Below are 65,788 nucleotides of genomic sequence, written 5' to 3' on the forward strand. Positions count from 1 at the left end.
GTAATCTAAGTTTCAATATTGAATTTTGGCTGGTGAGATGGAATACTCCCATGATGTTTTAAATACCACAGGGCTTTTTGAAAATCTTCAATTGATGGTTTATTTATTTGAGACATATATCTAAGAACAGATAAACACAAATGTCCACAATTAACATCTTTGAAGTTTTGAACACGGGCATTATTGTAATAAAGATTAGCTGATTTTTGATATTTTATTAAATTTTTAGGTGGAACACCTCCAAATGAATCAAACACAAGTGCCTCATTGTTTAAATATTTAAGATAACAAATCCAGTGAGTGCCCTGATTTTTGTACTTATCCAAATTAACAATGCCACACTCTTTGTTGAGTGGTTGTTCTGGCAAAGAATCAGACATGTACACACCTCTAAAATTTTTGATGCCCAGTGGCTTGATTAAAGCTTCAATATCTTGGTTTGTAAGCGGCTCTTGTTTTTTTAAAACTTATTCATGGCTCTCTTAACACCTTTGCCTTGTTTCTCCATGGCCAGGTTATGGCGCTTCAATTAATCTAATTCTGCCCTATTCTTCTTGGCATCTATTACTGTTTTTACTATGGCAGCTGATCCCCCAGCCAAGCTCCCAACAGCCCCAAGTGCTGCTAAGATGGCCGGGATAGAAAATATGAAACCTCCTGTATGCAATTTTTTTCTAGATTGTTGTAATTTTTTTAATTGGGGGGTACTAAGCAACAATTTCATACCATGGCCCTTGGCAAGACAAGAGCTTTTTTCTTGCGCTGCTTTTTGGTTAAAAGACTATCAATAGTTTTAAGAGATTTAAGACCTGCATAAGGTATCTGATACATAACACCCTTCGCCTTCATCCTAGGTTTATTATATACATATTCACAGCCCCCACCCCAGTTTTTGTTTGGTGTTCATAGCTATGGTGGTCCCCAATGCTGCTATTCTCTTACTCAAAGAAGCATTTTTGCTTACAAATCTACCAAATGCAGCCTCTTCTAATTTCCTGTCTGCAACATGTCTCTTGTCAAGATCAGAATTTGTGTTGTATGCTATGTCATGGTCTCTACAAGCAGCATCTAGGGGATTAACACCAGGGTCCCCTCTGTTTAATCTATGGTCCAATTTGGTACCGGGACCACAATACTGATAGCCTGGAATGTGTAGTTCAAATGGCAGCTTGTTTATAATGTCATTAACCAACTCCCGACCCTCAGAAATATTCCAAAATTTAGGTGGAAGAGTATTATTAATTTTTATAAGATATCCAATGCCCTTAGTGTCATTCACTATAAAATTAGACAATTTGGTGCTTATCATGTCCATAATTCCAACCTTTTCATTGTAAAAATTGTGGTTGCCAGCATTTTCCTCCCCAGCTATCACCAATAACCTATCTACAAGTTTCCTGACATCATCAACCCAGACATCATCAACCCAGACTTTAGGCAGGGTGTTGTATTGTTTGATTCCACTACCTGTCTTGATCTGTGACCATATGGGCTTGATTAAGTTGTTGTATTTTGCTCCACTGCTAGACTTGACTCTTTTTTGTGTGGGATCATTGTTCTGGCATAGAGCATCTGATTTTATTAATATTTCTTTGTAATGCTCATAATCTTGATCTGTATAGCTGCCAGGTCTCTTCCTAGTCACCAGTTCCCACAATCCAGGTGTGCCGGGATATTTAACAAAACCACCTTTTTCTCCAAGATGAGATTCTGAATATACAATTAGATCATCTCCCATAAATGTTACTCTGAAATTGCCAATTCTATGTATGATGCTACCATCACGCTCTGTGTCAGCATATAAGCCAAAGACCTCATCTTTGTTGTCTTTAGGTGTGCTTAAATATTTTTGAGCAAGAAGACCCAATTCAATAGGATCCTGTGTAGCTTCAATTCTTCGAGGAGCAATAGGACTAGGTGTATGAATACTAGAAAGTGGGGTGATTGGATAATCTAATATGTTCCTAGCAGCTACAGGTACAAGCTCTGTGATCAAATTTTGATTTTGCTCTGTAACAGTTTTGATATTTTTACCTAATTCACTAATAGCATCAAAAATAGGCTGTTCTGTTTGTTTGTGTTGTTCATAAATTCCTCGGTTCTCTGATTTCCATCCCTTAAATCTTTTTACAAGATAATCTCTTAATTTAAGATCATCTCTGATTAGCCTTTTCATGGTTATTTATATATGTTTCAATGTCTAGAAAATTGTTGATTTTATTTCTGTATTTGCCACTATTAGGTTTCCTTGTCATATCAATTGTGACAAACCCATAACTGTCCTGGTTCCAGCACCTACTGCAAAACTTAGAAACATCATTGTAGCTCAAGTCCCCACCTACATATTCATCATGTATGTGTTTGAGGTTGGTATGATCTTGATGAAACACACATATAAAATTGCTGTTGTCTCGGATCAGCTGCTTCGGAATTTTAGAAAAAGTCTGTGCCAGGTAGAAACAATCAATGTTTTTGTGTCGCCCCTGTGTAAAGAAATTTCTAACCTTGTTTTCATTATCCAGTATAATGTCATCAAACACAGCAACAGTGTTATCAAAACATTCATGGAGTGGCTTAACATCTGGTTCAAAAGTGGCTATATCCAATCCATCATATAGCTTCATCAGCTGCTGATATTTTGATTGTTCCAAGCTCTTAGAAAAACGTACAAGTGCCTGTTTTTCCAGTCTAACCAGTTGGGTGCCAATAAAAAATTATCAATCATTTGTGTAGTTTTACCACAAGCCGATGGCCCAACAATAAGACATCTAATATTTTCAGGCAGCAACTTGCCATTTCTCTTAATCTGCTGTTCAGGTTCTGGCAGCCTTTTTATAACATCCCAAGTGCTCATATTATCACTTTGTCTGCATCGATCCAGCTGTGTTCTGGAAGTCCTAGCCATTTGACAAATAACTTGTTGCCTTTTCTGCGGATGATTTTTTCTATGAGATATGTGTCAGGCTGTTTAGTTTTGTTGAGTTCTTCTTCATAGAACCGGCCTTTGAGAATTTCTCCTCGGTGGTCTTTTATTATATATGTGTTAAGGGTCCCAGGTTTAACTTGAACCACTGTAAATAATTCAGTGCTCCAGTTTCTTTTAAAGCCTCTTTTGAATAAGTGCTTATATTTGCTGATTCTTACTTGATCACCCACCTTGTATTTGGCTTTTCTTGTTGTTGGCTGGTATCTAGGATAATAAACAGTCCTGATCAATTTTTGCTCATCAGATGAAGTTACTTCAGAGGGTTTCATGTTGATTGTGGAATGGACCGAGTTGTTATATTTATGTAGAAGTTCTGGAAGAATATTAAGCCATTTATAATTACCTTGAAGTGTAAATTGTTTATACATAACATTTTTTAGGGTTTTGTTGAATCTCTCTACAATTGAGGCCTTGAGATCACTGTAACTCGAATAATGTTGTATTCACTGGCTTTTAATAAATTGTTGGAACACAGAATTATAAAATTCTTTGCCATTATCTGTTTGCAAATAGCGCGGTGATCTTCCACTCTGATTGATGATTGTCCTGAAGGCTTCTGTAACACATTTTCCAGTCTTGGATTTGAGTGGCACAGCCCAGGCAAATTTTGAAAATGTATCTATGACAGTGAGTAGATACTTGTAGCCCTTGTTGATATTGTCTAAGTTTTTCAGCTGTCCACTTGTCATCTCAATCAAGTCGCACTGCCATAAATCATCTATGCCTTTTGTGACTACTGGCAGTCTCTTATAATTATGTCTGGCTTGTCTGTGTAATTCATCAACAATAATTTGTCTAGACATAATATGAAAACAAGAATATTGCAACTATGCAAATATAATTTGTCTCCTATTTGTATATGAAATTCCAGAGAGCCATCATCTTCAGCATAAGATGTTTCTAATGTATTGGGATCTGTAAAATCCTCTAACTCTACTTGGTGATTTTTGGTTTGTTGTCAGCATTTGTTATTGATAAGGTGGGGTAGTGGTGTGCCTGTGGTTGAAGCCTGGCTTGATTTTTATGTCCACAACATGTTTCTTGTATTGTTGCACAATTTCTTGTAGCTGGTTGGCAAAAACAGACAGAGCATTTGCTTGATTGGATTCCATGATCCCTAGCTGGTTGGTTGATATTAGCTACATTTTGCTGTAAATTTTCAACAACTGCCAATTTTGAATTTTGAGCAGTAAGATCATGGACCTGTCTTCTGATATCCTCAAACAGGGCATGCAGTTCATTAATATGTTGATTAGTTGGTAGAGTGGCCACTGTCTGAGTAAGTTGTTTGATCTCTGTCTGGATATTCTTGATATCTTCTGATTTCAATATGCGATTCACAGCTCTCTTAATATTTTTAAGATCCTGTGATGTAGGCAGATTTGATACAGTATTTTGCAAAGATTCAAGTGCCAATTTCACATTGTTTAATTCAGAAGCATCAGCCACATTTTGCATAGCATTTAGGAGCAAGGCTATATCAGCCTGAGTGGGTGTTGATTGTTGTAAAATTTCAAGCTTTGTTTGGATATCAAGAGTGTCTATAATACCAGGCAATACAATACGAGGCAAGCGAGATTCTAGAGATTCTTGTACATTTGTCAAATCACTTTGCACTGCTGCTATTGTACCCTCAAGATAGGTTATAGTACTTTGAATTTTTCCAAAATCTTCATATGTTTCAATTTGCAGCTTAATATTTGCTACACTCCGAGTTATTGCACTCAAAGCATCAGAAGATAGCAAATTGTTCATAAAATTTTCAAGTGTCTCAATTTTTTCTTTAACCTCGTCTATGGCATTGTTTAGAGGGCCCAGATTAGGAATCTCCAGTGATTGAATCTGTTATTTTAGAGTAGAAATCACAAGATCAAAATCTTTTTGTAATTTTATGCTTTTGACAATTGTTTGGAGCTGTGCCTGGACATTATTAATCTACTCTTCCAATTGTTGTTTCAATTGCTCAGAGTTGGTGGCCTGAGGTTTAAATTTGGCTTGAAGAGCTGCTACAGCCTCTTCTAAACTTTGAAAATTATCTAATGTGGCCAAGTCAGTATATTTCTGAAGCAGCAATTTGAGTTCAGAATCAATTTTAAGAAGAGGGTCCATGCATTGTGATTGTAAATTTGTAATTTCTAGTTGAAGACTGGCATTGAGTGTGGTTCGTAAAGCTTTTAAATCACTTCTTAATTTCTTGACTCTGACATCAAGCATCAGAATCTCATCACTGTGATCTTCATGTCTTGTATGGCCAAATATATCATTAGGCATTTTGTTTTAGTGGTTATTTATTATTGAATATCTGATTCTTAATTCTATAAAAAAAGGTATAAGCTTGTCATATGATCCCGGGACCTCAATATATAAGCAGTCACCAGCAGAAACAGTATATACAGTGCCACAAACCATGTTTGAGTGCTTAATTCTATAAATATTTCTCCCTACTGAAATCTTGACATTACCCTCAGGGGTTGTAATAAATTGCAATTGACCACCTACAGGTAATTGGTAATAATTTAAATTATTGTTAAATATGTACAATGTTTTACCTGTTTCATCATCAACATCTGTAAGTATGCTGTTCAGATGAATAATTAACAAAGCACTTAGTTTAGATATTATATCAGAAGAGGGTTGTGGTGTTGGCAGGTCCATAAGAGCCTGTTTTTTGAACCCAAATAAGTTCATAGGCATGTTTATTTATTTCAAATCATGCTCTGTAATTGGGCATTGATTACCACTTTTTAAATCACAATGACCCCATGGTAGAGTATGTATGCCACATGATAAAATGCATCTCTTTTCATCATGTGGGTCCAGAGCCACTTTTCTTACAATATTTGTAGTCAACAAGTGATCCACACTCTGAATTCTATTTTCTGATGTTCTGATTGTGCTACATGATTTGAGGCAATTTTTGTAACCTTCAAATTGGAGCTCTTTGTCAACAGTTACTTTGCCAATGCTCTTGGCCTTTTTGGCAACAACACCACTACATGTTTCAAAACTGAACATCTTGGCCCTTAACCCAGCAAATGCCACAATAACATCACCAAGTGTCTCATCTTTTAACTTGCCAGGCACCTTTTTGTTGTGGGGTTTAATTTTTGAATGTTCAGTTGTATCAAAATATTTAAACAATTCAGGCTGTGTTATATCTTGATAAACATCTTCTGTGTGAATATCAAGAACAAAACTATCTGTGTCCACGTACATCAGTTTTACACGATCCTTATAAAAAGGCTTAAACACATCATAATACAATTTTAACATGTGTAATTTGGCCAATTCTAATATCACAGCCCCTACATAAATAGGCTTATCAAACTTAATCTTTGTTTTTTTCATGTTGAAAAGTGCCATATTCTCATCATAAATTCTTCTGTAATTGAAGTTGGGCTTTGCAATCAATTTTTTGCTCCGGCTGGGGTCAGTAATTATTTTAACATCAATATGTTTTCTGACATTTTCTATTGTTTTGCCATACACAGAATTGACCATCAATTTAAACAAAGATTTATCAAATTGGCTCATTGCAGATGTTCGAAGCACTGTGTTTGTATCAATATATGGATTCAACCATCTTGAGTGTCTGAACCTCAAAACTTTGCCAACTTTGCTCACTTGAACACCATGATTCATCAGGAACTGGAGGTTTTTGTAATATATGACATAATCCTGTTTCGGCTCTAGAGTCATCATCAATTTCTTCTGTTTAGAGCCAGGTGAACACTCAACCTCAGGAATTGGGGGCAGATCAGAAAATGTGTTGAGTAAATCATCAGGAATTGTCAGATCAACCTCTAAGAACAGGCCATAGTTACTGTCATCAAAATCCTTAAGATCTTCAATATTGAAATCTTCAACCCACTCAAGCCCTGCATATGGCAATTTATCCATCATAGCATAACCATACAGGCTGTTGGCATCTACATACAGTATATAATTTGATGGCAGTGCTGGATCATAATCAGGAATATAATTGTTATTTGCTCTGGCATATCTCTGAGAACATTGCACCATGCCTCCTCTTATACATTGTTCCATAAACAGATACATATCTTGATCCTGGATCAGATCCAATTGCATTTTAGTGTTTAAAAACATTGCAGACCATGCTAGGCCCGGAGCACTGTAAAAATACATTGGATCCAGCTTATAATTTTGCATGGAAGATTTTCTGAATGCCTGAAGTATATCAGCTAAGAGAGTGACATCAAGTTTTAAATATGCCTTGTGATAATCACCAAATGTCTGGCATTTTAAATTGTTCCACATCAACTGGGCATGGTGATAATCATCATCAGTGATTCCAGATGCCCTGAGTTTGCTGTAGAATGCTTGTTTTGGTAGCAGAGAACACTCATCAAATTTAGAAAAATCTGAAAAATAATCATTTGGATATACACCCTTCCGCCTAATTAATTTCAGCTCCTGATTTGGAAACAAAGCACATGTGATTTTGAATTGATCATCAGATAATTGAGTGGCCAGTGTAGCCAGGCTAGCCGATAAAATTCTGTAGGAATCAAGAAATCTTAAGTGAATAGGAACACCATTAACTTTAATTATTTTGCTAATGGCAATATATTTTTCATTATTTTCAACTAAAATATTTAAATTCTGCTTGTCAAACTCCTCGTACATGATCAAATGATGAAAATCATAATTGGATGCACCATGGCAAAATATAGGGACAAATTTTGGTCTCTGGATTTTAATATTACAGCTATTACACAGGGCCATTAAGAATTTACCATCTGTATGAGAATGGTGTTTCACCTTGATATTTGTATCTGAAAATTCAGAATCACATACCGGCCATTTTTCTGCATTGTTGAAATCTTCAATCTGTTTCTCTGTTAAAGGCAACATGGGTTTTGATTTTAATAAGATATTAGATGCTATGTCATGGCACTCATTTTCTATTCTATGTGCAAATTCTTTGATGGCATCTGCTCCCATGTATGAATCTTCTTTACTAACAACATCATCCTGTACAATCACATAATAAAAACTAGAAGGTTCATGTAGCTGGTATGATGTACTTGAAGATTCATCAGAATCTGGGCTGCAGAATGCAAGGGGTTTGAGGTTTGACTCAAAATCACAGACTATATATGCTGGGTGTTCCAATAAGGTTTCAAACTTTTTGAATTTGGCATTTTCACTTGGATTAGGCATAAGCATATGAAGAGGTTTATGGTTGCCACAGTATTTCAGATGCTCAAGTAACTTGATTTAGCAATTTCTGCATTCTGTAAACAAACAACATTCACCATTTTTCTACCATCAAATACAGTTAAACATCTTCTACACAACTTGAATATTGTATTGGATTTGCCTTGTTGTTTTCTGACTAAAGCTTCAAGACTGTGTATCAGAGTGTAATGATATGTGTCATCCCCTTCAATTAAGAGCAGATCAATCGGAACAGCAGAATCATCATCAAGTGTACTGATTCTGAGAGGTGCTATCAAGCAATTGCCACGGCCAGTAGAACAAATAAATACATTAATAGATAATTGTTTACCATTAATATCCCTGGCCTTTTTTTCAAATTTATCAATATTATGAACAGACACTGGATATTCTAAACCCTCCATTGCTTCATCAAAATTGTGTTCATATTGTTTATAATAAGTTATTCTCTGAGGGTTCCTTAAAACTGGATACAAAGCAGCTAAAACACACCACAAAAAGCATTTCTTATCATTATTTTCTATGTTAACCACGGCTCTTTTGTTTTTAATATTGGCAGGTAATGGCCGATATGTAGATCCTTGTAATGGGCTGAATTCAGAAATATTAACATAGAGCTTGTGTGGAGTTCCGCAAAAACTCCATCCCGATACTTTTGCCGCAAATTCAGAGTGTTTAATATTCAATTGATCTATCAAACTGCATATTATTTTCTCTGAATTTGTATTTGAATATACAGGTACAGTTTCTGTTATGTGGGGCTGTGTAAATTTTGTGCCATTTGGTTTCTTATATTGTGTAAACAATTTGAGGGACAGCTTATAAGAGCCATTTTGTGCATTTAGAATTGCCTGCACATCAGGATTTATACTGTTCAAAATTTCTTAATACCACATTTTTGCTCTGATACAAACCGGTAATCCCTTAATTGGCCAGCAAAACTGCTATGGATGGGTTCATAGCGTGGCTGCTTTGCCGGTCCAGCATTAACAGGTGTTTCATGCTTCCTTTTCAGACCAGATGTAGATGGTTGTGGGGGCAATGTTGATGACTGTGCAGAACAAGTGCCTTTATGTTTATATGTGAAATATTCCATGCTATATTTTCTATGGCATTTAGGGCATATTTTTGTGAGAGTTCTATATTTATCTGGATTACAATTCTTTTGATGCTTAGCCCAATTGGGGCTGGATATATTCTTTTTGCATTGATTACAATATTTTTGATTTGGCATTTTTGTTGTTGTTTATCATATAAGATTTCCTGGGGTCCAAATCAAAATTCTATGCTTAATAAAAAATATCAGTTGGGTTCAGCAATGTGCTTTGTATATTTAGTGTGTGTGTGTGTATGTGTGTTAATATTTTTGGCTTTGGTATTTATATAAAATTTCTTGGGGTTCAAATCAAAACTCTATACTTAATAAACCTATGACAGGTTGTACAGGATAGCCTACATGCACAAAGATAGAATAAGTATTGATCCACTGAAGCACTAAGCCACCACAAATACATATCAACACAGGCATGTCCTAGAAAAGCAAAAACCTAATACCATGTGTCATGTATAACAAACTGGGGCAGATATAAACCCTTTGTTCAATATATTAGAAATATGTTTGATATGAATAATAAAAAATTCTGTATATGAAATCAAACAAACCTATAATTCAATTTATACAAATCTGATATATTTTTGTGTTTTTTAAAAAATATGAGGAGCACTGCAACAACATACCCACACTCTTCAGCCACTCTCACAATACTAGCTGATATGTAATGCAAAATCTCTTTATCGTGAAGGTACCTTAAAATATACAGCATAAAAGGCTACAACTCGCCCGGGCGATCCAGCTCCGACATTTTCCATCTACTACAAAAATAACCGGAAGTGGACCGGAAGTAACCGGAAGTGGACCGGAAGTAAATATGTGTGGGTGTGGATGGGTGTAGGTGGGTGTGGGTGGGTGTGGATGGCTTATATGAGCATTTTTGGCCTAGTTTAGGTGTAGTCAAAACAATATCAAAAAGGCATATTTTTGACAAGCTTATTTACAACAATCTGACAGAAGTGCCTTTTGTAAGTGTGGACAAATCAATCTGAGGGGGGTCATACATTCCCGGGAAATTCCCGAGGGCATTTTTACAAAAATCTTGGATTAGACAGGGTTCCACACTTGAGCAAAAAGCTCATATGGGCATGTTGAGCTTGTTTTAAGTGTAGCCAAATCTGCCTGAGGGGGGGTCATACTTTATCGAAATGGTTATATCACAAATCACACTACTAAAGTGTCTCAGATTTGTTTATTGTCACAACTTAGTGTGGCACAGGTCTACTACAAACGTGGAATTTCGTAACAGAAATATGAACCCACTCCTTTTATTTCGTAGCCGATTTCATCTTGAAACGGAAATTAAGAATATTAGTTAACAATGTCATTGGTAAACAATAAAAAAATGTGTTAGACCCAATTATTTAATACCTTATCATAATCTTTATCGCAAGTTTAAATTTTGTTGTAAGTAAACTTCATGCAAAAAAAAAAGTAAAGTTCTCACCTGTGCTTGGCGCTACGCCATGAAGGCGTATAGGGGGTGTGGGGGTAACGCCCCACACTTTCTTGATTCGTTCGTGAGTGGGGGTGATGTGATCAGCATCACGCCGCCCCACACTTTCTTGATTCGTTCGTGAGTGGGGGTGATGTGATCAGCATCACGCCCCTGACCGCCTTTACCCCCAGGGTTTCCCCCAGGTACCCATGTCATTCGACGCTGGGTGGGCGCTGGGGCCGCTTCCAACGTTAGAAAAGTTTCCGGGCTTGAACCGGCCGGGAATCGAACCCGGGGCCTATAGCATGGTAGTCAGACGCGTTACCGACTGAGTCACCGGCACAGATAGACTAATCTGAAGTGCATACAGTTTAAAGTGGGATCCGAACCACTATGTGCGATCACCTGGTATCGTACCCCAGACCCCTTGATTACAAGGCCTTACCATTACGCCATCAGTGAGGCGAACACAATCTTTGTATTTCGACCTTTTTAAACCTGTATATGCATCACATAAGAGGTTGTTTAACGTTGCTATGCCTCTGTGGATTATATTTAGCCAGTATTCGTGCACATAGCGTCAGGTTTCATAGAATATAAGCTTCTCTTCCATGTTTATGGTTTCCTGTCTGCAGTAGAAAAACTGGCAGGTTCCCATAGCTTTTCTTTCAATAGTCTTCCAATGGTTGCATATCATATCACTCAGATTTGATTCATTAGTTTCGAACACAATCCCCGATGACGCAGTGGGATCGTGGGCGCCTTGTAATTAAGGGATCCCGGGTTCGATACTCGGTGGAGGAACATAGTGGTTCGGATCCCCCTTTAAACTATAGGTCCATTCACGATTAGCCTAACAGGACATAAAGTGGACTTAAGACACCAATCAACCAACCAACACAATCCCGTTATTGTCCAGATTATCGAATCCAGAACCTTCGTCGCGAATAACATAAGCAGGAAGACAACGTGAAATAACCGAACGGAAACAGAACCTAAAACCTACATCGGATAGATTGAATTAAGTCGACGATACAGCACGGGTTCTGAAATGAAAAAGAATACGAAAGTTGAAGGACCTCTTTACGCACCCACTTTTCCTCCACTCAATGGGGAAGATATCCTTCTAGCTGAGAAGCCTTTACGTAGGAGTGCCCTGAGGGAACTTCAAGGCCACGACGATAAAGTGTTCTACGTGCAATTACGGGACCAAAACATACGTCAGATAGCTGTGTTCCTCCTTATTTCGTACGCCATTGATAACTGGAACACGTGACCTCGTCTTTGGTAGAGCAGAAGCCTGCTTGCTTGCCACCACCCTTTAGTTCAGTGATCTTCGCCCGTAGTCAGCAAGAGTGAATGACTCACCAGATACTTGTTGTCTGTGAGGCTACACAAGAATAGATATTTCGTTAGTGGCTGTAAGTATTGTTTCATCTGCAGTTATATCAGTTAACATTTCAATAGTTTCCTTCCTGATGGTTACGTTAGTGATAAACATGTAAATTAGTTCTCGAGAGTGAACGTTTTATCTATTTGAACGGGGGATTTTTATACAGCCTGGATGTATTATTTTTTCCTGAAACTAGAAGAAATTCGAAGACGCAAAAAGAGTTGTATAAGAGTTGTTAACAAAAGGAAAAAAGAAGAAAACGAAAATGTAAATGCTGAAATAAATTATGGTAGAGATCGAGTGAATAACATTTTGTCATGGGGCCTCCTCGATGGCGTAGTGATAACGTCGTCGCCTTGTAATCAGTGGATCCCGGGTTTGATACACGGTGGATGCACATAGTGGTTAGTATCCCACTTTAAACTGAAGGTCGAGTCCAGATTAGCATATCTGTGCACCAAACCAAAACTAAGAAAGAAATTGTCACAGTGTAAGAAAATTTCATGTTCAACCAGATACGAAACAAAAGGAAATAATATATTGCAGGTTGGAGTTCACATCTGTAGCATCTAACCAGTACAATTATGAATCGCAACATATCGTATCAGATCCATTTTTATTATACATGTATGATAATATAAGAGAAATAGAGGAAAGAGAAAACCAAGCGAAACACGGACGCCTTCTCCAGAATTTCAAATCTCGTTACATAAGGTTCTGGGTTGGAGTCCCGAACAGGCATGACTTTCTTGTTCTTGCCCTTTTATCTGCTTCATTTCATCATAATTCATCGTTATGGTTTACCTGCAGGGGAAGAATAATGACAATAATTGCCAATACAAAGCCAATGACAAACAGAACAATTCGATTACGGAGGTGCCAAGAAGAAACGAGACTTGACAGTTTCTCCGTCTCTCGGTTTGTCGAATTGAAAATTGCTCTCCCGTTCTCGGTCTCGATTCGTTAAATATAGAAATCGAAAATGTATGTGAATGAATATACATGTATTTTATATATTCCGGTTTTGTAGGAGATTTTGTGAGAGATGAAATAAGTACTCTTCCATCGCATTTATTAGGGCCTCCCCGATGGCGCAGTGGTAGCGTCGTCGCCTTGTAATCAAGGGGTCCCGGGTTCGATACCTGGTGGAGGCACAAGTGGTTCGGATCCCACTTGAAACTGTAGGTCCAGTCCCGATTAGCCTTACTGTGCATAAAGTGGACTTAAAAAACACCAACTCAACAACCATCGTATTTATTTTATAATTTTTATTCCCTGTTCGATGATCGCGACGATAGGGACGAGTGACCATTACATGAAATTGATGACGAAATGGTCAAACACCCCCGACAAGGACGGTACTCAAACCCGGGAACTTTGGCGACGATATCGAATGCCAATCACTTAATGAGCTTGGCAACCGAGCCTGCTTAATGTTGTTTCTGTCAGGTAATTCGTAATAATATTCCACATTCACTATCATTTGCTTCATAATTTATCTTATTGTTGTGATTAACCTGAATTCAAAGAATTAGTTGAAAGGCAAAAATGCAAGATTGAATGTCTCTGATGTTACTTCGTGCCGAATAATATGACGTGGTATTATGATATGAATTTATTAATCATATAATATGCCTATTCATTCCATTGATTGATCCCAATTGAGCACACAAAATATGGTATAATGTCCACTCCATGGAGGAGTGGTTAGCACAGCGCGCTACGATGCCATGGGTCCCTGGTTAGAATCTCGACTTGGGCGTGGGTGTCCTTGGTAAGTGTCCCTTCATCAATTTTATCATAGCATCACTCATCTTCATCGTCTCTATTTGCCAAAAGTGATAGAATAGCAAATCTAAATAACAAACATCCAATCAAATCGAACATTAATTCTATACGGTACCGAATTCCCACTTTATTACTACATCTTAAGTCATTTTACAGCATCTCAATTGTTTTCCGATTCGAAAACATTTGGAATGTTGTTTTGTGCAGTTCGTTGTTTGGATTGTTTAATTAACGTCGCATTAATTAGTTTTAGACCAATCGTGACGGGGGAAGCAAGAGCACAAAGAAAGCGAAATAGACAAGGAAGAGACAACGGCTTTCTTTAAAGATAGCATCCCGTGAATACAACTCAAGTGACTGCAGAATATTATGAATAAAATTTATTTCGCTTTTTCCTTTTATTTCTCTTTCAGTTATTTTACTTCGCTTTTCTTCTACCACTCGCGTTACTCGTGTCGGTGAGGAAGAATTATAAACTCTTGAAATGGACGATGGTACAGAAAAATATATGCCTCTCCCACGGTTCGAAACTGTCAGTACAAAATATTGTCTTATTTTTAAAATTTACGGTCAAATATGGTTTGTCACGTAGCAATTTTCGCTTATCTCTTTCTCAAGGGGTTCCATTGCCTCTCTGATATCGTAGTGGTAACGTCTTCGCCATGTAATGAAAGGCTTCCGAATTCAATACCAAATAGAGAGGCATTTGGTTCGGATCCCATTTTAATCTGTAGGTCCAGTGCATGTGGTCTGTGATGAGAACCATCATTTCAGCGAACCTTCTTGACAATGACTCTACTATCACTTGAAAGAATAGTATTTCCTTACGAGTAGCTCTTGTCAAGAAACCAGTTCCTGAAATTTTCTTCTGGAGGCATCGTAGCACCCAGCTGTTTGTTGTGGCTGGGGCACGAGTCATGTGACTCATGCTATCAAAGCTCAATCCTTCCCGAGAACTCAGAATCACCAGGCAAACTTAAGCGAATATTTTGTTATTTGAGTTGCATAAACAACAGGCTTTAAGACGTTACGAAATTCTACGTCCCGTGGCCCAGGTATTTTTTTCTAAGACTGTACCTTAGTAATTACATTAGACTAATATTCCATAAATAATTTAAATTCTTACAATAGCGTATTGAGCAACCTAAAATGTTCTATTAAATTTACTTAGTGACGCTTTGACCTCTCGTGCACGGGAATTGATGCTACTGTTTAGGCATTGGCTTATTAAGGTCACTTTTCCCATTTTTAATCATATTGGGTAAGGCAAAGGTACCAACGTTCAAATCGTAAAGGACAGTGCCATAGATAAGTGGATAAACTCCTCAATTGTTCTTAGACAAGCAATTCAAAAATAAGGGAGAGGGGGAGTACAATCAGGAACGAGTTGAATGGTGCCACACTTAACTATCATGTTTAACTGTCATTTCCTCACGTGCGAATCAATTTAAGTTCGGCGTTTATATGCTGCATTGGCTTGAGTTAATTTCACTAGCGCAAAAAAGTTGAGTAATGATTAGCAAATTAAACACACGATGCTCGCCAATCCTAAAACATTAAGGGCGAGTTTGTAGACAATAAGTTCTATCGCAACGCAAACAACAGGATTTAATATGCCGTCTCTGGTTTACCTTGTGTTCCTTGGTGCCTCCTTTTTAATGTTCCTCTTCCAACCGCACGGGTACCCACTTCTACGGTTGATAGGATCCACATGGATGCGGAACACTCTACGGCAAGTAAAGTCTCCCGTCTCCGCTGACTGGCAAGGCGTACGAAGGAACTGCTGCGCTGTGAATGGCTTCCTGTGTTGCTGTGCTGGAGTCTCGTGCCGAACTACTGATTGCTCCGATCGAAGTCGTCGGGAAAAAAAAGGGGGGAGGGTGAGAAGGAAGTAAGTTTCGATTAACACCGCTTGACGGCGACAAGGTCCAGGCACAATAGTGCTGCCGTCTATGCGGATTTGAGAACTTATTGAAACAAATAAGGTATGTTTCCGTACAGTCGTGTACGTGTAATTATCACAAGAGATCAATAAAGGATTGTGATATTACAGAGTTAATGCTGATTTGATTAAATTGATGAAAGGATCGACAAAAGTAAACAAATATGTGTAGATCAAGACTATAAACCAGAGTGATGTGAGTAGTATAGAACAAAAATAAACAAATCGATGTGTATATAAGGAAGACAGTTCGTAGGCAAAGCAAACTATGCATGTTGGTTGTTAATAAGTACTTATGCAATTTCTTCCTCTAATTAATAATATTGCTTTCAGTGACAACTCTATCTTCTGTAGTGTGTCTCCATATGTTTTATTTTCTTACTAATGCCATTATAGTGTGTTCCGTTCTAAACTCCAACATTTCAATTCATCATTGCTAAAAGGTTGTGAAACGTAATGAAATGCGAGTGGTACTACACGAAAGAGGAACTCAAAGAATTTTATTGCATGACCTCGAACTTTACCGTTCTCTCACTATGCAGCGCCACAATCGCATAAAGCACAATGGCGACTCCGCAGCAGCGCGCACAATCTGTATGCTGGTATGCATAGACCAAATCAATCATTACAGTGAAAATAAATTACCTTAGAGAATTTGGTGGTGAAAACAATTAAGGTATGGTGTGCAAAGGTTTTGGCTTCATTTGTACCCTTACCAGGTGCAAATTGTTCAACAACTGAAGCCAAATGATAAGCCACAACGACAGAAATTCGCTATTGAAATGCTGGATCGTATGGACAGGGGTCCTAACTTCTTGGAAGCGTGTTGCTTTCAGACGAGGCCACATTCCATCGGTCAGGGTTGTGCTTCACCTCCATATTCTCTCCGGTAATTTCTTTGCACTGTAATGATTGATTTGGTCTATGCATACCAGCATACAGATTGTGCGCGCTGCTGCGGAGACGCCATTGTGCTTTATGCGATTGTGGCGCTGTATAGTGAGAGAACGGTGAACTTCAAGGTCCTGCAATAAAATTCTTTAAGTTTCTCCTTCGTCTAGTACCACTCGCATTCCATTAGGTTTCATAACCTTTTAGCTATGATGAATTGAAATGTGGGAGGTTTGAACGGAACACGCTGTACTATATATAACTCGGTCATCGTATAATTTTATGCAAACTTCTTGATCTAGTTGCTAGTTAGTTGCTCAGAATGGATCCATAGTTTAAACTGGCATCCCGACCAGTGCCTAATGTGGCTTTAGAGGAATCGAACTCAGAAAACACTTACTATAGATCCACCAAGGCATCTAAATCCCTGACTTGGGAGCAGGGCTTGTGTCGCCAGTTTAAGCCATGGAGAAGCCAGCAGTTCGCATATTTTCCGAGGTTTCGGAAAGTTTGGTGGATCTAGCCAAGGCAACGACGCAAAGCACTTCTGTATCGAGGAGGCCCTATAACATTTACAATATTCCAAGTTCATCCTCACAACCAGTACCCAACACGACGGGGTTTGTAGGGGTCATAACCCCCCCCTTTAGCCCAGTATTTCTAAAAAAAAAGAACGTCAAAGACAAATACATATGGCAAAATGAGTTCTGGCTACTAAGAAAAAAGGACGTAGCCCCATCTTTCAAAAATCATAGGCACGCCACTGTCCACAACTTAATCACATCTTATTTAATGAGTCTATGGGTTAGCATATGTATACATAAACTATCCTCCATATTATGCCCTAATTACAATCATAGTGAACAATAAGTAATTGACGAAGAGTTTTCAATGCTTTGACAATATACTTACATTCAGTAAATGAAGTATGTTGTTTGGTAAATTAGCATGTTAAAACACACGTTTCGTTTAGAATTATAGCTCTTGTGTGGTCTTAAAGCGGGCGGCCTACATGTTGGGAAGGGAAGTGGGGAGGGGGGAAGCGACCAATCCAGTGCGATGAGAAACACAGCAGCTTGTAGAACAAGGTGCACGCAGCACCCCTTTCCGTGACGCCGTAACTCTCGGCGCCACCGCTGTTGTCTGTTTGGTTATGTGGGGCGTATGCCCCACTTCCCTTGCCAGCATGTAGTCCGCCCACCGTAAGACAAGTCAAGAGATTTAGCACCTCAATACACGCATGGTATTGAGAACTAACAAGTTAATACACGCATGGTACTTAGAAGAAACACCTTAAAGCACACATAGTATTTCTCTCATGTAGGTCCCTACGAGTATTGTGACATCAAAGGACTGAGTTGCATCGCTCGCCAACAAGGTTAGTAAGTGTAAATATTATGTACTCTTATGTAAATGTTAAATGCTGAAGTGTTAAAATTATAAAGAACAACATAAATTTAAATAAATTAAATTTTATGAAGTCATTATTCTTTTATGATATTGCTGTTTGCAAATACCTACTGGACTTTTATATTTTCTATTGGAACGTTCTTAATTTCTGTTAGTTTTCTATTACTTTTGCCCAATCTCAACGATGTGGATGAATGATGTTCAGTTGGCGTTGTTGAAGTGATACATATAGCCATGCGTTCATATGGTTGATAGATAATTCAGTATAGAAGGCATTTACATCACACCGATCTTAATTTCATTCGTTACATTTATCCATCTAATCTTCCATTTTCTTCCTGGCCATTTCCATTTCATTCTTCCTCTTCCAGCATTCCCTCTTTCATTTCCTTATTCTCTTGTCTTCCATGTCTTTTCCTAAGGCCTCCCCGATGGCGCAGTGGTAGCGTCGTCGCCTTGTAATCAAGGGATCCCGGGTTTGATACCCGGTGGAGGCACAAGTGGTTCGGATCCCACTTTAAACTGTAGGTCCAGTCCCGATTAGCCTTACTGTACATAAAGTGGACTTAAAACACTAAAAATCAATCAATCAAATCAATCCATGTCTTTTCCCTTTCGCTCTTCCCACTATCTTTCATTTCATTTACAGTTGTGCTTTTCTCAATTTACGTTGTTTCCCTGCCTTTCTAGCCAACTGTTATGATGGGGACGAACGACGTTCAGGTGGAATTGGTGAAGCAATACTCGCCAAGGACTTGAACCCGAAACCTTCTTTTGCGAGATTATTAGTTTACTACTCATGGTTTCAAATCACTATTCTTTTCAATTTCACCTTTACATTTATCTTATTTTGTTTTGTTCTTTCTGGAATTTTTTCCACAGTTGTGGAGAAAATGGCTTGTGAAAAATCTGACAAATTGATAATATAACGAATTCACGTCTTTCAGAGCATTTCAAAGGGAAACATCTGAAAAGTTGTAATTGCCTACCATCATGTGATGAAGAAACATTTGAAGCCATGTTGATCGGACGTTTCAGGTGAGTTAGAAACTGCTTTTATGCTATTTACTATGTCAGCAAAAACACTGTATTTCTAGCTAAAAAATAACTTTAAGCAATAGTAGCAGACACGCTGTCGTAATTAAATACTTTAATGGGGATTATGACATTATCTCGGGGAACGCGTCATTGGTATTAAGTTAGATGGGCACCCCTGCAATGCTCGTACAATAATGAGGCGAGGGGGAACTACAGTTGTACACGGGGCATCTACTATCAGAAATGTTCAGTTATTTTCCAAGAATTCGGGTCTTTCGCCTTCTTACGTGGTGTAATGAGGACTGTTCATGCTCATCTCACCAAAAGAGTCCGTTGAGCTGTATATTTAACTCTACTTCTGTATGGTACTGTGCAGTGTACAATGCAGATATTTATCGTCTTTGCACATCAGTTACTGGCCTCCACGATATGCCGGACGTCAAGTTCCTGTACGTCTGCACTTCACACGCCTCACACTCGCACTGCTTCACAAGCCTTGCGACTCGACTGCCATCTACCGGGCGACAACGGGAGCACCTTCCAGTGGCAGGAGTTTCGTGGAGCTGCAGCAGATACACGTCCAGATATTCGAGGTGGCCTATTTTCCACTGACTGGCGCTTGCACACACACCGTTCTTTTGCAAGGGACAGCGCCGATACCGACTGCGTGTTTTTCACATACAGCGACATAATCGGGGTTCTCGCTATGTCCTTGGATGGAAGGAACGAAAACCTGATGGATCCTGTCCTGTGTTGTCAACCTCCCGATAAGAAAAAGCTGTTTAATCTGTGAAATTCTGCTAAATGTTGATGAATTGTGCTAGGATCTAAAAAATAATGATAACAATGAATTATTATTATTATTGATAATTAGTAATTTATTATTATGATTGTGGTGCACAAATAAAACAAATGTTCCGCTTTGTAGTCGAAGAATGAATCATCTCAAACTTTCTCCAGCTTCAATGTTGAACTCATCTTGAAAAATAGTATCCATAACTTAAAAACTACATTCATCCTAAAAAATAATCATAATAATAAATTATTTTTACTAATTATCAATAATAGTAATTCATTGTTATTATTATTTAGATCCTAGCACAATTCATGAACATTTAGCTTAATTTCACAGATTAAACAGCTTTTTCTTATCGTGAGTTTGGCTTTTCTATAATGACTGTAAATAAACCTGTATTCCTAATGTAACTTCTTCTCTTTTATTTTATCTATTCTAATTTGATAAATTTTTTACGAGAAATGAATGTGAATAAAAGAGTCATTAATATTAAATATCTCAAAGCGCGAGGCCCTGTGCGGTGGCACGCGTCGCACACCCCTAACGGCGGCCCTGTCTTGCAGTTTTAAGTTATGTATCAATTTTTGAAGATGAGTTTAACATTGAAGCCGGAGAAAGTTTGAGATGATTTATTCGACGACTACAAAGCGGAACATTTGTTTTTTTCGTTCACCACAACTTTCTGCCGATTCTTGCCATAAAATGTTCCTCGCGACGCAAGGTAAACTGGAGAATGAATTAAAGATGAAGAGGAGAGGGTGTGGTTGGAACGGCATGTACCTACACCGGAAATAAGATCTATATGTCATTTTATTTTTAATTCTCAAAATATCGTTCTTTGCGGCTAATTTCTTCCTCCCAGAGGAGCAAGTTTTATTTATTTATTTAATTTTGGGGGACCAACAGGAATTTAGCTGCCAAATTATAAGTCTCCACTAATTACATTTAAAAGTTACAGCTACAAATATACATGTTACACACATAAAACTAAGTTTGTGGTTGATTACATTATCAGAATTCAACATGATAATCTAGAATATGCTCAGTCGAAAAAATCACGTTATATAAAAGTAGAGCAGAGAATTCTTGGTATGTACAAAGAGAATGAACGAAATAGAAATTTGCAAATGATGTTAGATTTTCCCATTATGCAATCACAAACTGCTAGTTTTAGCATTATTACGCTAGGGTTGGCACCTCTGCTCTGCTTCAAAACAACTTCCAGCTAAATTTATGGCTTGGGTCCGTGTCCTGTTTTTCAGTGCCCAAGGCGAAGGGGGACTGGGACCTACTCTTCATATGTCGAGGGGAGCTCCGGAAGCATACACACCATCCGAATGTCCTTCCAGGAAAATTGTCGTGCAGGTCTACGTGTGCGCCTGTCCTACTTACACCCGTGGTTTATTGATGCACACGATACCGAGGTAGGGTTCCCAGCCGATGTTACCGGTGTGTGTGCAAACGCGCTTATACTTTGAGACACATGTTCGGGTCTATGTATAAACTATGATATGTGCATGCGTGTTTCTAGTAGTACCTCAAAGATGTAAAAAAGAGAAAAATGTTTTGATTCCTAAAGATATTCCTAACAATACTTGACTTTTGTGACTGTTCATAACTACTCGTCAGATATATTAAAAGAAAAGCACTTGTCCAAACAAAGGAAGTAATAAAGTAAATATAATTAATTACAGATACCAAACGCCTATCATAGGGTATCATATGGGAGAATTTCCGAGAACCAGATTCAAAAGAGACATCATGTTCGGCGATTTAGAAATGTTAGGTAAGGAAATAAACTTCTTCTTCCAATAACATGTTAAAGCTTTCTGAATACGAAGGAATTATTTCTATCATTTAAAAATGTATTGTTCATTTAAGTGTTCATAATAAATTAAAACTAGTTTGATCGTGCTTATTATTGTATCTTCGTTCTTCTTCCTGCTCTTTATTGTATGTTGCATATGGTTTCAGTGTCATTTGGTGGGATTGGATGCCTGTTCTATGGTGGAAGTTTAGTCTCTGTTGTCGAGGTGGTCTACCTCGCCATTCTTCACTTCATTCGGTCTATGACTTTGACATACAGAAGCGAGCCTAAGCTATCCACCGTGAAAAGGCTATCAAGACGAGAAAGAATTTTGGGAAAATTGAGGCAAATGCAGAAACAGAATGATGCTGAGACTAGAAACGAATTTGTACCATTGAGGATGAGGAGAATGTCCAGGAGAGATGCATTCGTTCAAAGACTTAAAGACTCGCGGTCCTTGGATGACACGTGGTTTCGAAGGAGAATTCATTGGTTTCAGGAAGATGCAAGGTACGTTGCACATATTTTAAGTAACGTAGACTATTTCTTATCACCATCCGACGTTAATATAGATTGTGGCTTGTACACATAGAACCGCCATGTTTACGAACGATTGCATAGTTTCTTGAGGATGAGTAAATGTTGTGGGTAATTTTCAACAACCATCCATCACCATTTCATGTAAAGTAACGTTGAAGTAGATGGTGGTATGCGGGAGGTTGGGGTGCAGCAGTCTTCCTACAAAAATAGGTATTGGTGACAACTTCATCGATGATATTTAGATGAGGCAGAATGTTCAATGTTCTGTAATGTTTCCTTGTAGGCTAGAACTTAAAATCATCTTGGGAATTCTCCATTTTTTTTTGCATAATTTACTAGTTGCTGTAGCTTCAGCTTCTTATCCGTGGTTACATCGTGTTGTGTGTTCACTTTCAATTCTATGCATGCGGATCATAGCTACCTGCGTCTCATAAAATGTATGCCAAATAGTAGTCAAATAAAATGCTGTGGCGTTTTTCGTTTTACCTTTCACATTATGTGCCTCCACTTCCGACTTCTGTGGAAGAACTGCGAAATCAGATCACTGCGGCAGTGATCACTCGCATCTGTATAGGACGAATTCTCCTACCGTATGGACATATGGCGAGCGTCCAAAAGGGGTCACATTGAGAACTCATGAACATTTTTTATGTAAAAATGTGCATTTGAAAAGCAATTCTAAGTTCCTGGTTTGATAAATAAAAAATATGTAGCCTTCTGAAATCGGATGTTTATAATTTTGAAACACCCTGTATATGATCATGTGGACAAATACATAATGAGTTTATTGTTAATTTTTAAGACTTGTTACACCCCGTGTTATGTAGCTCTATTTAAGGTAGTATGTTGAAGAAAAATTCACAGGCAAATAGTAACAGAATGAATTCTCTATCTTGGAATAACCCCCCCCCCTTCTCTCTCTCAATAGTGAAATTTCCGAAACCCGATAGGACTTAATGATACATTATACGAGATTTAAGTCATACAATATTAAACAGGTTTAGTATTTGTTTGAAAATAAGTTGAATTATTTTATATATTTTCAAATTATGTATTACTGTAGTTTGTTAATATGCAACAATTTTTGTACGTACAAAAGTAAGTATGTAAGTATCCTTGGTTTGAAACATATTATTAATAAATATTCCGACGGAGCAGAAATGGAAGCGGTTTTCTGACCTCCGGTGAGGAGAAAAACAACTATAAAAGATAGTAGTGTAATTGATGATATAATTGGGACGATAAATGATGAGGTGTTTTGACTGAATAGAAATACTTAAAACTAAGGCAAAATGTCTATAAAATGTCATTGCTACTGTGTAAAACCTACGCTTTTTTTTAAAAAAAAAAAAAGCTTCTGAGAAAAGATGACCCCCTCAAATTGATGTGGCTAATCCTGAATTTGCCAAAATTGCTGTTTATAAATTTGTTAAAAATATGGCTTTTCTCAATATTGTTTTAACTATACTTAAAACTAATCCAAGATGCTCTTAAGAGTTTTTTGATTATACAGTAGTACACTGTAATATAATTTTAAATACTTATTCAAAATATTTTTGTACTATTATGTTAATATGTTAACCTGGAATATTTTAATTCAAGACCAGGTACAACTTGTTTATCTAATACTAAGACAATGTAATATGCAGATGTCTTCTAGAATTGCTCTGTGACTCTCTCATTTCTTACATCATAAACATATGATTTTTCACCTATAAGAATAACACTACATATGGTGTCGGCAGGAAGTATATCATGGAATTCACAGATAATGTTAATGTTTGTCCTGTCATTAACCACAAATTGTTTTCTTTTTGAGGTGTTGATGACAAACATGGGTCTCTGTGCTGTGAATTCATCTGGTGAGTAATACATGTCAGTATTTCCAATTGTGACCCTTTTGTAAGTTGTAAATGCCTCATATAATTTGTGGAAATCATCCTTGGACATGTTTAAATTATAATTTTCTCTAGGGAACACCTCATTTCTGCCATTTTTAAGATATATGTTCTTGATGTTGCAGTTATCAAATTTACTTGAATTTTTTTCTTGATTATTGTGTCTTCCGGTCTGAAACAGTACCACCACAAAATCTGGCATGTCATATTGTATACAGGAGAATGAATTTGTAGCATCAAATTCATAATAGCTACCAGTGGCAGGCTTCTGCACACATTGATATGTATAAAATTGTAAAGGCAGCTGTGGATTTTTTAGTATATCTGCTTTGTATTTAAGAGCATAACTAGCTTCATATTCAACTACTGGAATTCTTAGCTCCATAGTCTGAATAAGGCATTTGCCTTCATCAGGTAGGATATTAGGCAGAGCTGCCCCAGTAGAATTTAATGTACTGTACCTCATCAAAGCATTATTATCATTGGCAGCTCTTCTAAATGTAATTCTTAAACCACCCTTCCACATAATATCTTTGTAATCTGAGAAGAATCGAGGTAACAGGCGCTTAGGAAACAATACTGTGTGACTCTTAGATATTATCTTATCACCAGCTTCAAATCCACCTATTTTGTAGTATGAGGCCTCGGTTTTGGATAATTTTAATGTGGCTAAAGCTGTAGAGGTAATACCAGGGTAGTCTACTCTGTTTATAACAACACCATGTTTTCTGATCTCGATTTCAGAGAACAGATGTGGCACAAAATTGTCTACTAGTCTTATATTTGTGTTAGCCGGATAATCTGTACCATCGAGCTTGTCAACATCAAACTTGATGTATAGGTCTGCTCTGTGAGGGTGTATAAATCCATATCCTACATCAAGGTCAACCTCAATCTCTGTGTTGGCTTGATTTAAATTTGCAAATGTCCTCCGGTTTGGGGGGAAAGATTGTAACTCATAACTCTCAATATTTTCCATTTTATTTATTTATTTATTTATTTTTGTATGTATTTTTATTTAAATATTAATTTCTATGATAGCAGTTGTTGTGGCTCCATCAAAATCAACTAATTCTTCTTTTTCATTAGTGACCATCAACTCAATGTAGTCGATTCTATTATGGCATACAGGAAAATATAATGTTGGTGATGGAGTATAGATAATCGGTTCCATAAATTCAGAGTTAGGTTTGAATGTTGCAATAATGCCAGTTTGTTTGTGAGTGCCAATGCCATCTGATTTGGTGATCATACCCTCGGCAACATTACAGTGAATATTTAAAGTTTCTATGGCTAAGAATTTAGGTATATTAACAGCAGTATGTTTAATGGCTGGTTCAAGTTTTGTGTTATTCTCGAATCCTAATAGCTCTCCTATAGTACCCAGATCTACTGTTTCTGTAGCAGACACAATTTCTACTCTGTGAGTAACAGAATTTTGAATTAAGACAACACCACTAGGTAACTGAGCATTTAAAGTAGACAAATTATACTGGCCTGGAGTAATGACAATTATTTGGTCACCAACTGCGATTGTGTTGTTGTGGTGTGTAATATTATGGATCAAGTACATGCCATAGAATGCTCTAAGAGCTATTGTTTTGGGATATACTATATCATCATGTAGTTTAAGTTTCAATATTGAATTTTGGCTGGTAAGATGGAATACTCCCATGATGTTTTAGATACCACAAAGCTTTTTGAAAATTTTCAATTGATGGTTTATTTATTTGAGACAGATATCTAAGAACAGATAAACACAGATGTCCACAATTAACATCTTTGAAATTTTGAACACGGGCATTATTGTAATAAAGATTAGTTGATTTTAGATATTTTACTAAATTCTCAGGTGGAACACCTCCAAAGCAATCAAACACAAATGCCTTATTGTTTAAATATTTAAGATAACAGATCCAGTGAGTGCCCTGATTTTTGTACTTATCCAAATTAACTATGCCACACTCTTTTTTGAGTGGTTGTTCTGGTAAAGAATCAGACATGTACACTCCTCTAAAATATTTGATGCCCAGTGGTTTGGTTAAAGCTTCAATATCTTTTTTGGTAAGCGGCTCTTGTTTTTTTTTTAACTTATTCATAACTTTCTTAACACCTTTGCCTTGTTTTTCTATGGCCCGATTATGGCGCTTTTGTTCATCTAATTCTGCCTTATTCTTCTTGGCATCTATTACTGTTTTTGCTATGGCAGTTGATCCCCCAGCCAAGCTCCCCACAGCCCCCAAAAGCTGTTAAAATAGCTGGGATACTAAATATGAATCCACCTATATGTGATTTTTTTCTAGATTGCTGTAATTTTTTTTAATTGGGAGGTACTAAGTAATAATTTCATACCATGTCCCTTGGCAAGACAAGAGCTTTTTTTCTTGCGCTGCTTTTTGGTTAGAAGACTATCAATAGTTTTAAGAGATTTAAGACCTGCATAAGGTATCTGATACATAACACCCTTGGCCTTCATCCTAGGTTTATTATATACATATTTTGGGATTAACTAGTTCAATTAAATTGTAGCTAATTTATTTAATTTATTACAACCCCCACCCCAGTTTTTGTTTGGTGTTCATAGCTATGGTGGTCCCCAGTGCTGCTATTCTCTCACACCAAAGAAGCATCTTTGCTTACAAATCTACCGAAAGCAGCTTCTTCTAATTTTTTGTCTGCCACATGTCGCTTGTCAAGATCGGTATGTGTGTTGTATGCTATGTCATGGTCTCTGCAAGCAGCATCTAGGGGATTAACACCAGGGTCACCTCTGTTTAGTCGATGGTCTAGTTTGGTACCTGGACCACAATACTGATATCCAGGTATGTGTAGCTCAAATTGCAACTTGTTTATGATGTCATTAACCAGCCCCCGATCCTCAGAGATATTCCAAAATTTAGGTGGTAGAGTATTAATAATTTTTATAAGATATCCAATGCCCTTAGTGTCATTCACTATAAAATTAGACAATTTGGTGCTTATCATGTCCATAATTCCAACTTTTTCATTGTAAAAATTGTGGTTACCGGCATTTTCTTCACCAGCTATTACTAGCAATCTATCTACAAGTTTCCTGACATCGTCAACCCAGACAAATTCTTTAGGCAATGTGTTGTACTGTTTGATCCTACTACCTGTCTTGATTCGTGACCATATGGGCTAGATTAAGTTGTTGTATTTTGCTCCACTGCTAGACTTAACTCTTTTTTGTGTGGGATCATTGTTCTGGTATAGAGCATCTGATTTAATTAATATTTGTTTGTAGTGCTCACAGTCTTGATCTGTATAGCTGCCAGGTCTCTTACGAGTCATCAGTTCCCATAATCCAGGTGTTCCAGGATACTTAACAAAACCACCTCTTTCTCCAAGATGAGATTCTGAATATACTATTAGATCATCTCCCATAAATGTTACCCTAAAATTGCCAATTCTATGTATGATGCTACCATCAAGTTCCGTGTCGGCATATAAACCAAAAACCCCATCTTTGTTGTCTTTAGGTGTGCTTAAATATTTTTGAGCAAGAAGACCCAATTCAATAAGATCCTGACTAGCTTCAATTCTTCGAGGAGCAACAGGACTAGGTGTATGAATACTAGAAAGTGGGGTGATTGGATAATATAATATGTTCCAAGCAGCTACAGGCACAAGCTCTGTGATTACATTTTGATTTTGCTCTGTAACCGTTTTGATATTTTTACCTAGTTCACTAATAGCATCAATAATCGGTTGTTCTTTGCGCTTTTGTTGTTCATAGATACCTCTATTCTCTACTTTCCATCCCTTAAATCTTTTTACAAGATAGTCTCTTAATTTAAGATCATCAATAATTGGTCTTTTCATGGTTATTTATATATGTTTCAATGTCTAGAAAATTGTTAATTTTATTTCTATATTTACCACTATTAGGTTTTCTTGTCATATCAATTGTGACAAACCCATAACTATCCTGGTTCCAGCACCTACTGCAAAACTTAGAAAAATTATTGTAGCTCAAGTCCCTACCTACATATTCATCATGTATGTGTTTCAGGTTGGTATGGTCTTGATGAAACACACATATAAAATTGCTGTTGTCTCTTATCAGCTGTTTTGGTATTTTAGAAAAAGTTTGTGCCAGGAAGAAGCAATCTATATTTTTGTGTCGGCCCTGTGTAAAAAAATGTCTAACCTTGTTTTGGTTTTCCAATATAATATCATCAAATACAACAACAGAGTTATCGAGACATTCACGAAGTGGTTTAACATCTGATTCAAAAGTGGCTATATCCAGACCATCATATATCTTCATCAGTTGCTGATATTTTAATTGTTCTAAGCTCTTAGAGAAGACATACAAGTGCCTGTTTTTCCAGTCTAACCAGTTGGGTGCCAATAAAAAATTATTAATCATTAGTGTAGTTTTACCACAAGCCGATGGCCCAACAATAAGACATCTAATATTATCAGGCAACAGTTTGCCATTTCTCTTATTCTGCTGTTCAGGATCTGGTAGTCTTTTTATAACATCCCAGGTGTTCATAGTATTATTTTGTCTGCCTCGATCCAGCTGTGTTCTGGGAGACCTAGCCATTTGACCAGTATTTTGTTGCCTTTTTTGCGAATAACTTTTTCTATAAGATATGTGTCCGGCTGTTTAGTTTTGTTGAGTTCTTCTTCATAAAACCTGCCTTTGAGAATTTCACTTCGGTGATCTTTTATTATATATGTATTATTAGCCCCAGGTTTAACTTGAACCACTGTAAATAATTCAGTACTCCAATTTCTGGTAAAACCTCTTTTGAATAAGTGCTTATATTTGCTAATTCTTACTTGACCACCAATTTTGTATTTAGGTTTTTTTCTTGTTGGTTGGTATCTAGGATAATAAACAGTACTGATCAATTTTTGCTCATCAGATGAAGTTACCTCAGAGGGTTTCATGTTGATTGTAGTGTGAACTGAATTATTATATCTATCTAAAAGTTCTGGTAGGATAGTAAGCCATTTATAATTACCTTGAAGGGTAAATTGTTTATACATATGATTTTTTAGAGTTCTGTTGAATCTTTCTACAATAGAGGCATTGAGATCACTGTAACTCGAGTAATGTTTTATTGAATGGTTTTTAATAAATTGTTGGAACACCAAATTATAGAATTCTTTGCCATTATCTGTTTGTAGATAGCGTGGTGATCTTCCACTCTGATTAATAATTGTCCTAAAAGCTTCTGTAACACATTTTCCAGTCTTAGATTTGAGCGACATAGCCCAAGCAAATTTTGAAAATGTATCTATGACAGTAAGTATATACTTGTATCCTTTGTTGATCTTGTCTAAGTTTTTCAACTGTCCCCCATGAGGTGCCATTTCCACCAAGTCACACTGCCACAAATCATCTATGCCTTTTGTAACCACTGGCAGTCGCTTATAGTTATGTCTGGCTGGTTTGTGAAATTCATCAACAATAATTTGTCTAGACATAGTATGTAAACAAGAATATTGCAACTATAGGGTGTTCAGCAGCTGATACTACAGGATTTTCTAAATATAATTTGTCTCCTATTTGTATATTAAATTCGAGAGAACCATCATCTTCAGCATAAGATGTTTCTAATGTATTGGGATCTTGATTGGTCTAAGTGTGCCCCCAACAAAAAACTGGTAATAAAATTGTGCAGGGGACAGCTTATACAGTTTACCACCTGGTGTAAATGGTGAATCATATTCTTTGTTGGGGATACTGTACAATTCAAGAATTATTGCATGCTTAGGATTCTCGATTAGGCCAGTTATTTCTTTTTCTGCTGTAAGCAATCTACTTGTTACAGATTCAAGATGCTCATTGATAGTCCTAACAACATCATCGTGGCCTGGCTTGATTTTTATGTCCACAGCAAGTTTTTTGTATTGTTGGACAATCTCTTGAAGCTGGGTGGCAAAAACAGACAGAGCATTTGCTTGGTTGGATTCCATAGTCCCTAGTTGTTGCTTGATGTTAGCTACAATTTGCTGTAAATTTTCAACAACTGCCAATTTTGAATTTTGGGCAGTAAGTTCATGGACTTGTCTTCTGATATCCTCAAACAAAGCATCCAGTTCATTAATATGTTGATTAGTTGGTAGAGTGGCCACTGTCTGATTAAGGTGTTTGATCTCTGTCTGGATATTCTTGATATCTTCTGATTTCAGTATGCTATTTACTGCTCTTTTAATATTTTTAAGTTCCTGTAATGTAGACAGATTTGCTACAGTATTCTGCAAAGATTCAAGTGCTAATTTCACATCATTTAATTCACTAGCGTCAGCCACACTACGCATAGCATCTTGGAGCAGGGTTATGTCTGCCTGAGTAGGTGTCGATTGTTGTAAAATTTCAAGTTTTGTTTGGATATCATCGATCAAGTGATGAAAATGAGATAGCTCAGATTCGGTGTTGAGGTTTTCAAGTTTGGTTATCTGTTGCTGACACTGACAAGGGTGTCTACAATACCAGGTAGGCGAGATTCTAGAGTTTCTTGTACATTTGTCAGATCACTTTGTACTGCTGCTATGGTACCCTCAAGGTGAGTTATGGTACTCTGATTTATTTCAAAATCTTCATATGTTTCAAGTTGCAGTTTGATGTTGGCAACACTACGAGTTATAGCACTCAGAGCATCAGAAGATGGTAAGTTGTTCATAAAATTTTCAAGTGTCTGAATTTTTTCTTTAACCTCGGCTATGGCATTGTTCAAGGGGTCGAGATTAGGTATTTGTAGTGATTGAATTTCTTCTTTTAGAGTGGAAATTACTAGATCAAAATCTTCTTGTGACTTTATTATTTTGACAATTGTTTGGAGTTGTGCTTGGACACTATTAATCTGCTCTTCTAGTTGTTGTTTCAATTGTTCAGAGTTGGTATTCTGAGATTTTAATTTGGTTTGAAGAGCTGCTACAGCTTCCTCTAAATTTTGAAAAATATCCAATGTTGCCAAATCAGTATATTTTTGAAGCAATAATTTAAGTTCTGAATCAATTTTAAGAAGAGGGTCCATGCATTGTGATTGTAAATTTGTAATTTCTAGTTGAAGACTGGCATTAAGTGTGGTTTGTAAAACAATATATAAATCACTTCTTAATTTTTTAAGTCTGACGTCAAGCATCAGAGTCTCATCACTGTGATCTTCATGTCTTCTATGGCCAAATATGTCATTAGGCATTTTTATTTTTTTTTATTTAGAGGTTATTTATTATAAAATATCTAATTCTTAATTCTATAAAAAAGGTATAAGTTTGTCATATTATCCCGGGACCTCAATATATAAGCAGTCACCGGCAGAGACGGTATATACAGTACCAGAAATCATGTTTGAGTGCTTAATTCTATAAATATTTCTCCCTACTGAAATTTTGACATCACCCTCGGGAGTTGTAATAAATTGTAATTGACCACCTATAGGTAATTGGTAATGATTTAAATTATTGTTAAATATGTATAATGTTTTACCTGTTTTATTATCAACATCTGTAAGTATGCTATTGAGATGAATAATTAGCAAACCACTTAGTTTAGATATTATATAAGGAGAGGGTGCTGGTGTCTGCAGGTCCATAATAGCTTTTTTTTAACCCAAATAAATTCATCGGCATGTTTATTTATTTCAAATCATGCTCTGTAATTGGGCATTGATTACCACTTCTCAAGTCACAATGACCCCATGGTAGAGTATGTACACCACATGATAAAATACATCTCTTATCGTCATGTGGGTCTAGAGCTACTTTTCTTACAATATTGCTAGTTAACAAGTGATCTTTATTCTGAATTCTATTTTCTGATGTTTTGATTAACCTCTGTGACTTGAGACAATTTTTGTAATCTTCAAATTCAAGCTCTTTGTCTACAGTGTCTCTACCAATGCCCTTAGCTTTTTTGGCAACAGCACCACTACATGTTTTAAAACTATACATTTTAGCTCTTAACCCAGCAAATGCCACAATAACATCGCCAAGTGTCTCATCTTTTAACTTGCCAGGCACCTTTTTGTTGTGGGGTTGAATTTTTGAATGTTCACTGGTATCAAAATATTTAATTAATTCAGGATGTGATATATCTTTATGAACATCTTCTGTTTGAATATCAAGAATAAAACTATGTGTGTCCATAAACATTAATTTTATACTATTACCATAAAAATGTTTCAACACATCATAATATAATTTTAACATATGTAATTTTGCCAATTCTAATATCACCGCCCCTACATAAATAGGTTTATCAAACTTAATTTTTGTTTTTTTCATATTAAAAGTGCCATATTGTCATCATAAATTCTTCTATAATTAAAATTCGGCTTTGCCACTAATTTTTTGCTCCGGCTGGGGTCGGTAACTAATTTAACATCACTATGCTTTCTAACATTTTCTATAGTTTTGCCACATACTGAATTAACCATTAATTTAAACAAAGTTTTTATCAAATTGGCTTACTGCAGATGTTCGAAGCTCGGTGTTCGTATCAATATATGATTTCAAACATCTTGAGTACCTAAACCTTAAAACTTTGCCAACCTTGGTCACTTTAACACCATGACGCATCAAAAACTGCAGGTTTTTGTAATATATTACATAATCAGGTTTTGATTCCAAAGTCATCATTAACTTTTTTTGTTTAGAATTAGGTGAACACTCAACCTCAGAAATTGGGGGCAGATCAGAAAATTTGTTGTGTAAATCTTCAGGAATTATCAGATCAACTTCTAAGAACAGGCCATAGTTACTGTCATCAAAATCCTGAAGATTTTCAATACTAAAATTTTCAACCCACTCAAGCCCTGCATATGGCAATTTATCCATCATAGCATACCCATATAAACTGTTAGCATCCACATAAAGTTTATAATTTGATGGCAATTCTGGATCATAATTAGAAATATATTTATTATTAGCTCTGGCATATCTCTGAGAGCATTGCACCATGCCTCCTCTTATACATTGCTCCATAAACAAGTACATATCTTGATCTTGGATTAAATTTAACTCCATTTTAGTGTTTAAAAACATTGCAGACCATGCTAGGCCTGGAGCACTATAAAAATAAATTGGATCTAGCTTATAATTTTCTATTGAAGGATAATCACCAAATATCTGACATTTTAAATTTGTCCACATCAACTGAGCATGGTAATAATCTTCATCAGTAATTTCGGATGCCCTGAGTTTACTATAAAATGCTTTTTGTGGTGGCAAAGCACACTCATCGAATTTAGAAAAATCAGTAACATAATCATATGTGTATACACCTTTTTGCCTAATTAATTTCAAGTCCTGATTTGGAAACGTGTCACAAGTAATTTTAAATTGATCATCAGATAATTGACTGGTCAGAGTAGCCAAGCTAGCTGACAAAATTCTGTATGAATCAAGAAATCTTAAGTGAATAGGAACACCATTAACTTTAATTATCTTGCTAATAGCTATATATTTCTCATCATTTTCTGCTAAAATATTTAAATTCTGCTTGTCAAACCCCTCGTACCTGAGCAGATGATGGAAATCATAATTAGATGCACCATGGCAAAATATCGGGACAAATTTTGGTCTCTGGATCTTAATATTACAGTTATTACAAAGTGCCATTAAGAATTTACCAATTGTATGGGAATGGTGTTTCACCTTGATATTTGTATCTGAAAATTCACAATCACATACCTGACATTTTTTTGTATTTTTGAAATTTTCAATTTGTTCTTCTGTTAAAACTATCATAGGTCTTGATTTTAATAAGATATTAGATGCTATATCATGGCACTCATTTTCTATTCTATGTGCAAATTCTTTGATAGCATTTGGTCCCATATATAATTGTAGTTCACTAGCTACACCATCCCGTATAACTATATAACAAAAACTAGAAGTTTCATGTAACTGGTATGATGTAATTGAAGATTCATCAGGATCAGGGTTGCAGAATGCAAGGGGTTTAAGATTTGATTCAAAATCACAAACTATATATGCTGGGTGTTCCAACAAAGCTTCAAATTTTTTAAATTTGGCATTTTCACTTGGATTAGGCATCACCATATGAACAGGTTTATGGTTCCCACAATATTTTAAATGTTCAACTAACTTGTTTTTAGCAATTTCTGCATTCTCTTTACGAACCCCATTTACCATTTTTTGACCATCAAATACAGTTAAACATCTTCGGCACAACTTGAATATTCTATTAGCTTTATTTATTTGTTTCCTTACTAAAGTTTCAAAATTATGTATTAAAGTGTAATTAATGGTATGTACCATCCCCTCAATTAAAATCAAATTAATCGGAACAGCAAAATCATCATCAACTGTACTAATTCTGAGAGGTTCTATCAAGCAATTGCTACGACCAGTAGAACAAATAAATACATTAATAGATAATGGTTTACCATTAATATCTCTTGTTTTTTTTTTCAAATTTATCAATATTCTGAACAAACATTGGATATTCTAAGCCCTCCATTGCATCATTAAAATCATTTTCATGTTGTTTATAATAAGTTATTCTTTCTGGATGATCTAAAACTGGATACAAAGCAGCTAAAATACACCACAAAAAGCATTTCTCATCATTATTTTTTATGTTAACCACGGCTTTTTTCTTTTTAATATTGGCAGGTAATGGCAGATATGTCGAACCTTGTAATGGGTTAAATTTAGAAATATTAATATATTACTTGTATGGACTTCCACATAAACTCCATCCTGATTCTTTTGCAGCAAATTCAGAGTGTTTAATAATTAATTGCTCTATCAAACTGCTTATTATTTTGTCTAAATTTGTATTTGAATATATAGCTACAGTTTCTGTTATGTGGGGGTGTGAAAATTTTGTTCCATTTAATTTTTTATATTGTGTAAATAATTTAAAAGATAATTTATAAGAACTATTTTGTTTATTTAGAATATCCTGCACATCAGAATTTATATTATTCAAAAAATTCATTATATCACATTTTGGATATGATATAAAACGGTAATCCTTTAATTGACTATTAAAACAACTATGAATAGGTGCATAGCGGAGCTGCTTTGCTGGTTTATAATTAATAGGTGTTTCAAGTTTTCTTTTTAGACCAGATGAAGATTTAGATGGTTGTGATAAAGTAGAAAACTGTGCAGAACAATTATTTTTATGTTTATATAAGAAATATTCCAGACTATATTTTTTATGACATTTTGGGCATATTTTTGTAGGAGTTCTATATTTGTCTGGATCACAATTCTTTTGGTGCCTAGCCCAATTAGAGCTAGAAATATTCGTATTGCATTGATCACAATAATTTTGATTTGGCATTTTTGTTATTAGTTATAAAATTTCTTGGGGTTTAAATTAAAACTTTATATTTAATATAAAATATGAATTGGATTCAGCAGTGTACTTTGTATAATTATTGTATATATTTAATATGTTAATATTATTAATTTTTATCCTAGGTTTATTATATCAGATTTCTTGGGTTTCAAATCAAAATTTTATACTTAATAAAACTATGACAAATTGTAATGATAATATAGCTTACATGCACGAAGGTGGAATAAGTATTGATCGACAGAAAAGCAGTGACCTACTGAAACACTAACCTGCCTCAATTGCGTGTACAGACATGCACGTCGTGATGTGGCAATGACCTGATAGCGTGTGCTATGTATCGCTTCTGTATACCACTGTTTTTCTGTGGATCAATAATTTGGCAGAGCTTGGTAGAGCTATGTTCTATCCCTCGGTTCCGCTGCTAATCTAGCAAACGTTGGAAATCGGCACTATGCTCTGATTTATATAGATTTATAGAGCTAATAGAAATCTTGCTTACTTAAACCAATCAGAAAACACCACGTATAAATTATTAGCCAATCAAAATCTCTGTTTTTTTAGCTATTATATTTTTAAAAAAATGCAAAATATCCCAGTTTCAATTCGATCCATTTATCTGAATCGAAGAAACCGACAATTCACATATCCCCATATCACTATATGCTTGCCCTATTAGCAACTCTTTTGCTGTTGTACTCAATTAGTTTTCACTAATTGGCGATTTTCTTGAAGAGGTCTAATTGAACAAGATACGACGGTATGAGAAATATGTGAATTAAATATATTTTAGCAATGTACGACGTCTTAAGAAAGGTATATTCGGCTCCAAAGTACTTTGTCTAACGCTTACTACCATTCCCTATTGCTGGCAGAGAGAGTTCAAAATGATGATGTATTGAAAAAAAAGTTGACTTTTTGACTTGGGTATTTGCCCGAGTCTGTTCACCAAGTTCAGACATTTGTACATAGATGGCTCTGTTGTTGTCGCTCATAGCTTAGGCCAACAACAGTGTCAAGAAAAAAGCCATATTTTTAACAAATTTATAAACAGCAATTCTGGCAAATTCAGGATTAGCCACATCAATTTGAGGGGGTCATCTTTTCTCAGAAGCTTTGTTTACAAAAATCGTAGGTTTTACACAGTAGCAATGAAATTTTATAGACATTTTGCCTTAGTTTTAAGTATTTCTATTCAGTCAAAACACCTCATCATTTATCGTCCCAGTTATATCATCAATTACACTACTAAAGATAAATATAAATTCTTAATTAAAGGTTTTTCTACTGTTACGGCGGCCGATCCTAAAGCTGGCAAGGAAAGTGGGGAGCGGAGAATCGACCAATGGAGCACGATAAGAAACGCAGCAGCCAGTAGAACGAGCATCACGTAGTACCTTTTTCCGCCGCGTGGTGTCTTTCAATGCCACTGCGGTTCTCTGGTTGGTCACGGTGTAATCCCCGCTCCCCTTGCCAGAACTAGGACCGGCCGCCGTAAGAGTGGAAATGACCTATAGTCACGTTGACTTCAATAATAGTGGGTTTACACTTAGGCCAGAGTCTTTAGCAACGTGCATTATTTAATAGGAGAGTCCATGAGTCGATCCTGTATTGTAGTTCCTTTGCAAGGCTTGGTTTTGCATTATTGCCTCCCAATCATATGTTCTTACTTCACTCTGAAACCAATGATGGAACGAAGATTAAGAAAGTTTAGGCTTGATTTTCATCACGCATTGCTCATGCGGGATTACAGATATGGTAGTAAAGATTAATAAATGTAGAAGTTTACATTTACGTGAAGAAAATAAAACATAGCATGCGTAGAGCCTATATAGATATTTGTTGATGTTTTAAATGTGTAATATTTTTTCCATTTTCATTCATCGTTCTTTGTCGTAATAGGAAGGTTTTTCCGCTTCAAGCTCCAAGCGTCTCCCCGCTAACCATTCCTCTTAGTGCGCCTTTTAACAGGCAGTTTCTTCTTAATTACTATCCGAGCCAATTTTTCCTTCTCGTCTTCATCACTTCCAGCATTGGACTTCCTTTCCCAACTCTTTTCAATACAGTTTTATTTCTTGTTGACTTTGTATTACATAATGACATGAAATGAAAAGGAATATGACACACACTTCACTTTTACCATGTGTCTGATTTACAGCTTAAGATAGAAAAAAATACCTTTACCGACTTTACTATATTAAATATTTATAGCAAATTCGGATTATGATGTAACTTCTGTTTCTATTATAACTCTTCTCTAGTCTTACGGCGAGCGGCCTTCAATCTGACAAGGGAATCAAGGGAATACGCCACAGACCAACCAGGCAACAGCGATGGTGCCGAGAGTTACGACGTCGAGGGAAGAGGTACTGCGCACACATCGTTCTACAGGCTGATGCTTCGCTGGATTGGTCGCTTCCCCGCTCCCCTTGACAGCATGTAGAGCGCTCGCTGTAATAGTAGACAACACCCATAGAAGTTGTGATAAGTTTATTTTCATTCTATTTCAGTTTATATAAAAACGACAAGTTTAAAAGTCACGTGGCTATTGTATACAAAGCCTTCAGAGAATCCTTCAAGGAATATATGGCTGTCGTTACAATATGTGGAGTTAGGTACATCAGGGAGGCGCCGAACCATTTCTTCCGGTAAATACGTATATCTATAGACAACAATAACGAACAAGAAAATTATAAATAAATATTTTGTGTGTACTTCTTGTGCAATAATTTTCGAGCAGTAATTTAATACGTTTGGCAACTATTTGCATCTGTAAGCTAGAATACAAGATTAGTACAAATTTTGTGTTTTTTATATCAATCATATTACTAAAATTATTAACTAACAAATCCCCTACACAAAGACAGAAAAATATAAGAGAACAGGTAAAAATTTGCAGTGTTAATATCCGTGATCCATTGGAAGTTAGGCTGGCAACTATGAGTGAGCCTGAAAGGTGTCATGGCGAAATGTAATCAGTAGAAGTTACTGGCATCTGGAACAAAGAACGTTGAAACAATGATGTAAGTGTCATTTATTGTCTTCTTAGTAAAATATTTTGATTATTTGCATACTGGGATTCATAAGAAATGAACTTTAGTAAATGACTGGCCACATGTTTTGAGTAAAGCACTTGTGATGTGTGTGTCATAATGGATTAAATGTTTCAAATTATTCTCCATAAATGAGAGCACCTGCTGGTAACGAAAAATAGATGTTGTGGGGTAAAAGTTCGCGCAAAGAACTGTGCATACTGGATCTGCATCTAAGTGCGAACTCTTACGCCGCTATACTTTACATTAATACTAGGAAACATTTATAAACACATCCACCTTTTGATGTTTTGCAGGATTTAAATGATGATGAAAATATAAATGAAACAGACGTAAATAAGAATTGGGAGCACATACGTAATGCAATAGAATCAGCAGCTAAAGAAAATATAGGATACCATAAACCGAGAAAAAGTAAGCCATGGTTTGATAATGAATGTCATAATCTAATAGAAATAAGAAATCAGGCTAGACGTAGGTGGTTAAATAACTCTGATGATACAAATCTAAGCAATTATAATAGAATAAAGCGAGAAGTTAACAGCACGTTTAGAAGTAAAAAAGAGATTACTTGAAAAGCAAAATTAACGAAATTGAAACAAACAGCAAAAATTAAAATATCAGAGATTTATATAAAGGTGTAAATGAGTTTAGAAAGGGGTGGCAACCTAAAGTAAACTTGATAAAAGATAAAGACGGTGATTTTCTAGCTGACCCAAGCGATATTCTAAATAGATGGAATAACTACTTTAATGACCTTTTAAATGTCTATGGAGGAGATAAATCAGAAGTAAATGAAGTACGCACAGCAGAACCTTTAGTTCCAGAACCTAACTTGACTGAAATTAAAGATGCTATTGGAAGGCTAAAGAATAATAAAGCACCTGTCATTGATTTAATACCAGCTGAGTTAATTAAATATGGTGGAAATTCATTAATATGTCAAATTCATAAATTAATTTGTTTAATATGGAATAAAGAAGAAATCCCTCAACAGTGGAAAGAATCCATAATTGTTCCTGTGCTTAGAAAAGGTGATAAAATGAACTGCAATAATTACCGTGGAATTTCTCTACTCTCAACAACATATAAAATATTATCTAACATTCTTTTAACAAGACTAACCCCATATGCTAATGAAATTATAGGTGATTATCAATGTGGATTTAAACGTAACAGATCAACTAGAGATCAAATTTTTCACATCAGACAGACACTTGAAAAAAAGTGGGAATATAATCAAAATGTCTATCAGCTATTCATTGATTTTAAAAAAAACATATGATTCGGTCAAAAGAGATAAATTATATAATATATTAGTAGAGCCGCGGTGGCTCAGTCGGTAACGCGTCTGACTACCATGCTCAAGGTCCCGGGTTCGATCCCCGGCCGGTTCAAATCCGGGAACTTTTCTAACGGTGAAAGCGGCCCCGACGCCCACCCAGCGTCGAATAACATGGGTACCTGGGGGAAACCCTGGGGGGTAAAGGCGGTCAGGAGCGTGATGCTGATCACATCACCCCCACTCACGACCGGATCAAGAAAGTGTGGGGCGTTACCCCCACACCCCCTATACGCCTTCATGGCGTGGTGCTATGCACAGGGGAACACTTTACCTTTTTTTACCTTTTATTAGTAGAGTTTGGAATACCTAAGAAGCTTGTTAGTATGATAAAAATATGCACCAGTGAAAGAGAAAGATTCGTGTGGGTATTAATATGTCTGACAAATTTACAATTCATGATGGGTTAAAACAAGGAGATTAATTATCTCCATTGCTCTTTAATTTTGCCTTAGAATATGCTGTTAGGAAGGTAAAATAAACTGATGAAGGACTAAAATTAAATTGTGTGACTCAGTTGTTAGCATATGCAGATCGTGACTGACCCAAAGATGTTCGTTTATTTCATTTATTATGTTTTGTTTAATTTCGTGCTTAATACGCGCGATGATATACCTATGTTATCAATTTCTGTTTTGTTATATTTTGGAAAACGTGGTTGCATTATATGATGTATAATTAATTATAATCACATTCTTCATAATGTAAAATTACGATGTATACATTTCTATATTATTTTTGATCATAGGAACGAAAAAGAAACAAAACACAGTAGATCAATAAGTGATAAAATATGTGGTCATTTTAAATAGTGACGTCCGAGTTTCATTGAAGTTATCAAAATCTTAATTGCTATGTGGTAAAGTGAATACTAGGATGCTTCGTTGAAGTTCAAGTAAATGGCTTGCTTCAATAATTTGGCGCCTACAGCCAGGATTGAAAAAGAAAGGACAATCTTCTGATGCGTGGTGAGAATTTTGCGCAATGGTGGTTATAGACTTTTAAATTTTATTTTGTCTTGGATTTGCAATTTGTTGAACATGTTGCGAAGACAAAATTGGCGACCCTAAATATTTTATTTCTTAAGTTTATCATTATTCTTTGAAATCATGGCAGATAAATGTAAAGAAACGAAGCCTAGACATTCACGTAGGCTAAAATCTAATGTTGCATATGAAGGAACCTACTTAAATAGTTGCAATTCTCACCATGGTGTCATTTGTGATCTATAATAACGTAAGATTGAAGGAGTGACGTGTTGTGATAAGCGCGATAATGACCTGAGGTATGTGCAATGTTTTGATTGCCGTTCGTGGTATCATGTTTCATGTTTGAAGCTTTCCGTCACACATTGGACAATTTATTCTACCACTAAGGAAAGATACTGTTGTAACAAATGTGATCCCAGTTACGATCCTTATCAATTGCCGGCTTATTTGGAAAGCATAAATCCTAATTTAAATGACATACTAAACAGCATTAGAAGCATACAATTAGCTGTTGTAAGTTCTAACCAAGAACTTAAGCAGTCTAATCAAGAACTTAGGACTCAGTTTGAACAGTCTAACCAAGAACTTAGATCAGAATTAAACCTGTCTAATGAGAATATTCAGGTTAAACTCGACGTTATATCTTTAAGACAAGCTGAATTATCTAGTGCACATACACAGTTATCTTCACAGCTTGATGTTAAATTTGAAGCGATCGGCTCAATATTTTAATGTCCGAATTTAAGGACAAAATAGATGCGGTAAGTACGGCGTGTTTGCAATCAACTACACGTCTTGAATCTGTATTAGATAATAAATGTAGTAATGTTGATGACAAACTATCTAAATTTGAAAATGTACAAGGATTATTGAAAGAACACGTTGTTGATTGTGACGAACGTCTAAAGAATGTTAATAACAAGTTTAATGATTATGATCAAAGTTTAGATAATATCAAATCAAATTATAATACTTACATTGTTGATCTATGTCTAGAGTCACTATTTTAGAAAGTAAAAGCAACGTTAATGATGATGTACATAAGCATATTTCCGATTGTACAGAAAAGTTGCAACAGTTTAATTCCCGAATTGAATGTATGGAAGAAGGTAGCAAAAACCTTCAATCTGATGGGAAATATTTAACAGCAGAAGTTAATTCTAATGCTCGTAATTCTGTTATTACAAATAGTAAAAGTAGGACAAAATCAATTGTTATGGATAATACAGGATCTAATACATCTCAGAATGGAAGAACCCAGTGTGATATTGGACTCAGTACTTCGTCTAGTGATGAATCAGATGATTCTTCTAAGAAAGTTTCCGGTAACAAGAATGTTACTAACACTCGTGCTCGTAAACATGTCCGTTGGAAGCACAACAATAATAAATCTGTAAGATCTAGCTCTGACGAAACTTCCGTAAAGAAATTCCGATGTGACGACGCAGAAGGTCTATTCCCAAAACGAGAGTTAGGTGCTGAGAAATATAACTACACTGATGCTGGCTATCAACTGTATGGTACAAATGCACATCCTACTTCTAGTTCTGTGTTTACTAAGAATAATGACAATGTTAGTAATGTACTTAATAATCCACACTGTCATCTGGATCAAAGCGCTAAGTCTCCTTGAATGTGGTGTGATTTTAACTCACAAATATCAGAACCTAACCCACAAAATGATTGTGTTAGTAATTTTTATCGTGATGCAAGTGTACAATGTTCAGTTTCGAACAATCACGATGATCATCAGTCGTCTGTAAATGGTTCTAGATTGCACACAGGGTTAAACGGAGCAAATCATATTTGTTATAGTCAACCGTATAGTTCGAGAGAAAAAGTGATCATCCTGTAACTAGAAATACATGCATTGGAGAAGGAAATGCAAGAAGTGGACGTTTAAAATTAAGTGAACTATCTCAATTGCCTCAGTTCTCGGGAAAGATAGAGCAACAATCAACGAGATAATACATTGATCAGCTGGATAACATATTAAATGTTGTAGGAGTGCCAACAGAAATGAAACTGCAAAGTATTCAACAATGCTTCATTGGAAGAGCTGTTTATTGGTTTCGGACTCATAAGTATTACTTTAATTCTTATGAGCAGTTTGTACAAGAATTCATTAATCAGTTTGCTTCTTCGGAAGTTATCCAATCACCACTCTCCGTATTGAGGAATCGCAAATACGATCCCAGTGTACGTACATGACAGTTTAGAGACTTTTGCTTTAAAAACTCACTCTAGTTATTGCAATTTGGTTGAAAATCCTCAAGATATAGATGTTGTGCAGTTAATACTTAGCCAATTACCTGATAATATTGCCAATCACATTACTTGTCACGAAATTCGTTCAGTAGATCAACTAACTAGCATGTTAAGAAGAATAGATGTAATAAAATTTAGTAGAAAGGGGCTTGTTGTTCTTCCTAATGAAGACAACGAACGTGAAAATATTCCAAAGGTTTTTAAGAATTCGGAACAAAATAGAGGCAAGTTAAATGTGCGGCAAGTTAATGTTCGACGTTCGAAGACCACTAGCGTTTGTACTCAGACTCCAACTAGTAGTGAGGTAGATGCCAATGCTGTTATCAATCAAGGTTACGAAAATCGGCAGGGGAAACAATCTTCGAGGCCGATATTTCAACAATTTTAGGCGAACCTCTAATAATTATGGATATCATGGACATTTTATTGCTCGAAACAATTATTATGGTTTAAGATCTAGAAACGGAGGACAATTCCGAAATAATTACAAGGAAAATAATTATCGTTCACCTACAGGACAATTTAATGATGAAAATTTGCTCAATCAATCGCGATTCTATTACAGGAATGAAAATCGCAGTGCTGATAATAATACAATGCCCTATCAGTGTTTTCCTGCAAATTCAAATTTATTAAATTCTCAACCTGAATCAGCGGGTTTGGTATCACAAACTAATTCTGATTCTACAAGAATGGCAAATCGTGAACAAAATTCTTCGCGAATAGATCAAGTACAAGGATCGATACAGCAACAAATTCCTAACTCTGCATCTTTAAATTAGTTGCGCAGAAGGAAGTGCTTCAGTCCCTCTGCTGTCCTGTTAAGAGGCAACGTTCAATTGGTGATAGCGTTAGTGAAGAAGGTCATAATAATGTAAATAATGCGAGTTCATCTTTCAAAACGTTTGAAATAAACTTTCTGTTAGAATGGTTCGACGATGAACCCGACTGGACTTTCAATGAGGGTGGTGTTCCTATTCCTGTAACGGAAGTTCCAATCATACATGGACTCATATGTAAATTACTTATTACTTGTATAATAGACTCTGGAAGTCAAGCAAATGTTTTAAATTACGAAGTTTGGTGCAAAATAACATCATTGATTGGTAATCTGAGATTAGACAAGGTTGAAGATATTAGATGGTCTGGATTTGTTGGAAGTAAAAGGTGCAAGATTGCTGGTTGCAAAACGATAAACCTTCAAATTGATGATGAATATTTTCCTATAGAATTATTTATTCTAAAGGAACTTAACGCTGATGTTATTTTGGGAGTTCCATTTTTACGAAAGTGTAAGGCTATAGTAGATCTCAGGACACAGCACATAAGTTTAGTATGCTCTTCAGGTAAGGAAATTTGTGCGACATTAAACAATGAAGATTCTAATTTGTTACACTCTAAATGTGACGAACAATGTACCTCGATGATTAAGAATGAACCTCAATCCAAAGAAAATAAATTGAAATCTTGTGGATTGTTAAATTATGTGCCTGTATCAGATATCGAATCTAAATACATGCCTTCTAAGAGTGATTTTACAAGAAAGTTTTTGAAATAAACGACATAATTGAAGTTCAAAAACAAGATTTACTTTCATTTTATGGATGTACTATAACCAATTTTCCGATAGACCAAGACATGCAAATGTAGAGGCATATAAAATACAATTGGATACTGAAATTCCTGTATCTACTGGACCATATCCTATACCGACTGCTAGAAGAAAACCTTTGGAAGAAGAACTCTCTAAATGGGAAAGTTGGGGCATAATTTACCAGGAATCTTCGCCATATTTAAATCCTTTGCACATAGTCCCGAAACAAGGGGGTCTGTGGAGGCCAGTTGTAACTTTTAGGAATTTAAATAAGCATGTTATTAGTCCGCAAGTTAGAGTGGAACCAATCAATGATATGTTGCAACGCTTTTTAGGAGCGCAGTATTTTTCTTCTATTGACTTATCTTGTGGATATTTTCAGATCCCGTTAAGTCCAGATTCATATATTTATACTACTTTCTCATATCGTGGACAGTATCTTTTTCGATATCTTCCTTTTGGTATAAAGTCTGCAGTTTCTATTTCCAAGACAGAATGAATAAGATATTCACAAAGGAATTTAATGATTATGTTGTTTGCTACTTGGATGACCTCTTGATCTTCAGTAAAACTTGGCAGGAACATTTACGGCATATAGAAGCTGTTATTCAGAAACTCAAGGAGGCTAATATGTCAATGAAGTTTTCGAACTGCAAATTTTCATGTAAGGAAATTTCCTTTCTTGGCCATATAGTTTCTGGAAGCCAAATTAAAGTTTATTCAAGCAAGAATTCTGCAATAATAAATTTTCCGACACCTATTAACAAAATAGCTCTTCGTAAATTCCTTGGCTTGGTCGACTGGAGACGAAAATTTATAAATAAATTTGCAGAAAAAGCCCTGCCACTTTATGAACCAATGAAATCTGATGTTCCTCTCGCCCCCCCCCCCCCGTTGTTGTCTTATTGGTCTGCGAGGTATTTACTGCTCCCCACTTCCCTTGTCAGCATGTAGCGCGCACGCCGTTAGACTAGACGAGAGCTATAGTATCGCTAGATTAAGTTGCGGGGAAGCCTATAGTCCGCATGTTTTCCGAAGTTTTAGAAGTCTTGGTGCTACTATACCCGTATTCACACTACGCCGCCGACATTTTTGAGACGTCAGCAAGCAGTCAACATTAGAACAGCCGACAATACATGAGCCGCTACAAGAAATACGGAGGGAGAGCCATCAAGGCTGAAGCTCCATTGATAGAACTCTTCAGGATGAAATGCGATGCGATGCGATGGAAAATGAAAGTCAATTTGCAAATGAATTAAATGTGTAGGCTGTGACAAAAAAAAATCTGCTGGAGCTCGGATGTCGCCCCCGGAAGCAACTTCTTGTTGCGCTGTTGGGCATTCTCGAAGCAAGATTTTGTTTTTCCCTTTTCCTCTTGCTTCAGATTCCACCACTTCCTTTCCGATACGTTATTTATATTTCCAAAGTTTTTGGAATCATTGGTTTGCTTCCGTTGGTTTACTGAATGCATTGTTACGCTTTACAACACATGATATATGGTTGGTAGTATGCGATTTCTCGCAAAATATGTCTTTCACGAAGGAAGTAACGTCACACTTAGATCAAATGTTATGTTGGGTTGCACACATGGAAGGAGAAAAATGACCTCATTTGAATGTTCGTAGCGCCAAAACGACGCACCAACTACAAAAATGATACGAAGGCCTTTTACTAAAAGCTTCTGTGGCTCGTGTATATACGAGGACAAATGGAAAGTCTTTGACCTTTTTTTTCAGCTGAAATATTAGTATGATTGATAAACCGAGATATACATTCAATGCATTAGGTTCTTCTTGGAACGGCCCAGCGCTAACTCTCGGCTGCTCTGCGTCACGGCGTTGCTGTCAGTTTGCAAAAATGGCTGTAGTACTCAACACATCCACGTCGTATGAGCAGATGAGTGTTATTCGTTTTCTATGGAGCAAGGGACGAACGCCCATCGATAACAATAGAAAAATTAATCGGGCATATGGAAACAAGTGTCTCGCTTTAACAAGTGTGCGGTGGTGGTGATGAGGGTTCGAAAATGGTCGAAAAAACCTAAACGACAATGAGCGATTGTATTTTTCCATGCTCCTCGCTCACAACGGAAAACATTTCCCGCTTGGATGCAATGGTGAAAGCGGATCGGTGTGTGTATTTGATCAACATTTCCAAGGAGCTTGGCATTTCTTATGGTAAAGTTTACGATATCGTTCACGGATCCTTGGGGTATCGCATCTTTCATATCGGTGGTGCCAAAGCTTTTGGATGACCTGACGAAGGATAAGAGAACGATGGCTTTACTGAAATAACAGGATCATCTACAGACTTCAGTCATTCGAATGGAAATTCTGGAGCATTCACCTTATAGTCCAGACCCCGCCCCCGGTGATTTCCATGTGTTCGGCCTACTGGCAGTACAGAGGTTCATTTGCGACGACGATGCGAAGACTGCTGTCCGGTGGTGGTTCCACGATCAACTGGCCGAATTCTACAAAAAAGCGGCTTCTCCAAACTAGTAGTGCGGTGGAACAAATTTTTGAACCACTGTGGTGACTATGTGGGAAAACAGTGCAAGGTACAGAAAAAGGGCAGGTAGAGAAGGTGGAAGGAGGGGCCAAAGAAAGAAAGAAGGAGAGAAAGAAGAGAGTGTCCCACTCGTAAGGGGCCCCGGAAAATGTGTTATAAAAATCTTAATAAAAGAGGATATGAAACCAAATTTGTACATGACATACCCTTATGGTTGAGAAATGAAGGTACATTACAAGAAGTGCTGGAAGTGGCATTTCCCACCTGTATACACAGTTCAACACGGCGCTGCTTGTTAGTGAATGTTGCTGCCAGAGTATTCGGCGTGACTGCCTGGATTTCACAGCAGATGTTCCCACGTAACTCGTCGATGGTGCGTGGTTTGTTCTTGTGCACACTGCCTTTGAGGTGACTCCACAGACAAAAAGTCAGGGGTCAAGTCCGGTGACCTTGGGAGCCATAATCCTTTCAAAATCAATCGGTCAGAGAAACATAATTCCACCGCAGCCATGCTGGCGTCAGACATGAATAGTAGTTATGGTACCGCGTTGACTCCGATAAATCAATTGATTGGAAAAGATCGATCAAAGATCAATTGATGATGTAGTTGTGTGGGCAAGCAAGGGTATCGTTTTGAACGATGACGTCATAAAATGGGTGTGTCTTAAGTTGTGAGGCTGATTTTGATTGGTGTGACGTCATAAAATGTGCGGGGTTTATTTTGTAAGGAGGATTCTGATTGGTTGTTGGGGAGAAGGAAAAGTATTCGGGTTTTTCCCGGTGACGGTTGGTTTTCTCGGAATTTCCGGCGTCTGAAAACAGATGGCATTGATGATTCTGAAATTCTGGGAATTTGGGTACGTGGTTTTGTTGTTTGAAGACAGATGGCGTTGATGATTCTGAAATTCTGGGAATTTGGGTACGTGTTTTTGTTGTTTGAAGAGAGATGGCGTTGACGAATTAATCCTGGGGAAGGAGGTGTTTTTCCCGCGGGCCATTGATGAGTTTGAAATTCCAGGAATTGGGTGTGGTCTGAAAAATACATGTCCTAACATGTTTTATGTTTAACCTTCCAGTGTTACTGTTTGAAGTATGTTTAACGGAAATAGTGACGTAGAAAAAAGAAGGTATAAATAAAAGGGTTAAAATATAATAGTGTGCGGTACAAGGCTGTCTGATAATGGCGTGAATTTCTACGAGGTTAGCTACGAGGAGTTCTGGGAACTTGTTCGATCTTGCGGCGACCTGGACAACGATCGAACGGCCCTGCATCGGGTGCTGAGTTATTTCCCGTTTATGTATATAGCGATACCCGAATCTCCCTGGTGTGGATGTAACCTGTTCAACGTATTAGGAAAAGAAGTCCATCATCACTGCGATACGTTGAAGGAGATAGAAGAGAGAAAAAGAAGAGCGGACGAGAAAACAGGATTTCCAGGTCACGGGTGTATGTGCGAACTACGTCGCAGGAAGGAAGAGCACAAGATCGGTGAAGCTTTGAAACAGAGAGTGAAAGAGTGGCTTTCATTGCTGGCAGACAGAAATTCCTTGTGGTGTTCTGGCTGTGATCGTCCTTTGTTACGTAAATTAGAAGGACATCCCTGTTTCCCTGTGGTTCCTGCAGAAGGTTTCGGCGTCCGCAGACGTCTGTTCCTCGACGATCTTCAGGCTGTTCCTTTATCGCCGATACTTGGGACGCCGTCACCTACAGTATCCGATTACTTTACCTTTTATGACGTATGACAGTGTTTACTCACCACGTCTGCTGGACTCACGCCGAGCCGTATGTTGTCAATTACGTATCCGTGAATTCGAGATACAGAACATACAGAAAGTGGCCTATAGGATTACGTCAGACTCCGGAAGAATTAGTGACTGCCGGATTTTACTATTCAGGCTTTAGCGACAGAGTATTATATAGTTCAGAGGCTGTGAAAATAAAAGCATCGGATGAATGATGCTGATACATCGAGATACAACGGGTGATCTCCCCTGTTGCGAAAACTCCCACACCAAATTGAAAGGGGATTGCTTTTCGAATCCTATTGCTACGAACTTGTTTTTTTCCTTGTTCAGAAAATATGTGTTAGCAAGATAGAGATCTAAACATGCCTCTACGTTGTGTAGTCCAGGACATTCGATTGTATCTGGGGAAAAGCCGATCTCCCTACGCCGTGTTATGAAATCACAGTCTGTAGTCACATCTATTCCCTCGTCCATCGGTTCGTTCTTGATAGTGACAGTTTCGATTTTGAGGGGTTGCACACGTTTGCGAGTCTTACGTTTGGAAGCATCATCCTGATCGGTCATGCGTTTCACTAGTTTGTCGTGTTTTTCCATTGTAGAATCCCTAACAGGCTCCACGATGTTTTCACTAGAGCTGTCTCGACGGCACTGAGAGAAAGATACAGCAGCACACATTCATATAGCTTTTTTCATAACACGACACCGGATCACGTAGATAGAGCAACACGATTGATCCCCTCTCGGGCAGTTGCAATGGGGTAAACATTTGAAGATCTGACGAAAACGGTGTTTTCCGGGAGGAAAAGCTTGAATGAAATCCTTGGTGGTAACATGGCGTGCTTTGTAATAAGCATACACGCAACAGTAATGTCCGCACGTCGTGGCCAATACCCCTTGTACGGGAATGTTGTTGTAAGTCCAAACCGAGGAATGACCGTTCAGGAAAGTTACGAATTCTGGATAGAAAGGAAGAAATCCGTATGAATCGAAATATTCAGCAATATTGTTTTTGCCAAAATAGAAGGCCACCCAGTGTGTACCCTGGAAGTTAGAAGTGTCAGTGTTTGCGATTATCAAGGCAGGGGTAGGAAACGTCTGAGGTAAAAGATCTCTCGAGTAAACACCGTAGAAAATGTTCTTGGTGGAACAGTTTCGAGATAGAATCTCCCTGATCTGCGACGTGTTCATGCTGCCTATGTTTTCGAAAACGTAAAATGAGAGTACAGTGTTCTGTTATTTCTATACCCTCAAGATGATATTCTTCTAATATTTGGGGGGACGGTTGCGTGTCAACAGGCTTGGCAGACAGTACTTCCAAAGAATCACTATTATAAATATCATCACAGGTTATCAGTTCGATGAGTTTTCCCATCTCACGTTACATATGTTTTCATATGTTTATAATAATATCTCTGTCTTTGGTCATTTCTACGAGTCCTGGGTAAAATCTGGCGTCTGGCAGTCGTGGAAGCAAACGTGTGTTAACAGGTTTGGAAGCTGTCACTTTCGAAGAAACACTATTATGATTAATATCACGGGTTTTCCGTTCGGGTGGTTTTTCCATCACAGGTAGTATAATGTCTACATCAGAACTGTCTCGATAACACTGCGAGCCAGAAACACGAGCACACATATTTATAGACAATTTGGTCCCATTGATGGAGGATAACACTTCTGTCTTTTGTTATATCTAGTTCAGATTCGAATTCAGCATACAGAAGGCACGTTATATTTTCCGACAACTGGGGAGAAAATTGCATCTCGGCTCCGATGATACCTTGTTCCTGGAGACTGGTGTGCGTGTCGTTTCCTGAAGAGTCAGGCGTTATGTCGAAAATCAGGAAAAAGGATCCGTTCTCGAACATTTTCCTTGTGATCTGGTGTTCGTAATTGGCGTGGTGAATGCCTGTACCGGAAAATAGAGTTTGATAGGCACGTGCTATCAATCCGCCGTTTCCTCCTGAGGTGACCCGCAAGGGTTCGTAAGGTACGAGTTCTCCATTTTTCACAAGATGGAAAGAAGATAGATTGAAGCTTCTAAAGTCGAACGGATTTTTCTTACAGTCTCCGAGAAAGCTGGCGGTGGATAGCATAGCAAAAAGAACAACATTCGGAAAAGGACCTTGAAAAGCATTATCGATCGAAATCTGCTGCGTTCCGGCAACGTAAGAATAAGCTTTGATGACGCTTCTGGTGAACGGATAATGGGCAGGAGCGTAAGAGAGTGCTCTGTCTATGGCCAAACTGGTGGTAGGAGTAGGAATGATGTGATTTATGTCGAGAACAGCCTTTACAATTTTTATTCTGGTGGTTGGTGAAGTCTGATCTCCCCAGATGTAAAAAGCATCACGTGGCCTGTCTAGATCGATACGTACTTCAACGCCGTTGATCAGGTATTTAGGCTGATGGAAAAAAACCTATGTGCAGTTTTCCCATCAGTTCGACTAAGGCAGACACTTCCGTAGGATTTCCGGTTGTCGGAACGTGCTGGAAAAAGTCTTTTCTGGCGGTAAAACCTTTGTTGTCGGCGGTGATTTCATGTTGATTTCTAGGTGTGTTCAAGTACCACAAGGCATTTGTGAGATGCGTGTTCGCAGCATCGCTGCCGTAATTGATTTCTGCTACGAAGATTGATTTATATGACTAATTGTTATCGGCAACTGTTACAGCGATACCGTTGAGAGCCACTGTAACTTGTGAAAAAAGTGAATGGAGAGGATAATTTACGACCCCGCAGTTTTTTGTGAGGGCGTTGGAAGGTTCGGAAGCACTCATGGGAGACCCATCTTGATTGACCATCTGCGTTAGCAGACGAAGATAGGCAGATGAAAGATCTAGAAAATCTCTTCCTGCCGGCGGAATGGCAAACTGAAGTATGTTCTGATTATCGATGGAAGCGATAGGCTTGTAGCCGACCGTGTAAGTTTTTCGACATTTTGCTGAATAGGTTTTTTGCTGAAAAGATCGAACTGCGAGATCATGCAAGTGTTATTCTCCATCATTATCAAAAAATATCTATTCCTGCCACCTTCTGTTTAATTTTCCTTTTACGTGTTGTCCTAGATTTTGTGGATGTTTTTCTCCGCTTTTTGGATGCGCTTTTTTTACGGATCGTAGATGTTCTAATACTGGTGGCTGAACGTTTTAACATCGACTGAGCAATTTTTGTTGCAGGTTTTGTTCTTATACCGGAACCTATCAGAGAGTCGATTTTGCGTTGTTCTTTACTTTGAAGATTTTGACCTGCTTCACGTACAGGTTGACGAACGATAGTTCTCGGAGTCTGGTGGCTTGTTGCAATGTCTGTGATAATGTTAGCGCCTGTTTTTAAAGCTTCTTTTCCGATTGCTTTTTCACCGCTCCAGAGTAGAGGTTTCACCATTCTAAAGAGTCCTGCGAAAAGTGAGCCCAATCCTCTTCCTTTTTGAATTCTAGTTGAACGGTAGATGGATCCAATTCCCCCACGAATTTGATTACTGTAATATTCAGTCTGCGAATTCATGGTGATTCATTCGCTTTTCGCATAGATTGAGAAAAATAAAGGCCTACTGTTTTTTAAAAGGACTTTGCTTTTCTACGAAAATGTAAAACAGCAATTGTGGGTACGGAGCCGTTCCTCAAAGGCAGGAGATCTCCTTTTCTATCGTTCATCGCAATTTCTATTGTTTCGAAAGAACCTTTATCCAGAGAAACGTAATGAATCGGATTGAAAGTATGATGGGCTACGGGTACTGTGCAAGATGAATATGTTTCCGAATACAGTTTTCGGGTAAGACGTAGAAGACGTAGCATTTCTCCTCCGACCAATTGCGGTTTCACTAGATCGGAGTAAATGCATATATAGGTTTTTTTTATCCACGACGTTGTTGGACACTGCGTGCGTAGAATAAATAGATTTCATTATGTCGTATCGAAATTTAGCATAGTCACCAGTCTCGTCTATGGGTGTAACAGTATTTGTTGGAGTATCGTTAGATTCAGGATTTGGAACCCCTATCAAGGACAGATGTTTGTACACAGCCTCTTTAAAGAAAAACCTGAGATGAGTAGGAACAGCGACGTTAGCAGGGTTTGTTTTCAGGAAATGAATCAGATCCTCTATTGTGTATGTTGCTGCAGGAAAATAGAATGGGTGTTCGTTAATATAGAGTGTATTATCTGTAGAAACAGAAGATCCCGACGAGTCCCATTGCGGTTCCAACAAAAAATGCCAGAATTTCTCGAGAACGGTTCTCCTTATTCCCAGGTCATTGGGGAGGGATTCTTCAATGGAAGAGATCAGGTCCTCAGCACTGGCATACATCCGAAGAGGAAAGGTTACCGTTCCAGAATCTGTTTCCAAAACATTGTCGTATAGAGTTGAATAATGCAGTTCTGTTATTCCGACTTCCCACAATTCTGGAGACAGATCGATCCGTTTTGCAAGTTTTACGTTGAAATGGGTCAGCGTCTTGTTCGGAAAATAATTCTCCGATGCAGATGACGGATGGTAAACATAGAAATTATCGTCCATTCTCACCGAACACAAAGAATTCACTGGATCGTGGTGACGATATATTTTGATATAAATGTTTTGGAAATTATTTTTCTGATAACTGTTTTACGGAAGATGCCTTGATCCACGAATCGAAACTAGGTAGATATCCGAGCCAAATTTTTACCTTTTCCCCGGCTGTTCAAAATTTTATCAATTTTATACTCTTCGTCAGGATCGTAGTAAACTTTTTGCAGTTCATGTTTGTAAAATGTACCTTTTACAGGTTCTTCATTTAAATCGTCCAATATGTATACAGGTACAGATGATCGCTGAACAAGGGAGTGGATTTTGAAAAGTTCTCGTGACCACGATTGTTCGTATCCCTTCTCGAAATGTCCTTTGACGACAGAGATTCGTACGATATCACCAACATTCAGATCTGAAGATGGCTGGGAAATTAGTTTGTCAGCTTTGTTGAGACGTTTCCACACGATGTAAACGTTAGACTCGTTTACATCTCGAGGCGCCATTCCTATGGAACTGTGAATTGCCGTATTGTAACCTTCGAGAAGTTGCGGTAATATATCTACGTAACGTCTTGTCTGTTTCGACGTGAAATATTTCCACATTCGTTCTTTCAATGTTCTGTTGAAACGTTCCACTACACTCGCTTTCACAGGATAATTTGAAGCGATCGAAAAATTTACATTTTCATTTTTTAAGAACTTCTGGAATGTAGAATTCGTGAATTCCGTTCCTTGGTCGGTCTGTAGTGTGACAGGTTTTCGTCTGCTTCCTCCGAAAATAGTTTTGAAAGCTTCGGTTACCGAATTGCTTGTTTTATTTTTTACCGGTAATGCAAAGGCATATTTTGAGAATACATCGATCACTGTCAGAAGATATCTGTATCCATCGTTATGTTTTTGTATCGAAGTCATGTCGTTGAGATCAGCTCCCCAACGCATGTCTATGTTCCACACATTGAAATGATTTCGGAGGAACCTTTTTCTTGCAGGTTTGTGGAGAGTGTACGTTTCCTGGTGCATCAGCCATTTTTTCACCGTATTGCGGGATATATTTTTATCCCGTACCGCGTTCCATAAAAGATCTACAGATGAGAATGAAGCACGGAGCCGTAGATTGGTACTCGTCGATGATATTTTGTAACTGATGACGTGTATTACGGGGTAACGTCTCAGCCAGGTTCGGAGGAAAGAACGTCGATCCTGGCGAAATAGTAGAAGAACCGTCGTTATCTTGAACAATAGGAATTTATAATGGTTCGTTGGATTTTCGACTCAGCCATAAATACTCGTCCAGTTCCTTTCTGTAAAGACGCCATTTTTGATCGTGTGTTATATATTTCATTTTTAGAATATCATTCATTTTTTTTATCCAGAGCGGATAATTTTTGAGTTACAGACGAGTCGGAACCACGAATACGTGCTAGCTGTTCCGGTGAAAGGACGATCATTTTTTTGTAGAAAGACGTCATTTCTCAATGAGGAATGAGAGTACCTAGAAGTCCCGATAACAAAGAACCTAGAAGTAAGGGCAGAAATCCTCATTTCTGCACAAGAAGTTTTCTTCGTTTTTCGATGTTCACTTTCGGTTTCACGAGATTGCGTAAGACCGACTTGTAAGGTTTCAGACGACGTCTTGTGGACGGTTTAATTTTCACGTTTTCTTTTAGAACGTTCAGGCAGCATTCCCTGATGAAACGAATTGTCTTTCTCGGAGCACTTTTCAATAATGATTTACGGATTTTGGTCGGTGAATTTTTCAACACGTGCAAGAAGGGTGAATGTTTCTTGAAAGAAGACGAATGTCTAATCCTGTTAGAACGTGATTTGGTACGTGTCTTCCTCGTTCTCCTCATCTCCATATTTTAAACATTCCTGAGGAAGATATGCAGTTGAGTAATTCTGGTTAAAAATGTCTGTCTGATAACGTAAAGGATCCGGTGTTGACTGTGAAAGATCAATATACAAATAACTGAAAGGTTGAGTGGTAGCATCTATATATACTTTTTCGAACTCCTTCATGCGGTGAGGATGAAGTTGTCGTGCAAAGACAGTGAATTTGTTTATATCTCGAGGATTCTTAAAATTAACGAAATGCATTTCGTTCAGCGAAATGTGTCTGCAAATTTTCCCCTTGATGAAAAATATTCTGTGTTATGAACACCACCGAAATGTTTTTGTGATGACTGCCTTTTGTGAAAAGGTCGGCGACGTTTTCTCCTTGAGCAACCATCATAAGATCATCCAGTATTATGAGAGTAGGTTTTTTTCCGTTCCACGACTGCCAATTGACGATACCTTTATCATATTGCACATCTCAAAGATTTTGCGGAATACTGTTCTCCTGATCGTAACACCATAAGATTTTCTTCACGGTTCCTTCGAAGAGATGAACAATGGAGTCGACCATATTTGTCACAAAAGTAGTTTTTCCGCTTCCTGATGCTCCGCAAACCATCATGGTGAAGGGATGTTAAAGTTTAGGAATCATGCTGAAGAAACGTCTTACAGATTCTGAGGAAAAATGAAGATCCTGCAGTCTGCAAACACATTTTATATCCTAGCATCCCAAAGAAGAACTCGAACTCTGGAACGCTACAGACATATTTTAGTCAGCACAGTATCCGAAAGGATACGATAAATGTTCATCGTCGAAACGTCGTTTCAACAGTACTGGCTGAAACAGATTTTTTTAATATGTACTGATTACTTGGAACTGTTTCGTTCTTCTGATTCTGAAAATATTTTCGATCATAACTTCAGGTTTCTCATTGTTTATCATGTCGCACATGTTATCAAAATTGACCAATTCCGATTTGGAGGTATTCAATGAGAACGGTTTTGTTATTTTCATGCTGTAACTTTTCGGCCTCGTTGAAACAAACTGTTCACAAACCGCATCGGGTCCGAAATCTGTCAATTCATCGGTGAGTTCTCCTAGTGCGTCACCTGTCTGGGGATGATATTCCATTTGAGGACTCTCTACGTAAATTACAGAATTTGTATCACAATAACATATCCTGTCACTCAACTTTTCGAGACGTTCATACAGTTTCAGACGAGCATGGTATTTTGTGAAGGCTCCGATAGGAACATTTACTTTCCTGTTCAGACTGACAGCCTCTTCAACATATTTCCAGTTCACTAAAACGGTGTCCTTATTCATGAATACGACTCCTTCGATCATTATATTGGGATCAGTCATTTTATCGAGAAAATCTCTCGATTCCTTGATGATGGTTGTATGGGAAAGGTTGTCCCGTTGACAGAACCTACCCCATAAAGAATTTAGGCAGAGTTTAGCCAGAGTACGTTTACCAGGATTGACTTCGATACTGTTTTCTTCCAATAGAATACCCTTCTTATCGAAATATTTCTGTATGTACTTCTTATCATCGTCGTTCTGACACCATGAAGGCCAGCCGCTCGCTTCCCATTTTATTTTCAAGAAGGTGTTGACATAACAAGCATAAAGTCCTCCAGTTTTTGTGACAGGGTCGTACATCGATGTTTCATACTTCCACACTTCCGACACTGACAGTACTCTGTAGCCTAAACTGCAAGCTTTACGCACCTCGGCGATGACCCAAGTCCCCGAAAGTGCGCGTTGTTCATCGGAATGGCTGCATGTACCTTCACGTTTTAATCTGATAGCATATTCCTTACACAACACGAACATTAGTTTTCCATGCATTTTTGTAGGTAAAACAGGATGTAAAAGGGTTTTTGGTGGCAGAATAGTGTATTTTATGAGCCCCTCCATGTTCAAACCTCATTTACCGAAGGAATAAAAGTTCCTAGAAATATGGCAGGATGTCCGACAGGATAGGCGGAGTATTTGTTCACATAAGGGTACAAACTTGTAAAATCATAGTACCGTAATTTCTCATTTTCCTTGATGTTGTAATAAGTGCTAACTGTTTCAACTCTTCCCCCATATAAGGCGTCTTGTGGATTTAAAGGAATGCAGCAAACGATAGGTTGTGTCGATAGATATATATCGAGTTCAGGATCTGCTCGCAATATTTTTTGAAATCGCATTCCCACATTCTGACAACATGGTATCCTTCAGAACGTAGAGCCGCAAGTTTACGACACGTTGTCTCGTATCTGAAGGCTTCAGTGTTCAACAAGTCACTATGTTTATCACTGTTACTATCCTGATCGGTTTCATCTTCTTTGTCACCTTTCGGATACATATTCCTGTTAATTGATATGCAGCGTTGACAACCATGCCAGTAGCATCCAAGCGCCTCATACACCGTCTGCGTCTCCTCGTGATAGCCATCCACTCTGTAACGCCCTCCTATGACATATTTTTCACGAGTACGTCCACCGTGAAGAAGTATTACATCATTTTGTTCTTTCACGTAGGTTAATTATTTCAATGCGAACTTGGACATCTGATCTGCATGATGGTAACCTCCTTTGGGTATTATTCCTATAGTGTTAGCCGGCATAAATTTCTGCCTGTAAATTAGTGAACAGGCAGAAGTATTGTGAGACAATCCTTGAAAATGTCGATCTTGTATATGTCTAGGAAATTCTGTTTCAGCTTCAAACATACTTGTCTCAACAGGGTAACATCCTTGATGCAGTATTGGAGAAGTTGGTTTTTGTGGCTGAAAGGTATATTTTTGCTGCATTCATCGCCATACCAAGACATAAAACGGTGCTGGTCTACAACTGTTTTCATATATTCATAGCCGTATGCAGAAGGAGGAGGCATCGGTCCTATGTAATTTCTTTTCTTATAGGTGTTCCACAGATGCGGATAATAGCCTTTCCGAACAGGCAAACCGAAAAGTTTGGAAAATCCAGCAAGATTTGTCTGAACGTAGTTGAGACTGTCCACAAAATTAAGATTTTGGTATGACGTACTCATGATTTTTGTACCGTCTAAGATCACACGAGGTTTCATTTCTCTTTCCAACATTCTCCGTAGCAGAAATGTGCAATCGTAGCCTCGTGCATTGTGTGCACAGATGGTTATGTTAGAAAACTTGTGCTGCAATTCGAGATAGGACAGAAATGTGTCTACAGGATCATCGCAGAATATAAACTCTCTGGTTCCACAAACAGATCAGGGAACTGTTAAATCCTCCTTCTTGTAACACGAGTGACAGGCTGTCTGTACTACAATAAGATTCAGAGTAAGGAATGTCTGTATAACATTCAAAATCGTAGAATATATATAGAAATTTCGAATTCACTTTAGTTTTCGGTACAGCCATGTGACAGAAATGATTTATAGGTTTCACGCAGTTACATACAGTACAGTACTTCATATTACGTTGATGCACTTTTTCATATGTCTTGTTTGTTAGAATAATTCTGAAACATCTGGAACACTGTTGGATTTCAGTACAGACTGTACCGTTTCGGAATAGTGTAGAAACGTGATTCGTGAAGCAGTTTTCATTTTTGAAAATTCTGTGACATGTCTGGCATATTCTGCGAACACCCTGTTCAGGCACACACGGCGGAGTTGTTCGACACATAGAACACAATTGTTTACACAGATGACTATGCGGTCTATGAAATATGAGTTCGTTACACCCGCGACATTCTTGTTTTGGGGCAAATGCTCCAACAGAAGAAGAAGAGCACTTCGTAGAGCTAACCAGGATGTTAGGAGGTGTCTGGAGGAGCAGGCAGAAATCAATCGGCAATACGAACAGACGTTGGCCGTATTCGCGGTTCGGCGTCACCTCAATCGGCAAAGAATGGAAGACACTTTCCGTAAATATCGCCAAAGGTAATTATTTTAATTTATTTCTTATAACATTGTATATTTTGACATGGTCCGACAACCTATCGACTATCCTTGTAGCTCAATTAGGGACAGATATATCGATTTCAAATTTTCGCAAAAATCGAAAATTAAAGTCGGAAACATAAAATCGAAAAAATAAAATCGAAAAATTAAAATCGAAAAAATAAAAACGAAAAATAAAATCGAAAAATTAAGATCGAAAAATTAAAATCGAAAAATAAAATCGAAAAATTAAAATCGAGAATATATAATTTGAAAAAATAAAAACGAAAATTCGAAAAATCGAAAAAAGTTCAAAATGTTTTAAACACGTTTAAAAAGTTTTTGAACAAAATTGAAATAAAAGACACTCAGTCACAATCCTGTTTGTCCCAGACCTCACGTTTCAAAGTGCCCTTAGTTACGGCCCTGTTTTCGGCAGACCTCAAGTTTCATGGTGTCCTCAGTTACTGATCCTGTTTCCCGGACCTCGTGTTTCAAAGGGTCCTCAGTTACGGTCCTGTTATCCCTAGAGTATTATATATTCGGAATCTACACATACCCCACTTTTAAGGTTGTAGGCCTCCTGTACTCATGTTTCAAAGAACGCCCTGTTGCGACCCTGTTAGGCCTCAGTAAAACTTACTGCAAATAAGCCCCGGTTAGTTAAATTAGTTTTACATGCATGTTCACCATTTTTTCGATTATATATGTCACATACCACTTTTTCTTTTATAGCCAATATCTACATGGAACCGAATATATTATTTTTAATTATTATATATTGTTTTTCAGAATGGATCGACGCAGTGTTCGTGGGGCCGACAACCTGCTCCTACTGCTACCTCCTGCGGTCCTCAGAGGCTATGTTCGTTCTCCTTCTCCTACTCTGGAAGAGGAGGAAGATCCGCGCCTCATTAATTTAGTGCAGCGCGAGGAGGAGAGGACCGGGAACAGCCAAACTCCACACCATAGGCTGTACATTTCCAAAATAAACCTCTGCTGCCATAGGTAATGTTTTTTTATTTTCTCACCTTTCAAGCTGTGTCGTTTTCTGCTTCCGACGTGTCAGTCTCCTCTATTATTTCTTGGAACTAACGATAGGGGCCTGTGCCTCTCGAAAACTGCTCTTCAACTTTATGGACACTGGAAATAAAGCATATTTTGATCTTACATCGTTACGCCGTAATGGGTTGTAACAATAGTCGGCTAACTCTTCTAAATCTAATGCAGTACCTTTTACTTCTAATGTATCGCTTACCGACTCCTGTACGGGTACACTACTGTTAAACCACTGAAATATTTCACCCAGTGATGACATAGACTCCAAATATTGTTTTCTAAATAGCTGCATCAGGGTTGAAACATCACTATAATCCACTGTCATGTATTTTTTGTGACACCCTACTCGGTACAGCAGGGGAACTCCTCATTCAGTAAATGTTCCAAATTTTCGTACCGTGTCAATTCGACAGTGGTACGCCCACAATCTAAACTCTCATCCGTCATCATGATATATTTTGTAACCAGACAACGTGGAGGAACATGCAGATCGGATATATCTACATGCTCCGAATTTAGTTCCGATTCTGTCTCCATACAGATGCAATCTTTTGAGGACATTCCCGATAGTACAGTAAAAGGTCCTGCATTATAACCGTGAGATGCTATCTCACCGGCTACACGATTGCTCCACACAAGGTACGACAAATGACCGTATACAGGTGCTCTCTCGAAAAGGTAATGTGTCTAACATAAACCTGTGCTACGACTCTTGATGTACTGCATACTGATCGGAAAACCATTACTTTCAATTTCCATAAAATTATCTTTCTCTAGATCTCTATTGTAAAATGTTATTAAAAGAGATTCCCTGTACCTTACCGGACTATCAAAAACAAACACTTTGGGACTATTACTCTCAAATATTTTTGATTTAACACCATGCAGTCTTTTCGAATCGGAGACTGTTACAGGGTATGCAAAACACTTTGCCTTCCTCTGAGAACGCTCTATGTAACCGTACAAAGGATTATACTGCATATTTTTATCAACATCATGTTTTATTTTCCTCAACGTTTCACCCCTACCATCACTAATGTTCTTTCTAAAGCGTCTCAACTTCTCATATTTGTGTTGTGCGGCATTCTTTGCTTCCCACGATCTACGAAATTGCTGTTCCGTAAAATACTTAGGAACGCTCACGTACGGGCTGTCATCCATAAACATTTCAGGCTGTACCGACGACCGTGGTGACCGTGGAGGAGACGGCAGTGGACGACTACTTCGTGATGCCGTCGTCGCTGGCAACAAATCTGGAGCAGCAGATTTTACCTTCGGATGCATGTTTGGGGTCATTTTGACCCCATTGTCTGTTTATTTGCTAGTATTATAATAAAATCTAAATAAAAAATTCTGAATTTCTGTGACATCTTACCATTCTGCTTCAGCTATAGGAACATGTATAAATAAATTTCTTACAATTTATTTTAAATTAAATTTTTAACGTTTTTTAACAATACCCCTCCTTTTCATGTGTGGGGTCATTTTGACCCCAGCCTGAAAACAGCAGGAAAACATTCATAAGGAAAATTGATCCTACATATTATGTTCAATTATGCCCAAATTAGATTGCATTTTTGTGTACGAAGAGTTGCCGTCAGCGTCTAGTAGGTCATCGCATTGTGTTTGTGACCATGTACTTTCTTAGTGCTGTTTTGTACTACTCTAAAAGGGTCTGTGTATTACATTGATAGTGACACTGACAGTAATGACCACAATAGGATTAACTCTGAATAAAATTCACGAGCTGCTAGAAGAAGACGATGATGGTGTTGCCAGTTACCCGGACAGCTTTGACGAAGAGGATGGTGTTACAGAAGCGGAAGAGGTTCCGAAAGAGAGCAGTGATGTTGAAACAGACATAAGCAGTGAAGACCGTGAAGAGGATGATGCAAAAGATGACGAAGAACCTTTTGGCATGATCTTAAAGAATGGAATTCAGTGGAAAAGCAAGCCGTCAAGCTCTTATCAGACTGCTGCACACAACATCATACCAGCAGGTCTGCCACGGTCTATAGTCTTGACGTCACCAAAAGAAAGCTTTGACTTGTTCATCTCCTCAAACATTTTGGAGGAAATTGTACAGTGCATAAATTTAGAGGAATGAAGAGTCGCAGTGAAATCTGGTAAAAAGTGGACTGATCTAAATTTGGAAGAGCATCAGGCTTTCATTGGCGTCCTCCTTATCGTAGGACTGAGAGAAGTTGGGATGTTCCTGTTCGTGAGCTTTTTCTCAACAAATTCTCCAACCCGAACTACAAAGCAACCTTTGGAGTAAATCGTTTCGAATACATCAGATAACTGCTAATATTTGATGACAAACGTACTCGCGCTGCACGTCTTTAGACTGATCACATGGCTGCATTTCTATATATCTGGACACTTTTTATCGAAAACTGTCGCAGAATCATTGTACCCGGCGCCTTTCTTACGATTGATGAACAGTTATTACCTTTCCGTGCGAGATGGAATTTCGTGCAATAATGCCAAGTAAGCTGGCCAAATACGGCATCAAAATCTTTTGGTTGTGCGATGCTGATAACTTTTAAAGACGGTCTAATCTACTTGGGACGACAGCCAAGAGAGCCAGTTCAAAAGAACCTCGCCAGCAACGTCGTGAAGAAACTGTGCTACAATCTGCGGAACTCTGGAAGAAATATCACAACTGACCAATTTTTCACAAGTCATGACTTGGCTAACGATCTCCTGTTACAAAATGTAACCATTCTTGGAATAGTAAAGAAAAACAAACGTGAAAGCCCACCTGCAGTGTGATTGTGGTGTGCTCAGAATGCAAGTGAGGTGTATTTAATTGCCATGAGAGGCCGGCACATTCTTCTTTTTATTTCTTTTTTATTATTATTTCTTTAAATTTATTTGTTCTAGAAAAAAGAATATTTAGTGTTGTATTGTGTTATCTCTAAAATACTTTTTCTCAGGTCAACTGAAGTTCTGATAATTGCGTGCGAAGTGTAACTACCATTAATATGTAGAACAGTGAATTGTCAATACATTGTTAATTTTTTGGGGGGTAGATAATAATTAATAAAAGGGTAATTGTTTCCTGTGTTATATTCAGAGAAATTATTGATCAATAAACCATATTAGATGAACTGTTTACTCTGTCGTACTTATTTCAATGCATAATTGCATTGGGGTCAAATTGACCCCACATATGTAAAGTTGTAAAAAAGTGACATGCATCCGAGGGTTAATCCCCATTACACTGCCGACAGCCCCCTATACCCATTTTACACTTCTACTCACCTCAAGATAACCCACTATATATACGTATATACCAGGTAGGATTGATCCGTTGAAACTGATCACTTTTCTTACTATAGTATCTGAAACCTGAAAGGCGATTGTGCTGGCTGAGCTGTGGACAGTTATCCGGCAGACAGTTGTACCTCTTATGATTCATATCTGGTTCGTTCCTTTTTATATACCTTCCTCCCGACGATGAACACAGCCATATTCGATATGTAATCTCTTGCGCAGAGAATCCAACGCCCACGTGCCTCTCCTATCTTCTTCCTGTCCTGGTACACTGTACACACTCAACTCTTCCGAGAATCGTATTTTTTTTACTCTGTATAATTTATCTACATCCGCCTTCTCCGGCACTTTTTTCTCCTTATGCTCTTTCTCCATCACGTGCTATCCCACATGCTTTGCAGAGAACCCTCCTTCCAGCACAGAATTCAACAGACTTCTAAGAATACAACACACCATTCTTCTATCACACTCATCTTGCTCATTTCAACCATTCCGCACGTCATTCATCCGGTCCATGCATATCACTCTCAACCGTCCACACACACACATATCGCTCACCAATTCCTGGAACCACTTAACGATAATCTTTCTCGCAACACCAAACCGATTAACACCAGACATCAAACATTACTCATTCCCCGAAACTATACTCTCATCCCACACAATTTCTAGAACTCGAACACTCAACACTTCAACGTCATCTGCTCGAACATTCACCAGACCTGAAATAATCTCCCGACAAAATTTCTTGAAAAACAGCCCCTTAAAACATTTGACTCAAAACCGCTAAAGCAATTACCATTCCAAACCCATTACACCAACCACATCCATTAATTCTCACAACATTTCCTCGAACCAACACTCAACAAACCCCATTTTCCAAGAACAGGCACTTAACATTCACCGAACCCCTTACAAACCTCATCAATGACATCTGTTTTCAGACGCCGGAAATTCCGAGAAAACCAACCGTCACCGGAAAATCGTCGATACGTTTCCTCCTCACCAACCCAAATTTCCAGAATTTCAGAATCATCAATGCCATCTGTTTTCAGACGCAGGAAACTCCGACCAACCGTCACCGGGAGAAACCCGAATACTTTTCCTCCTCCAACCAATCAACACGATCCTCACAAAATTAAGCCCCGCCCATTTTAAAACATCCCACCAATCAGAATCACCCACACAAATTCATCCCCACCCATTTTATGACGTCATCGCTCAAAACAATACCCTTGTTTGCCCACACAACTACATCATCAATTGATTTTGATCGATCTTTTCCAATCAATTGATTTATCGGACTCAACGCGGTACCATAACTACTTGTATGCCCCATCTTGCTGGTACCAACCAAGTATCAGTTCCTCGTCTTCCATCTGCTTTACAAATTCATAAAACAATACCTGGTACTCATCACTGTTGACAGTAGTGAAAAAAAAAATTGGCCCTATGATGCGCCGCTGTGATAATGCACAGAATATGCCCACCTTCTGTGATTGAAGGGGTTCCTCAACGATTGCATGCTGGTTGTCACTATCCATAAACCTGTGTTTTGTAAGTTCACGTATCCTGACAACATTTCATAGATTTACAAAGCTGCCACGTTGACGAGTTATGTCAGAACATTCACGAACATGCAGCGCCGTGTTGAACTGTGTATACAGGTAAGGTGAGTTCACTTCCAGTACTTCTTGTAATGTACCTTCATTTCCCAACCATAAAGGTATGTCATGCACAAATTTGGTTTTATATCCTCTTTTATTAAGATTTTTATAACACTTTTTCCGGGGCCCCTTACGAGTGGAACACTCTGTACATAGAACAATTCCTATATTTTGATTTCCTTGCATATTTATTATTTCGGCTGAAAAAATAGTGTTAAAGGCTTTTCAAGTTGCCCTCGTATAACATTTAAAAAAATATACTGTTATGTTTTGCAGGTTTGCTTGGTTCTGCGTTTGTGCATTCTTCACTGTATTAGTAATCATTGCCTCCCGAGAGATGAGCAATAAATTCATACACAGTGCAGTCACATACGTACCAGAACAAAGTGAGAAAAGTTGGAATGCTACCATCCCAGCTGTAGCAGTCTGTTTTACAGCCAAAGAACAACCTGATGTGTAAGTATATCA

The 65,788-nt window shown here is 37.6% G+C and overlaps 1 protein-coding gene across 1 annotated transcript; it reads left to right on the top strand.

Annotated features, from left to right (window-relative positions):
• Positions 1-21,959: 21,959 nt before the first annotated feature.
• On the top strand, positions 21,960-60,327 carry LOC145991771 (uncharacterized). Its single transcript, XM_083127822.1, has 3 exons — positions 21,960-22,312; positions 38,065-38,202; positions 60,108-60,327. The coding sequence occupies exons 1-3, from the start codon at positions 21,960-21,962 to the stop codon at positions 60,325-60,327; spliced, it is 711 nt and encodes a 236-aa protein (XP_082983948.1).
• The last annotated feature ends 5,461 nt before the right edge of the window (positions 60,328-65,788 follow it).

The sequence above is a fragment of the Lepisma saccharinum genome, chromosome 8 (genome assembly GCF_977018435.1).
Source record: "Lepisma saccharinum chromosome 8, izLepSacc3.1, whole genome shotgun sequence".
NCBI lineage: Eukaryota > Metazoa > Arthropoda > Insecta > Zygentoma > Lepismatidae > Lepisma > Lepisma saccharinum.

Coding starts and splice junctions, on each gene's coding strand:
- LOC145991771 (XM_083127822.1), top strand. CDS start 21,960: ATGGTTTCAGTGTCATTTGGTGGGATTGGATGCCTGTTCTATGGTGGA. Junction 22,313..38,064: donor TGGTTTCAGGAAGATGCAAG/GTACGTTGCACA, acceptor ATTCTATTTCAG/TTTATATAAAAACGACAAGT. Junction 38,203..60,107: donor GCGCCGAACCATTTCTTCCG/GTAAATACGTAT, acceptor ATTGTTTTTCAG/AATGGATCGACGCAGTGTTC.